Source organism: Lepisma saccharinum, chromosome 1 (genome assembly GCF_977018435.1).
Source record: "Lepisma saccharinum chromosome 1, izLepSacc3.1, whole genome shotgun sequence".
Classification (NCBI taxonomy): domain Eukaryota; kingdom Metazoa; phylum Arthropoda; class Insecta; order Zygentoma; family Lepismatidae; genus Lepisma; species Lepisma saccharinum.
Window position 1 is genome coordinate 27,254,151 of NC_139229.1, and position 72,089 is coordinate 27,326,239.

General features: G+C 39.3%; 2 protein-coding genes across 3 annotated transcripts; both read left to right on the forward strand.

Annotated features, from left to right (window-relative positions):
• The first annotated feature begins 10,039 nt into the window (after window positions 1-10,039).
• LOC145987998 (leukocyte surface antigen CD53-like) lies at window positions 10,040-35,261 on the forward strand. 2 transcript variants are annotated; one of them, XM_083122857.1, is made up of 5 exons: window positions 10,040-10,190; window positions 11,202-11,390; window positions 12,805-12,975; window positions 33,294-33,509; window positions 34,311-35,261. In XM_083122857.1, the coding sequence occupies exons 1-5, from the start codon at window positions 10,122-10,124 to the stop codon at window positions 34,437-34,439; spliced, it is 774 nt and encodes a 257-aa protein (XP_082978983.1). In that variant the 5' UTR covers window positions 10,040-10,121; the 3' UTR covers window positions 34,440-35,261. The 2 variants fall into 2 exon arrangements, with proteins under 2 accessions (XP_082978983.1, XP_082979021.1); XM_083122895.1 differs by lacking the exon at window positions 11,202-11,390.
• A 10,837-nt stretch (window positions 35,262-46,098) lies between these two features.
• LOC145988106 (23 kDa integral membrane protein-like) lies at window positions 46,099-59,612 on the forward strand. The gene is made up of 5 exons (XM_083122957.1): window positions 46,099-46,274; window positions 51,998-52,186; window positions 53,201-53,374; window positions 56,069-56,239; window positions 59,247-59,612. The coding sequence occupies exons 1-5, from the start codon at window positions 46,212-46,214 to the stop codon at window positions 59,313-59,315; spliced, it is 666 nt and encodes a 221-aa protein (XP_082979083.1). The 5' UTR covers window positions 46,099-46,211; the 3' UTR covers window positions 59,316-59,612.
• Window positions 59,613-72,089: the final 12,477 nt, after the last annotated feature.

Genomic DNA, 72,089 nt, shown 5'->3' on the forward strand with positions numbered 1-72,089 from the left:
TGGCATGTACTTGATCCCCAATATTACACACCACAACAACACAATTGCAGTTGGGGATCAAAATATTGTCATCACTCCAGGGCAATATAATCTATCTACTCTAAATGCTCAGTTACCTATAGGTGTAGTGTTAACTCAAAATTCTGTCACTCACAGAGTAGAGATTGTATCTGCTACAGAAACAGTGGATCTGGGTACTATAGGAGAGCTGTTAGGATTTGAGAACAACACAAAACTTGAACCAGCCATTAAACACACTGCTATTAATATACCTTAAATTCTTAGCCATAGAGGCTCTAAATATTCACTGTAATGTGGCCGAGGGTATGATCACCAAATCAAATGGCATAGGCACTCACAAACAAACTGGCATCATTGCAACATTCAAACCTAACTCTGAATTTATGGAGCCCATCATCTACACTCCATCACCAACATTATATTTTCCTGTGTGCCATAACAGAATAGATTACATTGAGTTGATGGTCACTAATGAAAAAGAAGAATTAGTTGATTTTGCTGGAGCCACAACAACTGCTATCATAGAGATTAATATTTAAATAAAAATACATACAGAAGAAATGGAAAATATTGAGAGTTATGAGCTACAATCATTCCCCCCAAACAGGAGGACATTTGCAAATTTAAATCAACCCAACACAGAGATTGAGGTTGATCTTGATGTAGGGGATGGCTTTATACACCCCCACAGAGCAGATCTATACATCAAATTTGATGTTGTAAAGCTCGATGGTACAGATTATCCGGCAAATTCAAATATAAGATTGGTAGATAATTTTGTGCCACATCTGTTCTCTGAAATTGAGATCAGAAAACATGGTGTTGTTATAAACAGAGTAGATTTCCCCGGAATTACCTCTACAGCTTTGGCCACACTAAAATTATCCAAAACCGAGGCTTCTTACTACAAAATAGGTGGATTTGAGGCTGGTGATAAAATATTATCTAAAAGCCACACTGTACTATTTCCCATGCGCCTGTTGCCAGGATTCTTCTCAGATTACAAAGATATTATGTGGAAGGGTGGTTTAAGAATTACATTTAGAAGAGCTGCCAATGATAATAATGCTTTGATGAGGTACAGTACATTAAACTCTACCGGGGAAGCTCTGCCTAATACCCTACCTGATGAGGGCAAGTGCCTTATTCAGACTATGGAGCTAAGAATGCCAGTTGTTGAATATGAAGCCAGTTATGCTCTTAAATACAAAGCTGATATCCTAAAAAATCCACAGGTGCCTTTACAATTTTATACATATCAATGTGTACAGAAGCCTGCCACTGGTGCCTATTATGAATTTGATGCTACAAACTCATTCTCCAGTATACAATATGACATGCTGGATTTTGTGGTGGTACTGTTTCAGACTGGAAGACACAATAATCAGGAAAAAAATTCAAGTAAATTTGTAAACTGGAACATCAAGAACATTTATCTTAAAAATGGCAGAAATGAGGTGTTCCCTAGAGAAAATTATAATTTAAACATGTCCAAGGATGATTTCCTCAAATTATATGAAGCATTTACAGCATACAAAAGGGTCACTACTGGCAATACTGACATGTATTACACACCAGATGAATTCAAAGCACAGAGACCCATGTTTGTCATCAACACTTCAAAAAGGAAACAAGTTGTGGTTAATGACAGGACAAACATTAAAATTATCTGTGAATTCCATGATACACTTCCTGATGACACCATATGTAGTGTTATTCTTATAGGTGAAAAATCATATATTTATGATGTAAGAAATGAGAGAGTCACAGAGCAATTCTAGAGGGCCTCTGCATATTACATTGTCTTAGTACTAGATATGCAAGTTGAGGCTGGTGTTCAATTGAACTTAAACGAGAAGTAAATATGTGTGGGTGTGGGTTGGTGTGGGTGGGTGTGGGTGGGTGTGGGTGGTTCTTATGAGCATTTTTGGCTTAGTTTTAGGTGTAGCCAAAAAAAAATATCAAGAGGGGCATATTTTTGACAAGCTTATGGACAAAAATCTGGCAGATGCAGCTTTTGTAAGTGTAGCCAAATCAATCTGAGGGGGGTCATACTTTCACGGGAAATTCCCGAAGGCATTTTTACAAAAATCTTGGATTAGACAGGGTGCCACACTTGAGCAAAAAGCTCATATGGGCATGTTGAGCTAGTTTTAAGTGTAGTCAAATCTGCCTGAGGGGGGCTCATACTTTCTCGTCCCAGTCCTATATACTTTTACACTACTGCAGCAGGTTTGGAGCTTGTGAGAAAAATCTGAAGCCATCCAAGGTTAATTTCATGAGGTAAGAAGACAATTTTTGAGGTACTAATTTTTTGGACGTTGCTTTATTAACTGTGTGGAATGATATCCCAAGAGAGAAAGAAACTGAATTATATTTGGTGTAAAGATCAAGAGTCAGGGAAACATATCTGCAGAGTGAAACTGCCGCATGGTGCTCAGAGTTGCCAACCCAGTGATTCAATTTTCTGCTTGTAGCTGTGGGATGATATGCGCACAGAAATTAAGTACAATATGCCCATGGGCATTATTATGATAAGAAAGGACCACAATGTGACTGGATCCAGTGTATTCGTTGTAGTATGTGGATGCATAAAATATGTACTAAATTCACGTCCATGTGTCCAAAGTGCAATGCAATTTCTCACAAATGTAAACAGTAAAAGAGACTATGGTAAATTCAAAATAAATGTTGTTAGAAAGGCTATGCTTGTCTGTACAAATGATGTTCTGTTTACGAAACAAACGTTAATAATCTTCCAGTTAATGCTGTGTATTATTTTCCTTTAAAAATGTCATGTCAAGTATTACAACAATTGTTTTTTGTATTGGGCATTTTAACCCTAATGGGTGGGCATTTTACCCTGAACACGGGGGGATTTGCTCAAATTGACGTTCATCTGCTTATTTTTCTATGGTTCTTTTGCTATAAGTAATAAAACTTATAGGTAACAATAACAAGACATGTAGCTTTCATTTGACATCCTTTTCATTGCGACACTCCTTCATTTCGCGAAGCTATAAACCGCCAAAAAAAAAAAGTTGGGCGTATTCCCTCGAGTGACTCTACATACCTGCGTTCTAGATGAGTGGACAAGATACACAATAAAATATATCGTAATTAGAATTTCTAACCTTCGCTTTAAAAGTTGTTTTGAGGCAAAAACGGTAATCGGGTGTCATTTTAATCGCGGATTGCATTTTCCACTTTGGTTTATCTATGATCCTTCAGTGTTTTCATATGAAAATTTTGATTTTTCTCATAATTTCAGAGGGGGCTGTAGCCCCATCCGCACCCCTGATCAGTAACTCTGAGTACCAAGAACCAAAATATATTCGTGTCAACAAGTAACAAAACACTAACAATTATTATTATTAATTTATTGTCCCATTTTTACATAGGCATTGAATTAAGCGCAGCTTCTCTTTCAATTTTCTGTGTTGAAATGAATATTAACAATATGTATATAACATACATATACATATACATAAGAAGCCGCGGTAGCTCAGTTGTTATGGCGTTTGACTAACATGCGAGAGACCCGCATGGTCCCGGTGGGGAATCAACCTGTTCAAGCGGCTCCGGCGCCCACCCAGCGTCGTATAAAGTGGGTACCTGGAGGAAACTCTGGGGGTAAAGGCGGTCAGGGGTGTGGTGCTGATCACATCACCCCCACCTTCGGCCGTGAACAAGAAAGTGTGGGGCCCTAACTCCACACTCTCCATACGCCTTCATGGCGTGGTGCAAACCACAGGGGAGCACTTTATACCTTTTTTCATACATATACGTAGGTGCATGTGGTATTGAAGAATTTCCAGTGAGTAAAATTCCAGTGACGCCTCTTCAAACATCAATATGTTACACAAAATTGTAAGCACATCCAAGTAGGAAAAACTAACTTCCAGAGGATGGGGTGCAGCAACGAGCGGGGGGGATTCTCCCTCATCCCCCTTCAAATACCACTCTGTATATAGCCGACTCGTCAGCTACGGAGCTGTACATGTGACAGAGAAAGAGAGAAAGCCACAGGTCAGAAGAAGAATAAATAAAGTGGTAGAGGGAAGAAGGAAGAAGAAGGAAAGGTAGAAATAGAGAGAGTTAAGCAAAGAAGAAAGAGAGACACTGAAAGAAAGACATAAACTAGAATAGAAGAGAGAGAGAGAGAGAGATAGAAAGAGATAAAGAAATAGTGAGAAGTGTCCGAGTGCGTCCATTTCGATCTTCAGCCGAGAGATCGGGAGAAGCGTGGCGGGCGGCGCTGGCGGAGATGCCGACGTTTGCGGCCTGTAATGTCCGCTTATTTTTATGTACATACGCAGACATTTATATAAATATTGCAAAACGAGCACTAACCTGTGTTATAATTTATCATCTGTAATTCATCCAAGTTCTACCCTTATATACACAAAAAAATACCCTTTAGAAACGATGTTAAGAGCCACAGATAATAAAACATTTTAAACATAGTTTTGACCAGTAACGTCCTGCTTAAGTTTATATCCTTGAAAGAGTTTTGTGCCGATGGGGATCGTTTGGAGGTTTCGAATGTGCAACACTGTATCAAGATTACGCTGTAGACGAAACCGTTAAAAGTCAATGATGTTCGTGAGCTTCCTTGCAATCCGAAATCTCCGAGCTCGAGTTTTTTGTTCCTTCGCGACAGAGCTGTGAATATAGTGGCGAGCAGATGTAAACCAAGAGCGTGTTAATTTCGTACTGTGCGCAAGAGTGTTATTATTGGTTACTTGCCGTTACTTGTTTGTGTTATTGCAGTGTGTTGTGTCAGTGAGAGGATTGGAATGCCAGCCGCAAGGTGCACGTTACGAGGGGGACTGATAAGTTCTCGGCCCGACCCAGAAGGACTTTAGCCACAAGCACGAAAGTTTCAGGCTATTCAACGTATTCTCCCCGAAATTCTACACACTTGGCACTTGGTGGATATCAGTTTGAACAACTCTTATAACACAGGTTAGTGCTCGTTTTGCAATATTTATATAAATGTCTGCATATGTCCATAAAAATAAGCGGGCATTACAGGCCGCAAATGTCGGCATCTCCGTCAGCGCCGCCCGCCACGCTTCTCCCGATCTCTCGGCTGAAGATCGAAATGGACGCACGGTAGCTGAGCAGAGCAGCGCAGTCAATGAAGGCCAAAAAAGACTTAATCCAGGGGATAACTGAATTTTGGCTGACATTTAGATCCCATTGGTGGGGAGGATCTTTTAAACAAAAGTCCCTAAGTGCCCAATCTTGCCACACCCCACACCCCAAATCAAATTCGCACGTTCTGGGACACTTGCTTATAACTTCTGAACGAACAGGATTTTCCGAGCAAATGTTTTTTGCTTTTATTTCCAATACTTCAAATGAACACACGAGTATATAGGTATACTCTATATCTCCACCTATACCTATTCATAGTTAGTATAAGATATTTACTTTCCAAAAACTCAATATGCTGACCAAGGCAGAAATTTATTTTATTTTAAAACAAATCAAACGTAACGTTTCAACCTTCTAGCAGGGTCTTCTTCTGCACCAAGTACAAATGAAACAAGGTACAAAACAGGAAGATATATATATATATACACACACAAAAATCACTCCCCTCCAGACACAAGATTATTAGAAAGTTGTTTCTGAAACATTCCAGCAGGTGGCCTTCCCTTGTCAACTGTACTTTCACCTGACAGGCGATTTAGCTAAACATTTCCTTTCATCTGGAAAGTGGTTGGACTCTTTATCTCACTCTCTTTTTCCTTTCTTTCTTCATTCCTCTTCCTTCTTCTCTCCTCTTTCTCTCTTGTCCTTTCCACTCTTTCAAACACCTTCTTCCATTCTTTGTTTATCTTCAGTCCCCCATTCCAGTTCATTGTGTCTTCTTCTCCTTTCTTCTCTATTTCCTTGGCCTCCTTCCATTTTCTCACTAGTATTTTATTCTCCCTTCCTATCTGCTTAGACTCATCCCACTCTATGTCATGTCCTGTTTCCCTCGTGTGCTTAAATATCGCATTTCTCTCTCTCTTAAGTTGTACATCATCCCTATGTTTTTTTCAACCTGGTTTTCAGCCTCTTTTCGTTTCTCCTATGTATACACTCTGACATTCTTTACACTTTGCTTCGTAGATAATCCCTTCCTCTTCTCTGTTTTCCTTTTTCTTGTTTGCATTCTTCGCTATTTTTAAGATGCCTTGCCCTCCCTCCCTGTAAGTTTTAATGCCCGCTTTCCTAAGCACTTTGCATATCCTTTTTGTAGTCTTCTCCATACTCCTTATTCCAAACCTCTTTTTCTTTCTCTTCCTCTTCTTCCCTGCCACTTTTCTTCCTTCTTCTGTTTATGTCCAGTGTATCCTCCTTCTCGTAGCCATTATTTTCAAGCTGTTTCCATAGGCTATATATTTTGCCTTCTTTTTCACATTCTTTCGTGCATATTTTCTTGATTCTGTCCTCCATATTCTTTATAATTTTTTTTGTCACCTAACTTACAACACTTCTTTTGTGGCAGAATACCTCTGCTGCACACTTTTTCTGATGCCCAGCAGTTTCAATTTCTTGTCCTCTCTTTCTTTTTATCAATGTATCTAGGTAGCTTTTCTTGTCTTCTTCTTCTATTTCAAGTTCCAACAATATCCCTCTTTCTTGTCTTCTTCTTCTATTTCAAGTTCCAACAATATCCCTCTTTCTTCATCTTGTATTTCTTTGGCAAATATGTTGAGCTGTCTCTTCGTTCCCTTCCATATGCCAATCATCCACATATCTGCAAAACAGAATCATTTTGTCACCTCCTTTTTCGAACACTTTCTTTTCCCATTCATTCATAACCAATTCAGCCAATGCTGGGCTTAGGCTAGAGCCTATATTCAGTCCTTCACTCATTAACATTATTTCAACCCCCATTTTACTGTAACCGTTATTCCAAATGGTTTCCAGCGCCTTCACTACCCTTTCACTATCCCATTCTCCTATAATTTCTTGTCCCATTCTCTTTTTAACAATGTCCAAAACGTGTCCCCTCTTGATGCTTGGGAACATACTTTTCACGTCTAAGCTAAACATTGTCGTCTTCATCTCATTCAACTTAAGTCCTTTTATGAGGTCCACCACTTATTCACTGTTCTTCACTGCTCTGCTTTCTTGCTGTTTTACTCACACTTCAATAACTTTCTTTAATTTCTTTCCCAAGGGTTCCAAAATATTGTTTCTGCAGTCCATTACTGGTCTCAACTTTATCTCCTCTTTGTGTATCTTTGGAAAGCCTTTCAATGTTGGCAGTCTTCCTGCACTTCTTGAATCCTCACCTCCTACAGTCTTGTATGACCCTTTCTCTTATAGTTTGTTCTCCTTCTGTTCCACAAATCTCCTCATATCCGTCCTCTTTTAGGTCTTCATACTTCCTCTCGTACCATTCTCTTTCCATCATCACAATGGCTCCTACTTTAACTGCCCGCTCTACCACTATATAACTTCTTGTCTTGATTTTCTTCATGCCTTCCCTTTCTTTCTGACTCAAATTATCTACTTTTCCCTGCTTTTCCATTTCTGTCTTCAGTGTGGCTGCTGTTCTCCTTCTAATCTTGTCTCCTTCTCGTTCTTCTTTTATTTGGAGCACTGTTTCTTCAATGTCATATATAACTTATTCATAGTCTACACTTCTTTCTTTAACTTTGAAACCTCTTCCTAGTTTTGTGTATATATATATCTTCCTGTTTTGTACATTGTTTCATTTGTACTTGGTACAGAGTCTGAAGAAGACCTTGCTAGAAGGTTGAAACGTTACGTTTAGTTTGTTTTAAAATAAAATAAATTTCTGCCTTGGTCAGCATATTGAGTTTTTCATATCATGGAAACAAGGCTTAATGGTGTTACTTTCCAAGTAGAAAGAAGGCAAATTTTTAGGACAGTAGGCTGAATATAAATTTTGAGGGAACATAGCTAGTTGGCAAATTGGTTCAAATAAAAGTACAGATTATATCTTAAGCTTTAATTGGGTATAGAAGTTTCCATACTTGCAAGTACAAGTATGTTATAAAAACGCCGCTAAACACCGAGAGTCGCGTCGCTCGAAGTGCTGAAGAAACAACAAATTACAGAGGCATCACTTAAGTACTTTCTCATTCAAACATTAACATTATCAACAATCCTAGCATCAGTACTCACTGTGATTGGTTTAACAAATTTTAATCCACAGCCAAGACCTTTAACTATAGCAAAACTCATAGAAATGGGTATTGCCCCATTCCACATTTGAATATCATAAGTTATGTAAGGATTAAGATGAATTAACTCCTTACTATTTCTGTACACGTCGCCGGATCCAAAAATGATTTACCTTAATATTTGTCGACATGTCTTTTCTCCAGGTGATTAAAGTGCTTTCGATGCCTCTATCGTAGTAGGGAGGATTCAGGATGACCCCACAACCAAAAATGATTCCCAGACGGTACCACAGCTATGAAACTTTTTAACAAATTACTTCCTCAAAAGTATCAAATTAGGACCACTCATAATTTCGCATCCGAAATGTTACACATTTTGCACAAAGTCGGGGGAGGAGTCCTACGAAGACTAAAGGGCTAAAGGGCTAAAGGGTCGGTTCTTTCCTCGAATCTCTTTCTGACTCCCGTTTTTCCTCCAAGTCGTAACCAGGGCCGGCCCTAAGTGCATGTAGGGCCTGGGGCATAGGTATACTATACGCGGGGACTATAACCAAAGCTTTTCAGAAGTCTGAAAAAAACAGATTTTTGTTCCTTAATCTGAAGTGCAAGTATCCAATATAATAGTAATCTGAATTAATGAAAGAAATACATATTTCGTATTATTATTTAAGGCACTACCAACTTTTGCGTGTGGATAATTGCAAGAATACTCCAGAGGAAGAGCTTCCCCTGATTGATTTTGCTGCCAGTGAGGTTGATACAAGCTGTAAAGTTGGCACTTTTATTGTTGTTTCCTGCTGGACCCTGTGGCCGAGTGATGTCGACCTCCGTGGCGGAGTGGTTAGCACAGCGCGCTACGACGCCAGGGGTTCCGGGTTCGAGTCCCGATAAGGCATGGGTATTTGTGTTTGTAAATCAATCCAATCATTGTTGTTTCCTTTCAAGATTGTTTGATTTGGTATATTTTTGCTTCGCTTTTATGCTACTTTTGACGAATCGCGAAGATGAGGATGGGTGATGATGAAATTGATGAAGGGACATTCATGAAGAACGACCATGCCCAGATCAGAGCTCGAACCCGACAACTTCGCTGACGAGATCAAAAGTCGACTACTTAACACTCTGGGCCACCGAGCCGGCCCTAAAGAGACAAAAGCTAGCAACCAGAAGAGGAATGTTCCCGCACTCTACCGCGCCAAATTCCACCCTGAATGTATTTCACAACGAAAGACATTTAAATTGAAAATAAATTAAATGTGTTACCTGAAACCATAAACTGTCTAAATAGCTTCTTACGAAAATTTGAATGCCAGACGAATAGGGTAGCAAGTGCTAATTTACACTTCATATTTTAAATGTAGCCCACTCTTATGTTTCCCAGTTTTCTTTAGAAATTATGATTAGTTAGTTGAGAAAGTAGATTATATGAAACTGATGATCAAACATGAAGCAACCCTGACTAACGCCTTTAGTAGCAAGATTATAAGTCAACCATTCAACGCATTAAGCTATCGATACCAGAAACCTCGACGTTTTGTTTAAGTTTTGATCAAATAAATACATAGCCACATATCTGGTCCAACGAGACAACAAAATACAGAACTGAGAAGTAATCCCATAATTGAACTAACTCACAAAGCAATTACAACATTCTTGCAACACTAAAACAGATTGCCGCAACGCAACTCTAGCAGTAATTTTCCTTTAACTTAATGCTTCCTCACTTCAATGATCATCCTCAAAACGCCATGTTTCGAAATTGCACAACAAACTACTTACTAACAAAAGTTGCCGGCCATGTTGAGTGGTTGACGAAGTCGAGCTTTTAGAATTATGAAGAAAAGAAGATCGATTGGATGTGACACAACACACTCCCCAGCAAGAGAATACCAGCAAGATCTCGAACACCAACTTTGGAACCTCGACGAAGAGGGCGATATCGAAATGAAGGGAATCAATTTCAACAACACCCCACTGAAGAACATATTTTACATGTTCAATCTTGGATTTGTAGTAAGTATTACATAGTTACTGTAATTTCAACAGAGAAACGCAGAAGCCATATTGTGCTGGTGCTGGTACCGACGTTTGTACAAGGAACTTCAAATCATATAATGAATCTATATGGTTCTGTGTTAAGATAAAATTGTTACTGTGGGATATTCTGTTTAGCGATATTAAGGTTGTGATACAAAATTTTAGATACATCTTTGGATATATTGTTTTACATTCTGAACTACATAACTGGGTATTGACCCATGAGGTTAAGTTTGCGGATTAATTTGATGTAGTTTGGAGGCGTTACATACAAACAACAATTACAGGAAACGACAGTTTTGAAGGGAATTTTTAAATTAAGGTTTTCCCAGGATAATTTTTAAAATTAAAAAAAATTCCCGTTCAATGAAAGATGATATTTTAATGTTTTTAAACCTCAGTTGAATTATAGTGCAGAAACCTTACTTGAAAAAAAATGGACGAGGGAACAGTGGTTCCATTAACCTGTAAGTAAAGCCTCATGTGTTCTTTAATGATATACCACTATGTTATTCACATATAGCCATGAAGAAACAGAGAAAAAGAACGAAAGGATAGATGGATATGATAACAGAGCAAGAAAGAGAAAGAGAGAAAGAAGTAGAAAAGAAACAGAGAAGGAACGAATAGATAGAAAGGAAAAAGCGATAAAGAAACTTGGGAAATAGGAGTTAGAAAGATACACACAGAGAGAGCGAGAGAGAGAAATTGAGAGAGAATACTGCAGGTATTGTTTCGAGAATCGACACTTTGGGCCATAATGAGAGTGAGGTTTAGGTATTGAGACGAGACCGAGAACGATATAAGCTTCCTCTTCACGATACGAGTCAGTGAAATCTCGTCTCGTCTCGTTACCGTTGGAATCTTTTCTTTTCATTCACATCTCTAAGATTAAGTACATATCGCCATTGACATCTCACTCTTTATATCGTTGTTTGTTAATGATAAACATTTCTAAACTAACAAATACTCTACAATAACTTTCAGGGATGCGGATTCTTGCTGATGATCATTGGATTTGTAACAAGAAACACTCAAATAAATTTCAGCTACTTTTTGAAGGAGATTAACCATGTACCGCCTTTGATATTCATCCTACTTGGATTCTCAACCTTTGTCGTGTACTGGTTCGGATGCTGTGGAGTCTTTAACAAGGATTTATATCTTCTGAAGACAGTAAGTTTCATAGACTGTATGATGCCAAACGAACGAAGACATATTTCAATGTTTGAAATGAAGTATGTATTTCTGTGGTTTCAAAAATAAATTTTTGTGTTCTTATTAGCTACTTTATAGTAATGTGGCAGTATATTTCGTCGTGTGATAGACAGAGAGACGTAATTGTAATTTATCAAATTTACAGGAGAGAGGAAATAAGGTATTCTTAGGAATATGGCTGGAGTCAATAAATTACAGATACGTGACTCCATCATACTGCTAAGGATTAGAAGTGGAATACGTAAGAGACTTGTAATAGAGCTTTGTAGAGGTCATACATTACACAAGACCGAAAGCCACATTCCTGGAGCTACATTTCTCAGGATTCCATACGAAGAATTATTCTAATCATGATTTCTAGCATCTAAATCGAGAACATTGGAGAATTTTCTAAAATACAGTAAAACCTCGTTAATCCGGACCCCGATAAGCCGGACTTCGATTAACCTGGAGAAGCAAGAGGAAAAAATTGCAAGGTTTTAAGTCCGTCGGGCACATCATCTTAATATGGGCATCGCGTATGTACGTACTGCATTGTCGTATTGATTTACATTTAACTGTACTGTATAGTGTATTTAGGCCTATGCCCCTTAAATACACCATAATAAACGTGTCCTGTTGCTATAAACGGAGTTTTAATGCACTTTCTACTGTTCTTTTAGGTTATTTCAGTTAATCCCCACTTTCGTCAAACCGGTCAGATTACCCCCCCCCCCAATTAGTCCGAATTAACGAGGTCTTACTGTAATAACATTTAATAATTCTAGTCATTTTATGATATTAGTTTCGTTAAATCTGAAACTTTCTTAAGTACCTACACAGAAAACTGATATTTTTCTTTCAAAATTATCGAATTCGTTCGGTTTTGCTTTCCGGTAAAAGACTAGCATGCTAGAGTTGGTAATTTTGATATTTAGTAACTCTAAACAAATGGGATGGAATTACTATATAAAACTTGCGGCAAGTAAACAATAATTTCTTTGTCGCCTATTTCGGTCACCATAACGTACTTTTTGGTTATTGCAAACCAGTATTTCTTTCTGTGTTCGTGTGTATATTGTACAAGGTAATCGAAAGTATTTTGGTACAACATAATTGCTTCGTTAGTACAAGTTAAATGCCATGCATCAATTAGAAATCCATTCTACAATGTAAATCTGAGAAAAATTCTCTTCATATGAAATTTTTTGTCGGACTGGGCTGCGTATTTGCAAAACCTACGGAAATACTATTGGCTCTCGCCATTAGTGACGCCCACAGTTGCGAGTTGAAAGTGGCTTTTGTAAATACGCGACCCGAATCTGCCCGAACCATCCACTAAAGAATTTTCTGTTCTTCCGTGTAAGTCGTAATTCTCTTGTTTCCCCAACAGTATATCACCTTGATGTCTATAATTTTGGTGATAGAAGCATCCTGTAGTGTGGTCGCCTTCATGACTGTCAGCAAGTACAATGATGAGATGGAGGGGAAACTGTGGAATGCGGTGGAGCATTTCGACAATGGATCTGCATCCAGGATCGCATGGGATATACTTCAGAGTGAGGTAACAGGAGTCTTATACAAGGGAGAATCAAATTAAAACCTTCATTTATTCTTGTTTCTTATCTAGTAGATTTCTGTATGTAGGGTTGCACAAGTTTGCTGCACTTTAGTACAGACCTATGGCTGATCTACATATATATTCATCTTTGTGTTAGTGCCTGTATATCTCAAGAAGAATACGTCTTTGGGGTCCACGTGCAGTCACTCATGATATGAGCCACTGCGAAGGCCTTTCCACCCATCTGCCTGCGAACTGGGGCCATTGTCGAACTTTTTCCTCCATTAGTAAACTTGCTGGTGTGGTAAGCATTCACAGAGATACTGAATCTTCATTTGGTGAGAAATTTCTGCAAGTTTTAGGCTGACAGAGGGCAAGAAACCACTCCTCTTCACTGTTGAAAGTGTGTATAGGAGGCGCCATCTTTAAAATAACAAAAATAGCGTTTTGAAGCTCACTTGATTAGTGGTGCAGTTGAGCTAACAGTTGATACCTCACGTAAATTTGAGCTGTATACAGTCTGGCCTACAATTTTTATTGAACTTTTAAGGTTTTCATTTCACTTGACAGTAGGTGGAATGCTTCGTTCTGGACACGTCCTTTGACCTACTTTTCGCCTTACGACATTTTACTATAAGGCTGTCTCCCCTTACGATATTTTTCTGTAAGGCGTAGTAGGTGGAATGGGCGATCCTAGGCCTGCCTTTTGACCTACTTTTCGCGCGCAGTGTTGCCAGCTCCTCACTCGAAAAAATCACCAAGGTTTTTGTTTTTGGGTCTAACCTAACCTAAAGCAAGGAGGTGGCAACCTTGCTTGAGGTATTTTCTTGCAGTGTTGCCAACTCCTCACTCGAAAAAATCACCAAGGTTTTTTTTTGGGTCTAACCTAGCCTAAAGCAAGGAGCTGACAACCTTGCTTGTGGCTTGCCTTACAGTGCATAAAGCAAGGTTGCCAACCCACTGGTACTTTTGCCATAGCCTTTTACAAGAAAAAAAAAAAGAGAAAGGGAAGAGTTAAACAACCGACAGCTTACCCACAGCCTTTTTTGGTCTAACCTAACCTAAAGCAAGGAGCTGGCAACTTTGCTTGTGCAATCAACCCGGTTGACCGCCCTCAAGTGGAGATCAGCGTTGCCAACTCCTCACTCGAAAAAAAATCACCAAGATTTTTTGGTCTAACCTAACCTAAAGCAAGGAGCTGGCAATTTTGCTTGTGCAATCAACCCGGTTGACCGCCCTCAAGTGGAGATCAGCGTTGCCAACTCCTCACTCGAAAAAAAATCACCAAGGTTTTTTTTGGTCTAACCTAACCTAAAGCAAGGAGCTGGCAACTTTGCTTGAGGCTTGCCTTACAGCGCATAAAGCAATTTTTGCCAACCTGCACACACTGGGCAAGGAGAGCCGGCACTGCTGTAAAAGAGAGAGAGATGGGTGGATGGCAACGCAGTATGTGTGTGCGTGTGTGTGTATAATATGTAGCATTATTAACTAGAGTGTGTTGGCAATTTACTTACAACTAAAAAAAAATAGAGATGCCAACGTTGGTGTAAGATGAAGAGAGAGAGAGAGAGACCCATGGCTGGCAACAGTAACGAGCGAATGCGCCATATCGTAATTTTCCAACTCCGTATATCGTGACCTTTGTAAACCTCTCTCTCGGGGGAACGATGTGCCACACACACGCGCGCACACACCTGTATTGTGACGCAAGCAAACAAACAAAATAATAATTGTTGTCTTTTAGGATACCTGGCCCCTATAACCTCGCGAGGGTGCGTGGTGCCCAACACAGTTCAAATGGCCACGGCTAACAAAGTCATGCCTCTGTAGAGTTTCACGTGTTTTTTTTTTTTACCCCCCCATAACTCCCTACAGAGGACCTCCGTGTGTAATGTGTGTGTTTTATGATTGAAGAGAAGAAAAAATTTTGGTTAAGAATAGAAAGTGTAAGAAGTAAAAAAGTTTGCGTAGGGTACTGCATCTGAAAGAAAAAAAATATCCTCAAAATAGTGTACATAATATGATAGAAAAATATAAAAAAAAATGTGAATGCAAAAATTAGTGTGAATGATTGTTTTTTTTTAAAAAAAAACGATAGAAAAATATAAAAAAGTGTGAATGATTGTTTTTCTTTAAAAAAAATGATAGAAAAATATAAAAAAAATGTGAATGCAAAAATAAGTGTGAGTGATTGTTTTTTTTTTAAAAAAAGTGGTACAAGAAATAATACGTACTTTTTTGATGCAGAAGTCTAATGGTGCGAGCAGGTTTCTTCCTCGTCATGGCATCCCCATTCTCGGGTGTGGATGTTGCAGTCCAGTAGCCTTAATTTGGTGTCGTGGGGATCAAGCGCCACTTTGTTGATCGTGGATGTATGCAACTGGTCGATGGTGCTCGTGATCCGATGTTCGGTCATGCGTTTGATTTTTTTGTCGAACAAGCACGACTTGTAATCTTCTACGGTTAGTTTGTTTGTGCTCGAACGCCCCACCCCTTTTGCTTTTTTTATTTCGGTCTCGTCCTGGATTTTCACGGCATACATTTTCGCTCGAAGACCCGCAAACTCTGTGATGATGCGGCCGTTGACTTCATCCTTCATCTTCCCGATCGTCATTTTCTGGCTGTCGTCGAAGAGAGCGTGATCTTTGGGATAGTTCGAGAAGTCGAAATGCTGGCTCATGTTTTTCAGATCTTTGTATAGATCATCGGTGTGGATGTTGTACACGAAGCTGTCCGTGTCGGTGTACGCCACCTCGATCGCCTCTCCATAGCGTGGTTTCATGATGTCGTAGTGAAACTTGTACATGGCCAGCTTCGACAACTCGAGGATCGCGACTCCCACGGCGATTGGTTTGTCGAATGTTATGTGGCGGAGAGCACGTTCGATCAATACCAACGTGTCGCTCAGTATCGTGAAGTTCTTGTACGTGGGCTGAGCGACGAGCTTGTTTATTTTCTTCGGGTCGGAGACCAAGTTGATATTTCTTCTTTTCCTCGCATCTTCCATGCTCTTGCCGTAGATGCTGTTGTTCATTAATTTGTATAGGTCTTTGTCTGCGGAAGAAGAAGCTGATGCTCGACGTTGAGTGTTGCCGTCGATATAGGGTGCTAGCCACCTGGTCTGTCTAAACTTCAATCCCGAGTGCACGCGCTTCAAAACCAATCCATGCTGGAGGTAGAATTGTAGGAGACGATAATGCACCACGTAATTTTTTTTGCTCTTGAAGGTGAGCATCAGCTTTTTCTCCGGAGCCGTTTCCATTACAGGTGCCATCGCAAATCCATGGTGTTCTCGATGAAGCGATGCAGGATATTCCAAATCTACTTTCAGGAAACATCCATTTTCATGATCTTCGCTCCATTCCAAACAATCTTGAAGTTCCTGCTCGCTCATCCATTCGTATTCTCCGATGGGCAGAGGCTCGGACATGGCATAACCATACAGGTTGTTCATGTCCCAGTATGCCAAGAAGTTTGTCGGTTTCCCTGCATCGAAATCGCCAACATATAGATTGTTGACCTTGACATATCGAAGGGGACACTGGACGATTCCACCGCGTTTTGCCTCTTCGACAAACAAAAATTGATTGATGTTTTTGATGAGCTCTATCTTCACCTTCGTGGATTTTAACATCGCCTGCCAAGAATAACCCGGTGTGGTGTAGCTGAAAGCGGGGTCCAAACCATATGCTGCCATTCCTCTCGAGCGATGGAGATGAAAACGGTCGCTCAATAGCGTAACATCCAGTTTCAGATACAGATCGTGATAGTCGGCCATGGTTTGACAAGATAATGTAGACCACACGAGCTGAGCATGATGGTAGTCCTCTTCGCTGCAACAGGTGTCGCTAAGACGACTGTAGAATGCTTCTCTCGGTGGTAACGATGTTTCTGAGAATTTGGAAGCATCCGTCATGTATTCGTACGGGTAAACACCCTTGCGTCTCAACAGTGCTAAATGTTGGTCGCCGAAACATTTCCTGGTGGCGACCAAATCATCGTCGGTGAGTTGAGATGCCAGTGTCGCCAAACTCGAAGACAGAAAGTTGTAGGAGTCCAAGAAGCGAATTTCTACGTGATTGCCATTTCCAACGTCCACCTTCTTGCTGAATGAAATGAATTTCTCATTGGTGCGAGCTATGACGCTAATGGGTTGAGCGTCGCATCCCATCTCCTTTATGAAGATTTTGGCGTCGTAGCCCTCCAAATTGTGAATGAATACAGGAATAAAATTTGGTTTCTTGATTTGTAGATTACAGTTGTTACACAGGGGGGCCACATATTTTCCCGTGTGATGATTGTGGTGGCGAACTTTGATATTTTCGAGGGTGAAGTTACATTCGCACGCATCACACTGAGAGGCAAGGTCGTATGCTTCCTTCTCTTCCTGGGTAAGAGGCTCCATTGGTTTGTCTTCTCTTAGTAGAGGAGCGAATTGTATGGCCATCTGTTTCAAGGTTTGAACAAATTTTTGTGGAGCATTATTGCCACGATGTAAAATAACATTGCCTGTGTTGTTGACCATCAATCCAAAAGCGCAGGCTTCGTGATGTAGAATTTCGGTGGTGCTCGATACGCTGGGATTCGGTTCGCAGATGGCGAGTGGAAGTTGGAAACTTTCAAAGTCGGCGCATATCACCACGGGATGCCAGAGTAACGCCTTGTAGTTGGAAAATGTCATGTCATGAGAAGGCATTTTGATAGTCGTAGCCGAATGTTTACAGCACATTTCATGATGATCTCGGAGTTCTTCATCAGCATTTTTTTTTCCTCGACCGTAGAATATACTCAGGCATCTGTCGCATACTCCAATTTTATGGTGATCTGTGGTAATTTGACTTCTTGTTAATTTTGGAAGATTCTGGATTAGACAGTAATGATAATTATCATCATCTTCGATCAGGAGTAATCTGATGACGCGATTACTTTTAATGTTGCTGTGTCTGAGAACGTAGATGGTGTTGTTTTTGTCTCATCCGAAGATGTGTACTGCTATATTTTCGTTTTTATCTGTCTTGTACTGTGCCTCAAATTTACTAATGTCTCGTAGATTTACAGGGTAATTAATGCCAGCCATAGGTTTTTCAAATTCTGAGAGATATTCTGGCTTGTTGTAGTGGTATAAACGATGTTTCTTATTATCGGCTGGGTGATGATCGGCAATGATGCACCACAAAAAGCATCTGTTATCTTCATTTTGAATGTTGATGATGGCTTTCTTACTGGCTATTTCCGGGGGCAAATTGATGTAGCTGGATGCTCCCATCGGGTTGTATCGTGCCACCTTCAAAGTTAAAGTGTGAGACGAACCGCAAAGTGTCCAACCCGATCCGCGTTCTTGGAAAGTCTCGTGCTTGTTCAACAAAGCGTCAAACATCTGGTTGCAAATGGCATCCACCTCATCGACGTCGGCGGCGTGGAGACTCTTTACACCAGTGTAATGATGGAAAGTTTCTCGCTCTTTTTTTACGTTTTCGTAAATGACGGAAACGATGAGGTGGATTTTCAACGAGCATTGCAACAAAGCTTCGGTGATAGACGAAATTAACTTGGTTTTGACCGAATGAAAAAAGTTGTTTAGATCAGATGTTTCTTCAGATTGGAAAGTCTCCTTGGTTAAAATATTTCTAATATTTTCGCCGGCACTCTTCTGCTTTTTTCGTGGCGCTTGATCGTCAACATCGAGCTCTCTCTTACTTGATCCTTCGCCATGCACTTTCTTCCGATGTCTACTCAAGTTAGAAATAGATATATATATCCCACATTGGTCGCATGCACGTTTCGCTTCCTTCTTCTCCATTTCTTGCTAAGAAAAAAAAAGATGGTTACTAAAAATTGCACATTTTTTTGTGGTGTTATTTATATTAGATACGTTCTCAATTTTTTCTTAAATAACCAACATGAATCTCTTTGGTTTCCGAAAGCAAACAATGGAGACTGTACACCGCACGACGACAGATCATGAATTTCTACCTTCCGTATTAACTAAACTCAACGGTCTGTTGATCATTCACCTCAACAGCATTTGGACGAAATTGGATGAGGATGTGGGCAAGATATTTTATGTTTTTAATAACAATTTACATTTCTACGAAATTCCGATCGGTGGGAAACTTCAAATCACTGTGAATCCGGAGAACGTAGGCGAAATCAAAATATCTAGCGGCAAGAACATTTTTCGAATCAAGCACGACAAAATGCTTTCTAACATGGCATACGATGTTTCTGCAGGAGATTACCTTTACATGGAACTCCTAGGAGATTACGATAAACTCATTCCTCTCTTCGTAGAATTACGTATCGTCTATCCTATTATAAATAACCGTTAACCAAAAATGCCTAACGACATTTTCGGCAACACCAAGCGTGTAGACCACGCAGAAGAGATTCTCATGTTGGACGTCCGAATTAAAAAGTTGAGGAGCGATTTGATCGCTTTGCAGGAGACCTTAAACAAAAGTTTAGAGTCGGAAATCGCTACGCTCCAAACGCAATGTCTCGACCCCATTCTGAAAATCGATTCCGAACTGAAAACGCTCATAAAAAATTATGTCGACGTACCTTCTTACGACAGCGTTCAAAATATACAGTTGAGCGTGGATTCGCTTCAAAATGATTTGGCCAAATTACAGCAATTTCAATCGAAAAATGAAGATTTGGAAAAATTGAAACTCGAAATCGAAGAACGAACTTCCGCAATCGAAAAAAATTTCTCTGAACTTCAAACCGTCGTGAAGGATATTGATGTAGAACGCTTGCATGTCGTCGTTTCCAAATTACAAGAAGAATTCGCCAGCACGTTGGAAGAAATTAAATCCAAGTTACAGACTTTGGAAGATACCATGACGAACCTACCATCGTCAGACGAACTGCAGGTCATCGGCAAGAGCGTTGCGAACATAAAAATTCAATTGGAGGCCTATCAAGATTTCGAACACATTCAAACCACCATCGCCACGCTTCAGGCGTCGCTGGAGTTGATCAACGAAGAAATTAAAAATATTCACGCTGAAACGAGCGCGCTGACGAGCATTCAAGACACGTTGAGCACGGTTCAGCAGAAGATCGAATATTTAGAAAATTTGAACGTCGAATCCAATCTTGCTCATTTTCATCACGTACTCGACAACATACAGGGTGATTTGGAATCGTTACGGACGAGCGTGCCTTCGAGCGAAGATTTGGAAAAATTGAAAACGGCGGTGACGGCACTATCCGAATCGAGCGACATCAAAAGTTCGTTAAGCGATCTCGAGAGTAAAGTGGCCAATCTCCCCACCTCCAAAGAATTACATGCTTTGAAAAGGAACATATCTCGAATGCTGAAACGATTGGAAACGGAAACGGCGAACGTGGAACAGATTCGAGACGAACTTGCTTCGCTGATGTCGACGCTGCCCACTTCGCAGAGCGTCGCCGACCTTCACACGCAGTTTACCGAGATGCGAAGCATCGTGAACGATCTTACCGAGAAGAGCTCGAAATTGAATCAAGTCGAGAACCTTCAGAGTATTGTCGTCAACATCAGAGATCAAGTCGGAGTGCTGGAATCCACGCAGGAATCGACGCTGACCTCTTTCGGTTCCAAGTTGCAAGAACTGAACGAAAACTACAAGCAGTTGAACGTGGAAGTGAAAATCAAACCGTCGTTTTCTGCCGTAACGGATACCATAGTCGAGCATTTGCTGCCCATCGAAAATAAACTCGGACAAGTTCACAGCAACCTCGTTAGCGTCGATACTAAATTCGCTAAACTGCATTCTCTGCAAGCCATCGAAATCAACAGCGTACCCAATCAACAGAGAATCTCCACGTTCGTCGAAGGTAACAAACTGTACATGTTGCATCCTTATCATCCGTACTACAAGTTTCTTCTCGATGGCACGATTCAGATAAATGAATTTTCGTACTGGTCTCACGGCAGAAAAGCTAGCGTTCCCACCATGACCTTGATATCGAATCGTGGTGTTCAGAAAGCAGGAAACATTCCTCTGGCACGTTGGAACGAAACGCGCAACGTATATGAAATACACGAAGACGAAGATCTTACCGTTTTCGACGTGAGTGCCGGCGATAAGCTGATCATTCAAAACACGAGCGAAGTGCCACCCTCTTTGAATCCCATCACGCTGGTGCTTCTCTTCAAACGTAATCTCTAAAAAAAATGTCTAGGCAAGCCATCGTCGAAGAATTGCATAAACCTGCACGCCGCAACTACGAACGTTTGGCGGTGGTAACCAAGGGCATCGACGACCTCTGGCAAAGCGACCTCGTGGAGATGAGCAGCGGTAATTTGAAAAACGTACATAAATTGAACAAGGGCAACAAGTACCTCCTCACCGTCATAGACACGTTTTCGAAATTCGCATGGGCTCTGCCTTTGAAGGCGAAAACGGGAACGTGCGTCACGGAAGCATTCAAATTAATTTTTCGCGAAAGCGGCGGCAGACGACCACGGTTTCTGCAAACGGACAACGGTAAAGAATTTTACAACTCCGTATTCCAAAAGTTTATTCAAAAACACAAGATTCGGCATTATTCGACCTTCAGTCACATCAAAGCCAGCATCGTGGAAAGATTCAATCGAACCTTGAAAACACACATGTGGAAACGATTCACGCTTCGGGGAAATTACAAATGGGTCGACATCCTGCCGGAACTCGTTGACACCTATAATGATACGGTACACAGAACGATAGGCATGAAGCCAGCCGACGTTACGAAATCTGACGAGCGGCGTTTAATTTCTACCGTTTACTGTCCAAAGTACACACCCACGACAAAAAAAGCTAAATACAAAATTGGAGACCAGGTGAGGGTCAGTAAATTCAAACGCACCTTCGAGAAGGGACTCACACGAAACTGGAGCACGGAACTCTTTACGGTGGTTCGAGTTTTACCCGGAAACCGACACACGTATATAATAAAAGATAGTAGCGGCGAGATTTTGAAAGGAAGATTTTACGAAGAGGAACTCTCTAAAACGAAACACCCCGACACGTACCTCATCGAGAAAGTATTGCGTAGGAAAGGTGATAAATTGTTTGTCAAATGGCTGGGACTTCCGGAAAAGAGTTGGATCGACGCGAACGAAGTGATCTTGTGAGTACGTGGAACGTGGTGAAGCGTCTACCGGATCCAGAAAGTCAAACGAGAAAAAAAAAGAACGGCGAGTTGCTTCCCGACAGCATCCGCTGTCTGATCGTAGGTCCTTCGGGGTGTGGGAAAACGACACTGCTCGTGGACAATTTTCTCCTCGCACCGAATTGGTTAAATTGGAAGAACAGGCACCTGTACGTGTTTTCGAAAAGTTTGGAGCAATCCAAATACCAGCAACTGATGAAAGTGTACGATGGTCTGGACATTGCAACGTTCGCTTCGGAAATAAAACCACTCGACGATTGTCGTGAAAATTCAGTCGTCGTGTTCGACGACGCCATCCTGGAAAATCAAAATGAAATTCGCAACTTTTTCACGCAAGGTCGTCACAAAGGAATGGATTGCTTTTACCTAGCTCAAACGTTTTCCAAAATTCCAAAACAGTTAGTACGCGACAACGCTAATTTCATATGTTTGTTTCGTCAAGATCACACCAACCTCAAGCATGCGTACGATGACTACGTAGGCGGAGACATGAACTACAATCAATTTTCGGAAGGCTGCTCTTCTTGCTGGAACAGTGACGATTTCGGATTCGCGACGATCGACATGACGAGGAAACCCAACGACGGAAAATACAGAAACAAAATCAACGACTTTCTAAACGTTGCAACGTTGTGAGAAACGACGTATATAAATAACGTCATGACGAAACGAAAAATCGAAGACGAAAATCTCAAGCTTCGCGATTACCTCGCGAAACGCTTCAAAGGTTGGAAATCCGAGAATCGCGGATTCTACGAAGAGAAGAGACGTCAGGATCAACCTGTGATCGATGCCATCAGCGGTCTAGGTAAAGAAATTAAAAGTGTCACGGAACAAAATAAAAATTTGATTAATGAACTCGTACCGCTCGCAGCTAAAAGTTACGCCGTACCCACGCCCATTTCGAGCATTCCTTCGACGCCGTTCGAACTGAAGGATGCACCGGCACGACGTCGAGCCATTGGTAGCACGTCCTCTTCGGATAAAATCGAGTTGGGGCCTTTGGCACGAGACTACCTGAGTACGGGGAAATTCGACAAGGATGAAGTGTTCGGATTGTATCCTAGCATGGAAACCAGCGAAGGCGGCGGTGTGGTGTGGAAGATTGGGAAATCGAAGGTGACCTTCGAAGGCAACGACATTAAAGTCAATTTAGGCGACAAGGATAGTTGGAACAGGTATCCGGGTACGGTGGGACTGTGGGAACTCGTCGCCAAAAAGCAGCCGAAAGATTACACCGACGAAGATTACCAGAGTTACAAGGAAATTCTGATCATGACGGATGCCTTGTACCAGAACAACGACGCCTCGCAGAATAGGGTGAAATCGAGCAGCGGTGAGAAGTACAGGAATCTCATCAAACCGATTTGGAACCAGGTCAAAACAGGCAGCGGCGTCAAACGCTACAACACGTTACCCAAAGAATTCGTTTGGGTGGACGATGTAAGGAAGCTCGTGGACCGATTGTTGGTGATAGCCGGCGAAGAGAATGCAGGCAACCGTAATTTCTACAACGAGAAGGTTGGCATCGTGGACATGATCAGCACGAAACTTTCCAACTTCATCGTGAACGACGACAAGGGCATAGGTTACCTGATCAAAATCATCAACACGCTGCCTCCGAAATTCTGGAACGTGGCCGAAGGAAAGGGACTCGTGAACGACATCATCAACAAGTTACCTTTCGAGATGCATCTACCTGGCTACCAGTACTGCGGACCGGGTACCAAACTCGAGAAAAGATTGGAGAGAGGAGACAAGGGTGTGAATCCGTTGGATGCCGCATGCAAAGATCACGACATCGCCTACAACACCACGCAGACGGATCTGGATGCACGTCACGAAGCAGACAAAAAATTGGAACATGCAGCTTTCGAAAGGTTCGTGAGCAGAGACGCATCGCTGGGTGAACGGGTCGCCGCACTAGGCACCACCATCGCCATGAACACGAAACAAAAATTGGGGTGGGGTATATAAATAACATAGAGTAAAAAATAATAATAATAACAACATGTCTCGCATAACTGATTTACCGCACGAACTACTATCTAAAATATTCAAAAAGGTAGTTAACGGAGATTGTGAGGATGTAGGGAAACTTGTGATCATAGCGAGAACGACGCCGGCATTTCGAATTCCGTGTGAAATAGTTCTCAAGGACCGTCTTCGGGAGATCAGTGGCCTGAGGTGCGCTGATCTCAACATTCTGCTTTCGGCTGCAGGGGAGAAATTAAACGATAGGTTAGATGAATTGCACGAGGCAAGGCAGGGAAGAAGACGGTATACTGATGATTGGCGCAAGTCTAAGCAGGAGACGGAAGATATCATTACGCACATCATCGCGTTTTCCGAAGCACGGACTTTCTTCCTCTGTTAAAAAAATAATAATATATATACGTGTCAAAAAAAAACTTGATATATAAATAACACACATCGTGAAAAAAAAATAATCTTCGGTATATATAAATAACACACACCGTGAAAAAACAATTAAATTTCTCTCTAACACTCTGAAATTTTTTTTGATATGACGACTGAAAAAATGAGTGATCTCCAAGCATTAAAACAAATGCTAAATTTGTCAGTCGAGTATGTAAAAATTCAGGAATTGGAAGTCGACAAACCCTACACGATAACTTTCGGTTCAATCGTTTCTACCCAGTATGGTCCCAAGGTACGCCTGTTGCTCAACGCACAATACAGTCTATTTTTACCAGATCGATATGCTAACATGTTATCCGACGAGAAGCTATCTATTTTAATCGAGAACAAAACTCGAATCGTGTGCAAGGGGACAAAGGAACTTCTCCGCAAGAAAACGAAGCACGTAATAGAATTTGTGTAACGACTGCAAGGCCTTGAAAATATATAAATAACATACCGTAAAAAAACTACACAAGAAAAAATCTCAGAATATATATATAAATAACATACCGTGAAAATAACACATAGAGCATCAACATGAAGCCCAAGGGTGTCGTGTACCAGATACCATATTCGAATCTAAAAAATCTAGGTACCCTCGATGGGTTACTCACCAAGAAACAACGCGAGAAGAAACGTTCTTGCTTGTCGAAAGGACACGGAATGAAATTGCTGCTCAGCACACCTCAATTGAAAAGATTGCAGCGTTCGCGGAAACAGCAAAAGATCGGAGGTTTCATATTCAGCATCCCGGCCATCCTGGCAGCATTGGGGGCCGTTGGAAGTTTGGCCGGCGGAAGTGCCGCCATCGCAAAAACCGTCATCGACTCGAAAAAGAACAAGGCCGAGTTGGAAGAACAGAAACGTCATAATCTGGCCATGGAGAAGAAGGGGAAGGGGGTGATGAAAAAGTTTAAAAAAAAGAAACGGCAGCACTCACCAACCGAGACATTGAATCTCTGATCGAACCGTTACGAATCAAAAACTTCAGAGGAGTTTTCATGTCCGACTCGTTACCTTCAACCGTTAAAAGAAGAGAATGTGGCGTAGTCAACTTGGACAGTCAAGAAAATCCCGACACGCATTGGATATGTTACACAAAAACGATGACAATAACAAAGCATTCGTTTTCGATTCTTTCGGAGGTGTTCCACCTACAAATTTAATTTATTATCTGAAAACAAACAAAACCTCTATATACTACAACGACGAACGCATTCAAGATTTCGGAGACGTGAACTGCGGTCATCTCTGCCTCTCCGTGCTCGCGTTTCTCTCTAAAATAAATAACCCTACGATCGAGGATTTCCAGAAAGCATTGTGGAACCTCAAACAGCATCACTAGGATGGGCGTGTTCCATCTCACGAGCGAATCTTCGATCTTGAAACTCACGCTGCACGACGACATCGTCTATCCTAAATCCGTGGCTCTGCGTGCATTCTACAGCATGTACCTCATACCCAATGTTACGCATCACAACAACAAAATTAGCGTCGGAAGCGAACACATCGTCGTCACGCCAGGACAATACAATCTTTCCACTTTGCAAGCTCAGTTACCCAAAGGCACATACCTTTCTCAAAATTCGGTCACGCACAGAGTGGAAATCCTATCCGCGACGGAGACCGTGGACCTGGGCACCATGGGAGAACTTTTAGGTTTCGAGAACGACACCAAACTCGAAGCTGGCATCAAGCACATAGCAACCAACATTCCTAAATTCTTGGCCATAGAGACTCTGAACGTACACTGTAACGTGGCGGAAGGTATGATCACGAAATCTTCGGACGGATTATTAGGAAGTCACAAGCAGACGGGAATCATAGCCACTTTCAAACCAAGTTCCGAGTTCATGGAACCGATCATCTACACGCCCTCTTCGCCGATCTATTTTCCAGTATGTCGCAACCGCATAGACGACATAGAGTTGGTGGTGACGAACGAGAAAGGAGACGTGGTGGATTTCGCAGGTGCCACTACGACGGCCATCGTGGAGATCGACATATAATAAATAACCATACATGTAAAATGGAGCAAATCGAAAGTTACGAATTGCAATCTTTCCCTCCCAACCGTCGCACGTTCGCCAATCTCAACGAGGCGAACAGGGAGATCGAATACGACGTGGACGTAGGCGATGGGTTCGTTCATCCTCACACAGCGGACCTCTACCTTCAATTCGACGTGGTGAAGAAAGAAAGCGGAGACGCGTTTCCCGCAGCAGCAAACTTGATACTCGTGGACAACTTCGTGCCTCACCTGTTCTCGCAGGTGGAGGTGAGGAAACACAACACCGTCATCGACAGAATAGACTATCCAGGCATCACGTCGACGGCGGTGGGAACGTTGAAATTATCCAAAACGGACGCAGCGTACTACCAGGCCGGGGGATTCGAAGCCGGGACCAAAATATCGACGAGAAGTCACACGGTGCTCTTTCCCATGCGTCTGCTGCCTGGTTTCTTCTCGGACTACAAGGAGATCATGTGGAAGGGAGGACTGCGCGTTACGTTTCGAAGAGCGGCCAACGACAACGACGCACTGATGCGATACGCTACTTTGGGTCCGGACGGCACCACGCCGATAGCCAACACTTTACCCGAAGCAGCCAAGTGCGTCATCCGGAGCATGGAATTGAGAATGCCGGTGGTGGAATACGAAACGAACTACGCCCTCAAGTACAAAACGGAGATCTTGAAAAGTCCGCAGGTGCCGATTCACTTTCACGGTTACCAGTGCGTGCAGAAGATGGCGTCGGGGAGTCACATGGAATTCGACGTGACGACGCAGTTCAACAACATACAGTTCGACATGCCAGATTTCGTCGTAGTGCTTTTTCAGACCGGGAGGGACAAGAATCAGGAAAAAGATTCCAGCAAGTTCGACGACTGCAAGATCAAGAACGTTTATCTGAAGAACGGACGCAACGAAGTGTTCCCGCGTGAGAATTACAACCTCGACGTGACCAAAAACGATTACCTCAAACTTTACGAAGCGTTCTCGGCTTACAAACGCGTGACCGAGGGAAGCGTGGACATGTACTACACGCCCAGCGAGTTCAAAGCACGGAGACCCATGACCGTCATCAACACATCTAAGAGAAAGAAGGTTGTGGTCAACGATCGAACCAACATCAAGGTCGTCTGCGAATTCCACGATGCCTTGCCCGAGGATACCCTATGCAGTGTCATCCTGATTGCAGAGAAGTCCTTCGCCTACGACGTGAAGAACGAGAGGGTCACAGAGCAGTTTTAACAAGTTTTTTAACATCTTTTCTTGCACAATAAGAAATTTTTTGTACTAGCACAATCAGTTACAATGGCACAATACGAATTTCACTAGTTCAGATCAGTTACAAATGTCAATTTCATTAGTTATCAGTTACAATATCTTTTTTTGCACTATAGCACGAGACAATCAGAATTTGCACAAAATTTGTTGTTGTTTTTACACGTGAAAATTAACAATAAAATTTCTTTTTTTATCGTTTCAGATGCTGTCGAAACATCAAAAACACATACACACACTAGAAAAAAAAGCATGCAACTTTATTTGTAACACACACATATTCTCCATCTTCATCAAGAAAATATTATAATAAACATAATTATTTTTATCTATATCTCACAATAAAACTCTATATCCAAAAATATCACAACATCAAATAACGCTAGAGTCGTTAGTACACGTTGCATGCATTACGGAAGTCCTCTGTAGAGTTTCATGGAAGTTTGAGAAAAAAAAAACACGTGAAACTCTACAGAGGCATGACTTTGTTAGCCGTGGCCATTAGAACTGTGTTGGGCACCACGCACCCTCGCGAGGTTATAGGGGCCAGGTATCCTAAAAGACAACAATTATTATTTTGTTTGTTTGCTTGCGTCACAATACAGGTGTGTGCGCGCGTGTGTGTGGCACATCGTTCCCCCGAGAGAGAGGTTTACAAAGGTCACGATATACGGAGTTGGAAAATTACGATATGGCGCATTCGCTCGTTACTGTTGCCAGCCATGGGTCTCTCTCTCTCTCTCTTCATCTTACACCAACGTTGGCATCTCTATTTTTTTTTAGTTGTAAGTAAATTGCCAACACACTCTAGTTAATAATGCTACATATTATACACACACACGCACACACATACTGCGTTGCCATCCACCCATCTCTCTCTCTTTTACAGCAGTGCCGGCTCTCCTTGCCCAGTGTGTGCAGGTTGGCAAAAATTGCTTTATGCGCTGTAAGGCAAGCCTCAAGCAAAGTTGCCAGCTCCTTGCTTTAGGTTAGGTTAGACCAAAAAAAACCTTGGTGATTTTTTTTCGAGTGAGGAGTTGGCAACGCTGATCTCCACTTGAGGGCGGTCAACCGGGTTGATTGCACAAGCAAAATTGCCAGCTCCTTGCTTTAGGTTAGGTTAGACCAAAAAATCTTGGTGATTTTTTTTCGAGTGAGGAGTTGGCAACGCTGATCTCCACTTGAGGGCGGTCAACCGGGTTGATTGCACAAGCAAAGTTGCCAGCTCCTTGCTTTAGGTTAGGTTAGACCAAAAAAGGCTGTGGGTAAGCTGTCGGTTGTTTAACTCTTCCCTTTCTCTTTTTTTTTTTCTTGTAAAAGGCTATGGCAAAAGTACCAGTGGGTTGGCAACCTTGCTTTATGCACTGTAAGGCAAGCCTCAAGCAAGGTTGTCAGCTCCTTGCTTTAGGCTAGGTTAGACCCAAAAAAAAACCTTGGTGATTTTTTCGAGTGAGGAGTTGGCAACACTGCAAGAAAATACCTCAAGCAAGGTTGCCACCTCCTTGCTTTAGGTTAGGTTAGACCCAAAAACAAAAACCTTGGTGATTTTTTCGAGTGAGGAGCTGGCAACACTGCGCGCGAAAAGTAGGTCAAAAGGCAGGCCTAGGATCGCCCATTCCACCTACTACGCCTTACAGAAAAATATCGTAAGGGGAGACAGCCTTATAGTAAAATGTCGTAAGGCGAAAAGTAGGTCAAAGGACGTGACCACAACGAAGCATTCCACCTACTCTTGACTGTAATAGTTTGAGAGAACAATAAATATGGATATAAAATGTACGATCTATAGTCGTACCGGGAAGAGAAAGACCGAAGACAAGTCTCGAATGAAGTGAACATATCAGTTGGTTATCAAAGTTCGGAAAGTTACTTTTTAAAAGTAATTGAGTTATCATGGGCGTACCCTTTGGGCGTATCCTCTTCAGGATGATACAGACAATGGACACTGAGTAAAGATAACGACGATGTGTTGAAGAATGACGCAGGGTTTGGCAACGCAGGCGCATTGATTGCATGGTAAACCGCTGATTACATCACCCACGCTCTCCGACCGGGATTTCCTCTACTTGGTAGAGCAGTTTTGATATTGTAACGTTGCTCACTTTCATTTATAGAAATTTATATAAGAATTTGTTTATCATTCATATTCATTACATAGGGCATTATAGGAAGAAGAGTTAACACCTGAGAAATCCTTTCGATACTTGATTTGATTCGATTCGGTTTGGTATCGTTTTGTTGAAACATGAGTGAGCGATGACATTGATGAAGGGTCACTCACAAAGAACGTCCACTCCCAGGCGAGGATTCGAACCCGCAATCCCTGGTAGTAGATCGCACACGTTCGATACTGATCTTGCTATGTAATATTTATGCAATCCCAATACAACTACTTGTTTGTATTGGCTATCAAAAATATTGTCAAATGTTTTAGTTTATCCCTCTCAACTGTTTTTCAGATTGTTTGCTTTTACGTTCATTTTTGTTTGTGGTGAGTTTTGTTAGTTGTTGATACGGATTTTGTCTCAGCATTCTGTTCAAACAACTGTATTTGTCATGCAATCACGTTATTTTCGAATTCTGATAACCTGCACTGATAAGGTGGGTTTTAGCGTGCGCTACTTCTAAAAACATTCACTCAATATCACGAATTGACGAACTTGAAAGTACACGTTATTTATCCAGCTGTATACGATCTCATTGCTTCTTATCTACTCACAACTTATGTCAGCTTTCTTGTGTCTACATTACTTCCTCAAAACCGGTTCTTACATTCTTCTCTTTTAGCTTTCTTCGCAACCCTCCTTTCGTTTTCTTTTCTTGCTTTTCTATGTATTTCTGCGTCTTCTACCAAGAGTGTCCCCCCCCCCCTTTTGGCTCTGTTAGTTTCTTCTTCTTCTTTCTTTCGCTCGGTTCGCTTGTTTTTCTCTCACACATACAACATCATGTCTTCTTTTTTCCTTCATCTCTTATCCCCCTTCTTTCTTATTTCTCGTCTTTTTTTCCTAATCCTTTTGTTTCTTCCTCGTTTCTCATTTCTGTGTTGATGTCCTTGAACTTTTCGATGAACTGGGTATTATTGTTCCTTGAGTTTATCGTTCATGTTCTACAGATATGTTTGTACTGGCTGGTTGTGTAAGGTGCTTGTGGGAGATATTGACACTTCCCAATTTCACCTTTTGTAATACATAGACTGGTGGTTTTGGTACACTCTAAAAATTTGACTTCGTTTACCGCAAGAAATGTTATTTATTGTATACATTTATTACACTCCCCATCATGATTGATTAGATACGTATAATAGGTACAGATATTTATATCCATAGATGTAATATAAATAAGACACGAAAGCAGGAATGCAAACACAACAAAAACAGAAGTCTAGCTAAATTTTTCGGCAAATTCCACATGTTTAAAAAAAAATGTCTTTTTACTTGAAATTGGACCTGGATCGCCCTTCAGCCAGGAATTTTCCTTCATGTAGCAACGCTGCCTCTGCCAAGCGGGGCACAGAAAGCAGGAAGGAGCAAGTATTTTTCTCCTGCCAATGCTATTTGGAGCCGTGGAACTGGAGCTCGCATGCCTCGTGCTCTTAAATAGCCACTCGCTTCAGCTCCCTCGCCCTCTCCGCGTAGGGATGATACCCTGTCGTCAGAATGGTGCGATGGAGAACGATCAGTGGCGTACATAAATCAGTTTTTTAAATTCTTAATTGGAAGCTTGTTTTAATAGTTTGCATAAAATATATTGAGCAATTACTCATATATTCGAGCGAGATGTAAGAAAAATACTCTATGTGATCAAAAATATCCGGACACTCACTGGAATTAGGGCGTGAAGTTCGAAGCATCCTCCATCGGGTGCACTGGCAATCAATATCATGTGGGGCCATCCTTGACCTTGATGACAGCCTCCACTCTCGCAGGCATACTGGCAATCAGGTGGCGAAAGGTATCTGGGTGAATGGCGGCCCATTCTTCGCGGAGTGACGAGATGAGAAGAGCAGTGGATGTTGGTCGGCATGGTCTGGCACCAAGTCGGCGTTCCAAAACATCCCAGACATGTTCAATGGGATTCAAATCGGGCTTTGCGCAGGCCAGGCCATAAGTGGGACGTTGTTCTCTTGAAACCACTGTCCCAAACGGCCCACAGTTTGAACGGGCGCATCGTCATGTTGAAACACGCATGAACATTTGTAAAATGTCAACATAATGATGTGCCGAGACAGTACCATGCAAAGCAACGAGGGAACCAAGCCCCTTTCAGGAAAAACATGCCCACACTGTCAACCCACCTCCACCGAATTTCACTGTTGGCACAACATAGGATGCTAAATGTTGTTCATGAGGCATTCGCCCCACTCACACACAATCATCGGATCGCCACATGGTATAACGCGATTTGTTACTCCACATCACGGATTTCCACTGTTCTAATGACCAGTTGTGCCTCTCCTTACACCATGCGAGGCGGTGATTCGCATTTCGTTGGGTGATGTGGGGCTTATGGACAGACGCTCGTCCATGGTAACCAAGTCGTCGTACCTCACGTCGCACAGTCATGCTGCTAGGATTACATCCTGCCCTGGTTTGGAAGTCCTGTGCGATGGTAGCGATCGCTGATTGCCGGTTCTCTCGTACTACCGTGGGCCTCCCCCATGGCGTAGTGGTAGCGTCATTGCCTTGTAATCAAGGGGTCCCGGGTTCGATACCCGGTGGAGGCACAAGTGGTTCGGATTCCACTTTAAAGTGTAGGTCCAGTCCCGATTAGCCTTACTGCGCATAAAGTGGACTTAAAACACCAAATCAAACCAAATCGTACTACCGTATTCAACACTCGGCGGTCTCTGTCTGTCAACATGGGCACTCGGTCAGAACGTTTTCCGGTTGTACACGTCCCATTACGTTTCCACTTTACTATCACATCAGCGACAGTGGATTTCGGGATGTTTAGGAGGGTGGATATCTCGCGCACTGACTTGTTACTCCTGTGGCACCCAATCACTTCACCACGTTCGAAGTCTGTAAGTTCCTTCAACGGACCCATTCTGCTGTCTCGTGCACTATGCTGCCTGTAGTGGTTCCTTGCTTGCCTCACCTCACTATAGATTGCTCCACAGAGTGGCCTACTATGCACAACACACATTTTGACTGGTGTCCGGATACTTTTGATCACATAGAGTATATGAAGAAAAGAGTTGGTTTACCGGCGGTTAACCCGATTATATGAAGAATAAGAAACTAACTTATATCACCATATGTATAAATACGGTGATAAACCGTTAATCTTATAAATATTCATGCATAATTTTGACACATGGGGTCGGAATGTGTAGGTTTACACAGTATCCACAAGCTTGAAGAGTAGTTATCGAAATTACGCTCCACTGGAAATTGTTCATATACTACCTGCTCACATCTCTACTTATCCCTTTGATATTTCATGGCATTTTCTCTTCTCTCAGTTGGGGTGCTGCGGGGTGTACAAGCCATTGGACTGGAAGCAAAGGGACGAAAGGGTGATGCCAATGACCTGCTGCAAGATGAAATGGGACGCTTGCCAGTACACCCAGCCAGCGCACGAGTTCTACCAAGACAGCTGCTTTGAGAGGCTCAAGAAGGTCGTGACCATTAATGGAATGGTCATCGGAGTCTTTTCCATCCTCTGTTCGTTCGTTCAGGTAAGAACAGGGGAGCGTCAAGTGTCTGAGCTGTCGGGATTCGAACTGGAGACCCCTGGCGACGTAGCAGGCCGTGCTAGTCACTCCAAAGTGCAGCTTGACCAAGATGGGCGCTGTAATCGCAGGGTTCGCAGGAACGAGAGAAAGGAGAAAGGAAAGGAAAAACAAATTGATTAATTTCATTGATTTGCTTTATTTTACTTCGCTTCTTGTGTCACTTTTGGCTAACTTGCAAAAATGGGGATGAATGATGATATGATGAAATTGATGAGTGGCGTCGTACCGCGTTATGCTAACAACTCCGCCACAGGGGCCGGCAGGAAAAACAAATAACTACTATTTTTTACTAAATATTAATTCGAATTTAAGGACAATAATAATGTAATTATGAACCAATTTACCATTACGGAATAAATCTACAATCAATAGTTATTATCAGTATTACAGGTATTTAAATGTTACTATCCTTGCACTACTGGAAGTTGAACCTTTTCCATTGTTTATAAATAAGGCCGTGAGCGTTAATAATATTATATCAGGTGACTTATGTCAGTCGAGACAACCTTTTTTCACAACCATATAGCTAAGAAGCCAACTTTCAAGAAAAAGTGACAATGTAACTAACAGTTGGAAGGATTTCTTAACTTTGGTACACTCATAGTACAGTTTCTGAAGCACATAATGCAACCTTGATTTTCCAAACGTTTTTAACGGATGCTTACTTCAGGATGCAATAGATATTAAAAAAAAATCAATGTTCTCATTTTTTTAAAAAAAAAATATTTATTTTCCTCTTTCCAGATTTTCGGTATTGTTCTGTCCATCAGCATGGTCTCCAACATCAAAGAACGTTTCCGAAGACACAGAGAGGTTGTGAGGAACAAAAGGGAAGCAAGAATGTCGGGGATGGTAGCACATACTATAAATTAGTTCACGAAAACACACACAGAAAATATATGTCTGAAAGGTCTTATGTAGTACATCAAAATTGCTCACAAGCAGTGAACGAATTTATATGGAAATACGAGTACATATCTACTGTACATATGATGAATATAATGAATGTTATTTTGTATTATCTATGGGAATCGTGGAATGTACGCTCAAAAAATGCTACTTTTATTTTCCATAATTTTGCATATACGTATGTGTCAGCTTGTAGCAAATATTTTACATATTTTAGTTATTTTTACATTTCATTTCCTTCAAACATTTTCCGGCAAACCTTATATTTCCACGATTTCTCACAAAATTAAGTACAAGTGTTTCTTTACATTTGCAAGTACATCGACAGGATTGCCACCTTCTTGCACACATTAATTTGTATCGCAGTATATATTGCTAGTTTTCAAACAGTTTTCATTAGGTGAGTTGGAAAGGATGGTAAGATTCCTGAAGACTCTTCGAGACAGTTGAAATATTGTGATCTTAATGATCCATGTTGCAAAAAGTAATAAAGTAAGTGCAAATATAACTTATATTACTTAAAAATTAGTTGGCACAAGAGCTAAGCCATGCTTTAGTTATATATACGTATTTTATCCAGGTTTTCAAGTTGTTGTTTTATAGTGAACTATATATTTATGTAGATCTCTACTACTTAGTAGTAGTAGTGGTGGTGGTATTAGTAGTAACAGCAGCATAATTAGTAGTAATAGTGGTAGTAAGTAAACTATAATAAATCACTGGTAATATGAATTTAGCTTAACAGTTTTAGAAATAACCCCCCTTGATGAAATCCTGCGTATGCTACTACTAGAAATGTGATGTTGTGTACTAATAAGAATAAGAATGTACGGCACAGGTAATCATGCTATGAAATTATGCTTATAGCAAATACATGGTTATAAACTCATCGTAATTACTTTGTGTTCCATAATACCCTACCGTATGGAATAATATTCCAGAATATGAATAGTTTCTGTTCACGTGATTTAGTTTTTCGCTTACATGTTTGAAATCACAAAGTATTCTGTTCCTATTTTTTGGAGGTATTTTGGAAGGAGAAAACGTGATATTTCACGGTACTATTTAGTCTGATGTCTTAGAATATGAACAACAATTTATTTTTTAAGTTTACCATATGCTGAAAACCTCAGTAATGTTAGTGGATATATGTGAGAACAAAAGTTGCTAAATAATGGAATATACGTAAACAATACTAAACATTACAAGCAAAGAATATATACATGACACATGAATGACAACATATAAAACAGCTATAAATGGTCAAATAAAGGACCTACTGTGTAATGAATTAATAATTAATCTATATGTACGATTGTACAGTAATATTTTGATATATACAAGTACATGCATTTCGTATGGAAGCATATCACCTTGACAAATTTATATATTTACATGCCTGCTTTTTATAGCAGATTAACAAATGATTATAATTATAATTTTTATTCAAATTATAATAATTTGAACACTAATCACGACGAACTTGAACTCGCCGTTTAAATGTTTGAATATTGTAAGTATTATCTGCTAGTGACCTTTACGATTCGAACTTTATGGCCTAAAAACTTTATAAATACTTATGCATTTATGTCTTAAAATTTCAAAAATATGACATAAAAACTGAAAATATAATCTTAAAATACTGCTAAAATATACAAAATGTAATTGTTTAAATTATTATTTTCTCTTGCAGTAAAATATATATTACAACATATTGTTGACCCTATAAAAGAGATAAAACAGCAAGAAGTCTTATTCCATGAGTTCTTTGTGTGCCTATAGGATCTCTTTAATGTCACAGACTCTTATTAATGATATCATTGTGTTTACGTCTTGATCCACATGATAAATCGCACCAATAAATCATTCCGATTATACACATCTAATTCTACGAACCGATAATAACTCAACGTTCGTCGTCAACTTGACGCACATCCCGTCCTCCACACGAGTTGCATGAATCGAAGTCATGTTGGGATTAGCAAGAACTTCAAAAGAATGTCTTAAATAATGGATATTAGAAATGCGTTGGACGTTAAATGTGGATTTTCCTGCAATACTGACTAGAAAGGAATGGAAGCAAAGCAATAGAGTACCTGCAGACAGACAGAGAAGTAGACAGGCAGAAAGAAGTTGGCGATAGGAAAAAGAGTATGTCACAGGAACAGAGAGAGAATGAATCAAAGTGGAAAAGAAAGCAGAGGGAAAGATACAACGAAATAGAAATAGAGGAGGGGACAGAAAGAGAGAAACTGCAAGAAAAGAAAGCAGAGGGAAAGAAACAACGAAATAGAAATAGACGAGGGGACAGAAGAGAGGGATAAACTGCAAGAAAAAAAAGCAGAGAAAAATAAACAACGAAATATAAATAGACGAGGGCACAGAAGAGAGGGAGAAACTGCAAGAAAAGAAAGCAGAGGGAAAGAAGCAACGAAATAGCAATAGAGGAGGGGGCAGAAGAAAGGGAGAAACTGCAAGAAAAGAAAGCAGAGGGAAAGAAACAACGAAATAGAAATAGAGGGGGAACAGAAGAGAGTGAGTAACTGCAAAAAAAAGCAGAGGGAAAGAAACAACGAAATAGAAATAGAGGAGGGGACAGAAGAGCGGGAGAAACTGCAAGAAAGCAAAAAAGCAGAGGGAAAGAAAAAACGAAATAGAAATAGAGGAGGGGACAGAAGAGAGAGAGAAACTGCAAGAAAAGAAAGCATAGGGAAAGAAACAACGAAATATAAATTGAGGAGGGGACAGAAGAGAGTGAGAAACTGCAAGAAAAGAAAGCAGAGGGAAAGGAATAACGAAATAGAAATAGACGAGAGGACAGAAGAGAGGGAGAAACTGCAAGATATGAAAGCAGAGGTAAAGAAACAACGAAATATAAATAGAGGAGGGGACAGAGGAGAGTGAGAAACTACAAGAAAAGAAAGCAGAGAGAAAGAAATAACGAAATATAAATAGACGAGGGGATAGATGAGTGTGAGAAACTGCAAGAAAAAAAAGCAGAGGGAAAGAAACAACGAAATATAGAGGAGGGGACAGAAGAGAGGGAAAAACTGCAAGAAATGAAAGCAGAGGAAAGGAATAACGAAATTGAAATAGAGGAGATGACAGAAGAGAGGGAGAAACTGCAAGATAAGAAAGCAGAGGTAAAGAAACAACGAAATATAAATAGAGGAGGGGACAAAAGAGAGGGAGAAACTGCAAGAAAAGAAAGCAGAGAGAAAGAAATAACGAAATATAAATAGACGAGGGGATAGATGAGTGTGAGAAACTGCAAGAAAAAAAAGCAGAGGGAAAGAAACAACGAAATATAGAGGAGGGGACAGAAGAGAGGGAAAAACTGCAAGAAATGAAAGCAGAGGAAAGGAATAACGAAATTGAAATAGAGGAGATGACAGAAGAGAGGGAGAAACTGCAAGATAAGAAAGCAGAGGTAAAGAAACAACGAAATATAAATAGAGGAGGGGACAAAAGAGAGGGAGAAACTGCAAGAAAAGAAAGCAGAGAGAAAGAAATAACGAAATATAAATAGACGAGGGGATAGATGAGTGTGAGAAACTGCAAGAAAAAAAAGCAGAGGGAAAGAAACAACGAAATATAGAGGAGGGGACAGAAGAGAGGGAAAAACTGCAAGAAATGAAAGCAGAGGAAAGGCATAACGAAATTGAAATAGAGGAGATGACAGAAGAGAGGGAGAAACTGCAAGATAAGAAAGCAGAGGTAAAGAAACAACGAAATATAAATAGAGGAGGGGACAAAAGAGAGGGAGAAACTGCAAGAAAAGAAAGCAGAGAGAAAGAAATAACGAAATATAAATAGACGAGGGGATAGATGAGTGTGAGAAACTGCAAGAAAAAAAAGCAGAGGGAAAGAAACAACGAAATATAGAGGAGGGGACAGAAGAGAGGGAAAAACTGCAAGAAATGAAAGCAGAGGAAAGGAATAACGAAATTGAAATAGAGGAGATGACAGAAGAGAGGGAGAAACTGCAAGATAAGAAAGCAGAGGTAAAGAAACAACGAAATATAAATAGAGGAGGGGACAAAAGAGAGGGAGAAACTGCAAGAAAAGAAAGCAGAGAGAAAGAAATAACGAAATATAAATAGACGAGGGGATAGATGAGTGTGAGAAACTGCAAGAAAAAAAAGCAGAGGGAAAGAAACAACGAAATAGAAATAGACGAGGGGCAGAAGAGAGGAAGAAACTGCAAGAAAAGAAAGGAGAGGGAAAGAAAAAACGAAATAGAAATAGAGGAGGGGACAGAAGAGGGGGAAGAAAAACAAGAAGAGAAAGCAGATGTAAAGAAACAACGAAATATAAATTGAGGAGGGGACAGAAGAGAAGGAGAAACTGCAAGAAAAGAGAGCAGAGGGAAAGAAACAACGAAATAGAAATTGAGGATGGGACAGGACAGAGGAAGAAACTGCAAGAAAGTAGCAAGAGAAAAAAGAGATAAAGAACACAGGAAAGAAACAGACAGATAGAGAGAAAGAGAGAGGGGAAGAAATCGAGACAGAAAAAGGAAAACAAGCAAGAGATAGAGAGAGAAGGAAATAGATAGATGCGGAGGAGAAGAGAAAGAATGAAAACAATAGATGCAGATAAAAAGATGGAGAGAGAGAGAAACTGCAGATCATATATCTAGCACAGTGGTTCTCAAACTTCGTGACACCTTGGCTCGGTATATTATTCTTTAAAAGTATATGAGGACCCGGACGCCTAACAGCACGAAGGAGAAGAAGAAGAAAGAAGAAAAGTAGATGAGCCAACTCAAAAATTTTCCTAGTAAATGTCTTTCTCTTTTTTAAAAATTCTATACATGAACTAACATATACCCTTCTATTAAATATTGATAAATATATTATGGAATAATCATATAGTGTAGAGTAATACCTCGATTACGTCTAGGCTAGTTAACACTTATAATACATAATATGGTTAACGAACCGGGAATGTGGGCTCCTAGTAATCGAGTGATCCCGGGTTCGATACCCGGTGCAGTGGCGGCGATTCGGTTCCAGAACTGGGGGAGGGGGCAAAGATCCACAACTGCACGGGGCAAGGACAATTACTTTTCCTTGGTAGATAACGTTTAGCATAGTGCTGGGACAAAGCGGCAAAAAAATGGAGGGACAACTGTCCCCCTCGCCCCCCCCCCTCCCTAATCGCCGCCACTGCCTGGTAGAGACACAAAGTGGTGTGGATTCCACTTTAAAATGTATGTCCAGTGTTGATTAATCTATTTGTGCATAAAGTGGACTTAAAGAACAAAAACTCACGACTCAAATATGAAATTAGGATTATGTTAGTTGTTAACTACGTACTTTCAGCAGACCCTCTCGTGGTACAGTATACTTGATACCAGGGCCCAGTATCGGGTCGCGGCCCGGCGATTGAGAAACACTGTTCTAGGATGTTCGGCAAAAGGCACTTAAGGCAATAACTACGATTTTCTGTCATCTTTCATCTAAGTCACAAAGGTTCTAAACAGGATAATCCTATATGTCTGTAATGTTTGCTATCAAGAGAATAAATGAAAAAACTATCTGCTGTAAAATTGCATTCTTTGACTTCAGTGCTTTTTCCCGAACAGGCTAGATATTGCTACATAAAGTAGTATCAGAAATTTACTTTCGGCGATTACCTTCCCGCACTACTCAAGCACTCAACTTTTCGCTTATTACAAACCAATATTCAATGTTTACAGTTTACAAACCCAGCTGGTCCAATAAATCAAACAAACCAAACAGACGTTTCTGAACGTTAAGTACGTTTTAGAAAGCTATTATGAAAAGCTATTATGTAGAAATTGATAACTCAATTTACCGGATATAATTACACTTTATGTTGTTACTTTTTCTGGTTAGTACATTCCAACGTAAAATGCGTAATGCTGTATTTGAATTCCCTTGCTAAATAAATAAATAAATAAACATGCAAACACCATGATTGGAGTTGTACAGTCAACGGCAAAGATAATGCTAGGCAAATTGTCCACCGCTATTTTCACTACATCTTTATTCTACATCCTGTGTTGTTTTAAGGAATCAAGCAGGCATTGTTTTCTGCTTATTGACGTCTTTATTTCAATTCATTGTCGTCACATTGTGCAATTCAGACCGAATGAAAATGGTGGTAGACAATTCGCCTACTGTTTCCTTTGCCGTTGGGTGTACAACAATAGAACATTCAGAATGCGTTGCAAGTGGGTCATTCCACGTCAAATCATCCAGGCCATGTCACCCACCATCTCCGATTTTGATGAAATTCAGTATACTTATAGAACTTTTGATGCTAATTACAAAAATGACAACTTTTTTGAGATTGGTCAAGGGGTTGAGAAATTACGCGATTTTAAAAATCTCTGTGTACGCCACATGCGGCTCCACTTGGAATGACACGCATTAGGTTATAAATTATAGTATCTTCTCTCAGGTTTGCTGTAGAAACTTCAAGTTTGATTTCTTTTGCTCAGGATAGTGTACGCTTTCATTTAAATAAGGTTTCTGATCAATGTATCAATAATCATGTATTTTATGTATAGTTTTATGTATTTTTTTTAGAAAATAAATTACTAACTTCAAGAGTGAATTTCGTGCAATGCCCCCCCTTCAATTTCACCCAAATTTTATATACAGGTAGCTGAGAGTAGGTACTAACTTTTAATGCAAATGATTTTTTTATCACCCTGTCTCTGAACCGTCCATCCCAATTTTTCCATCAAGCATTAGTACCCACTCTCAGCTACCTGTATATAAAATTTGGGTGAAATTGAAGGGGGGGCATTGCACGAAATTCGCTCTTGAAGTTAGTCATTTATTTTTCTAAAAAAATACATAAAACTACACATAAAATACATGATTATTGATACACTGATCAGAAACCTTATTTCAATGAAAGCGTACACTATCCTGAGCAAAAGAAATCAAACTTGAAGTTTCTACAGCAAACCTGAGAGAAGATACTATAATTTATAACCTAATGCGTGTCATTCGAAGTGGAGCCGCATGTGGAGTACACAGAGATTTTTAAGAACGCGTAATTTCTGAACCCCTTGACCAATCTCAAAAAAGTTGTCATTTTTTTAATCAGCATGAAAAGTTCTATAAGTATACTCAATTTCATCAAAATCGGAGATGGTGGGTGACATTTTCACAAAATTCTGGATGATTTGACATGGAATGACCCAAGTACTTATAAAACAACAAGGTACATGAAAACAATGGATATTATCCATAATTATTGGAAAGTTGAGGACATCTCGAGGGGGATTTAAGCCCCATAGACCCCTTTAGATAAGCCACTTACAGAATGCGAAAAGGGACACAAAAAGTCTGCACTTTCATGGTTGTTCTATAGTCCTGTCATTGCTGTAATAGGTCCTGGATGAAATAAATTACATATTTGAGTATTTTGAAACCCAACCCTCTTCAACACACCGAACAAAGAAAACATGGCCGATTTTAAGAAAAGTTCGTAGAACATTTACAGCCAAATATTTCGTAAAGTGAATTTTTCCTGTTGAGGAGCAATAATATTGCGATGGTATTACGAAATCCATGATCTTGAAAGTGGCTTATGAATTTAATCTTATCTCATAAGTAAGATACAGATAAAATAAACATTACAGAAATATTAGCAAGAGGCTATTTTGGGGAGTTTTCTTCTTATTTTAAAAAGGAGAAAAAGAAGGTGCTGAGTTAAGCAACAAAAGTTCAAGAACAGTGGGATACAGGCAGTGTACAAATTACAGTAAAACCTCAGTAATCCGGGCCCCGAAAAGCCGGACTTCGCTTAATCTGGATAGGCAAAAGGCAAAAGGCAAAAAAAAAAAAAAAAAAGAAGAAGAAGAAGAAGCAGAATGCAAGGTTTTTTAAATGTGGCTAGAAGTTAACAAGATAACTTCCCAAAGAAAAGGCAGTCAACCACTGATGAAATTCTGTTTCTCGCAGACTTTGTACTGTACTGTATAGTGTATTTAGGTCTATGCCCTTTAAATACACCATAATAAACGTATTTTGTTGCTATAAACGGAGTTTTAATGCACTTTCTACTGTTCTTTTAGGTTACTTCAGTTAATCCGAACATTCGTTAAACCGGTCAACTTATCCCTTCCCCTCCCTTCCATTAGTCCGGATCAACGACGTTTTACTGTATGTCAAACAATTATAGATTCAGATGCACTGTGTAAATTAAGCTTTTTGCTTTGTGGGGATGCCCACTCAGTGGCGTATTTGTGATTTCATTTTGGGCCTGGGGGAAGGCGTTTTGGGTGTGCAAATATGTTAACAGCCAGTAAATTAAACTATTGCCTTCCAGTTCTAAGTACCTTTACCTTAGAACAATGGTTCTAGCCTAGGTCATTAAATCTTATGATAACATTTACACGTAATTTAGAAAAACGTAGTATGTTTACATTCAAAGAAAACCGAAAGTCATACAGTAAAAGAGCTATCGAATTAGCAACACTGAAATCTTGATCAAATCTTCCATAGCCAAGTTCAAAATTATTGTCCCCCTAACCTACCTATAAGTTCTTCTTGAACACTTTATATATAAAATATCAGCACTGTGCCATGAAATTTTAAGTGGAAAACAGCCTGATGTTGTCGTCTAGGTTCGGTGAGCTTGGTCAGTTACAGAATGAAGTGTTCCCCTGTGCATATCACCACGCCATGAAGGCGTATAGGGGGTGTGGGGGTAACGCCCCACACTTTCTTGATCCGGTCGTGAGTGGGGGTGATGTGATCAGCATCACGCCCCTGACCGCCTTTACCCCCCAGGGTTTCCCCCAGGTACCCATGTTATTCGACGCTTACAGTTACAGAATGGCATACTTTAATCCACAAGACTGCATCCTTTTCCGTAGGGAACTCTTTAATCACTGGGCCATTAATGGACACGAATGATTTTTCAATTGTGTTTGTTATATACATAGTAGTTAAGAAATGGTATAGTCTACTATATGCTTTCAATTCTATTTTCTTTGAGGAGGATAAAACATCCATGGATACAATCTATTTTATATATATATATATACGTATATATAAATGTATGTGTGTATGTTTGTTCCGGCACAACTCTCGAACGCCTGGAGCAATTTCAACCAAACTTGGTACATATATGACTTACAATCTGGAAAGAAATGCTGTATTGGTAAGACACCACTGGCACCCCTAGAGGTGTGGGTGGGAAGGGGGTGACATGTAAAAATAATCGAAAACGACCGATATATGTTTGGAATCCATAATTTTCTGGGTCGCTAAGATTAATACTGACACTCCCAATGCCGTTCAACTCCACGTTCATCACCTATCGACACAGGGGATGAAATGGGGTGAAAAATAAAATGTAAAAAATGACCTACATTAGTGTCGAATCCATAGTTTCCGGAGTCGCTAAGCTAATTGATGACATTCACGATGTCCAAACTTGGTACGCATATGACTTACAATCTGGAAAACAATACTGTGGAGGTAAGACACCCCTGGCACACCTAGGGTAGGGGGTGTGAAGGGGTGACATGTAAAAATAATCGAAAACGACCGATTTTAGTGTGGAATCCATAGCTTTCGGGGTCACTAAGATGAATAGTGACACTCCCAATACCGTTCAACTCCAAGTTCATCACCTATCGGCATGGGAGGAGACAAATAAAATGTCAAAAATGACCTGCATTAGTTTCGAATCCATACTTTTCGGAGTCGCTAACCTAATTAGTGACATTCACGATGAAATTTAACTGTACATAAAATTAGTTACATTGGCAGCCCTAGGGGTGGAGTGGGAAGGGGGTGACCTGCAAAAATAATCGAAAACGACCGATATTAGTGTGGAATCTATAGTTTTCAGGGTCGCTAAGATGAATAGTGACACTCCCAATGCCGTTCAACTTCAATACACCCCTGGCACCCCTAAGGGTGGGGGTGGTAAGAGGGTGACATGTAAAACGACCGATATTAGTGTGGAATCCATAGTTTTCAGGGTCGCTAAGATGAATAGTGACACTCCCAATGCCGTTCAACTTCAAGACACCCCTGGCACACCTAGGGATGCGGGTGGGAAGGGGGTGACATGTAAAACCACCGATATTAGTGTGGAATCCATAGTTTTTGGAGCCGCTAAGATGATTAGTGACACTCCCAATGCCGTTCAACCCCAAGTTCATTTTACACTATAGTTAGAATTCATTATTTTCCTGTCTAATAGAAGATTAGGATAAATAAATACCCGGGCAACGCCGTGCAATCAGCTAGTATATACATATATAAAAAGCCTGTTTTGGACGGTTTTTGGACCTGCTGCTTCGTTTCGTTCGATGAATCGTACCAGATGGCTTTCCCTTATTCATTGGGACACACGCCATAAAGGTGCTTCACTCGTCGACACACCAATGCCAGAACCACGAATGTGCTAAATCTTACTTTTAGATAAAAACCATCTTAATGTTGAATTTTCTGGAAGGAAAAAAACAACAGGTTTTACATTTCGATAAGTGTTATCATAGGCAAAATGTATACCTACATATGACTGTTAATTAGGTTATATGTCAGCATGGGAATGTACAGTGGGATGGATAAGTATTACCAAGCAAATTGTCCATCGTCATATTTACTCCCTTTGTTTTATGCAATGAGCTGCTTACAACCTCTAATCCAGTATACGTAAAAATACAGTTTTTAAAAACACGTAATGGACAATTAGCAATACTCATGGATCCCACTGTACGTACGAGTATCAACAAAAAGTAGTCATAAACTGTTCTACGTGGAAAAGTCAAAATTTGTATCCGCGTGGTTTTGGTTTTGATTGGATTGGATTGTTGTTTTAAGTCCACTTTATGCACAGTAAGGCTAATCGGGACTGGACCTACAGTTTAAAGTGGGATCCGAATCACTATGTGCCTCCACCAGGAATCGATCCCGGGACCCCTTGGTTACAAGGCGAACGTGGTTTTGGCATTGGTGTGACGATATGTCAACTCTTTATGACGTGATATGGAAATAAACTTGGAAACTTTCTTTTCGCAATAATATGTGTACCAAATTTATATCATTTGTAGCTCTTGTACAATAAATCAAGGGAAATGTTACCGGACTTAATGTAAATACTATATTTGTGATATATTGTACTAAACTTAATGTTCTGTTTATGTTGTACTTTTTTTCTCTATTGGTGGAAATTGTTCTCTGTTCAAAGCAAATAAATAAATTAAAACACATGTTTCTTTTACTTCAGAAACATAGTGCCTGTAGGTACATAAATAAATATATGTATGTATTCATGAAGGTCTACTAGATGATGACGTCACAGGTTGAATCACCACGGTGTAAACACGATGATTCAATATGTCCCTACTCTGAGTATATCAACGTTAATTTATATTAGTCACCAATTAACATTTTAAATTTCTGATACAGATCTTACTACATCTTTTAAAAAATGTATGATTCATAACAGTTTGAGTAAAGCAAGCAGATTGGAATGCCTTCTTATCTATACCAAGATGCCAAAGTGTATTATGGCGTTAGTTACCTGGATCCACTATCAACGTTTGACGTGGCTAGGGAAATAGATAAGATCTGTACATAACCCGCGTGTAAACTTCTCTCATGGGACAGTATCAATCAGATGCAGCTTTGTGGTTTTCATAAGCACCTGTAGTTTTCTCTTTCCGTTAGTGAGACATTAGTCTGGTTTTCCTATTAGTGTGCGAGTGTCCTCTTTCATTGATACAAGATGCAGACGTGTGGAATGTCTCTAGTTAAATACATGTTGTTCTTATTCAACTTTGTGTTTGCTGTAAGTATAAAAAAAAGGTAAAGTGCTCCCCTGTGCTTAGCACCACGCCATGAAGGCGTATAGGGGGTGTGGGAGTAACGCCCCACACTTTCTTGATCCAGTCGTGAGCGGGGGTGATGTGATCAGCATCACGGCCCTGACCCCCTTTACCCCCCAGGGTTTTTCCCCCGGGTACCCATGTCATTCGACGCTTCCGCTTCCAACGTTAGAAAAGTTCCAGGATTTGAACCGGCCGGGGATCGAACCCAGGGCCTTTAGCATGGTAGTCAGACGCGTTACCGACTGAGCCACCGCGGCCATCTGCTAAATGAATTACTCCCTCTGTCCCATAATTATAGTCCGGTATGCCAAAATGGTAGTACAGGAATGAGAGACGAAGAGGCAGAAAGCACAATTTGTACTGATCCTTGAGTAATAAAGTTGTATGACTCATTCCCTTGTTTCATGTTCTTCTTCTGTATGCACCAATGTCACAGTTTGAATATCGGGCAAATATTATGACACAACCAACAAAGGTGTACCGGACAATAATTATGGGACAGAGGGAGTAGAAGCTTTGAGTTTTTGAGGAGGTGAATACTCTGCAGTGTATATTGTTGTACATTGAAGTGTAGACCGACGCATCAGTGTTTGCGCTATCCTCAAGCGAGACGCTCGCGGCCCTATGTCGGCACTGTAGACTGTTCGTGAATAATGCGCGCAAGTCTCTCGTTTAAAGAGTGATTTATTTACGACATGGAAGTTTTACACCAAGGCATCTTGTTTCAAATCGCATTTGAACTTCACGTTCCGATTGAGTTAACACATGTGAATCATAAATAAATACACGCTGTACAGTAGAAAATATTTGCTGACCCATAACACACTTTGCGGTTGAATACACTAGAAAAAACGCAATACGTAACAAGCACCCTATCACTTCACATTCACGAGACTAATAAACAGGCCACACAATACAAAACAAGGACCCTTATCACTTCACAGTCTCCTGTCTACTTTCAGGACCTCCGTAAAAACCGGTTTCTAGGCCCCTTCGGCAGCTTACGTTAGTGGGTGTCTTAATAAAGATGTATCAAAAATGTGTGCGCATCGAAGGAGACTAGTTTGAACACATCCTTTTATAGATCTAGTAAGTAAATCACTTTTTTTAATTACGGAAACTGTTGTGTGCTTGCTTCATCCACACTCTACGATGCCGATATACGGCCGCGAGTGCCTCTCTTGCCGATAGCGCAAACACTGACGCGGCGGTCTACGCTACAATGGATCATCCATGGGTTCTTATATCGAAGAGGAGCAATCCAGGAATGCGCTGCCTGAGTCGGGTTGCAGGAGGCAAGATCCCTTACATGATATTTCCTCACGGGGGCAACAGTGTTCAAAGTCGGGGGGAAGTGAGGTAATGCTATCTCCCCAGTAAAGAATAGGGTCATAAAGTCATAAAGTATCACCCTGCCCCCCCCCCCCCGCTAGGAAATTCCTTGCATCGTCGAATTTATTACATCTTCGAAAATCTAAGGTACTTGAACCCAACACAGACCAGTACCTAATATGGTATATTTACTGTTCCCAAGTAGTTACATGGTTAATTAAATAAATTACGTTAGTATGAAATTTAGACTATCCGAATGACGTGATAGAGCCTGTTGCCTGTACCTACTGTACAGTAACGTGAAGACAAAGAAGCGAAATAACTGGACCTTGCGATTGTGTTCTACGTGATCCAATATAGTCAAGATATTACTTACTACATCTTCCTAGGTAGAGGTGTTAATATCTCTAGTACATGTTATGATAGCTCATAATTTGTACATTACAACAATTTACTTAGTTTAGACTTTAATCTAAAGTACTGTTTATAACGAAGGAAAAAAGAACACTATGTAAGGTGTACTCAATATGGCCAACATAGGAAAATATCGTGAAAAACATGCACAAATGTGATATTTGTTACTCTTATGTTGAAGTAGAGTGTGTGGAACTCACTAAGGATGTTAAAGGACCTTCTATTTGCCCAGACTGTGATGTGTAATCCATGGTCTTATGGTAACAAATGGTTACATTTCACTTCCTTGTTTATTGGTTTGTAAACAATGTTATTTCCTTGTGCAAATCTCATATGTCATTATATAAATATAATGGGTGTGTATCAAAATACTAATCTACCTATAAAAAACAACATCGATGTACTTTCTTTATAATTTCTGTTGCATATTTTGATGTGAAAAAACAAAATATATGACTAGGCCAAATTGAGTACATATGTACCCAATATGGCCTAAACGTAACTTTTTAATAAAATCTTCCCTGCAGCCATGTTATTATTTTGAAATAATATGTTCCCTCCTTTCACTCTTGACACTAGTTTTACCTTTCTGATTTTGTACACCGTTTGAAACAATCGCAAACCTTAGGTAGGCCATATTGGGTACAGGTACCTTAGCTTCTTTACGGTGCAACTTAACTTCCTTATGCAAATCCAGTTTGGCAACACTGGTTACACCACTAGAAAAAGGGTATAACTTGTTTGTTCGATGAACTAACTCCCTAGCCTTCTTAAACCCGAAGGTTCATGGCTGCAGCAACACAGGCCTTCCATCTTTCCCTATCTTGAGCAAGTTCTATATACTCTTTTCCATCCCTACCGATTTCCCTTAGGTCCATCTCAACATTGTCCCTCCATCTTCGTCTTGGCCTTTCTACAGGTCTCTTACCATCTGGTTTCCCAACAAGAATCCTGTAAACTCTTCTTTCCTCTCCCATTCGTGCCACATGGCCTGCCCACCTAAGTCTTCTTGATTTAATTATTCTAATAATATCTGGACATGAATACAAATTATGTAGTTCTAAATTATGTAACCTTCTCCACTCACCTGTCTCCTCATCCCTTTTAGGTCCAAATATTTTCCTAAGGATCTTATTTTCAAATACTCTCAATTTATGTTCCTTTCAATGTAAGGGACCAAGTTTCACATCCATATAATACTACAGGCAAAATTACTGTTTTCTATATTTTAACTTTTACTTTCTTAGATATTAAACGAGAAGACAAAAGTTTATGAAGAGAGAAGTAACATGCATTTCCTGAATTAAGCCTACTTTTTATTTCCTCTTTAATATAATTTTCATTTGTTAATATTACTCCTAAGTATTTGAATTTGGAAACTGGTTCAAACGAGTTGTTATCAATAATTAGATTTTCATTATTACCTAACACTTGGTTTCGGCCTGTAAGCATATATTTAGTTTTCTCTTTGTTAACTTCTAAACCTATCTCTTTAGCAGTTTTGAAAAATATTTTAGCATTATTCTTAATTGTATTCACATCATCCCCCAGTAAGTCTACATCATCTGCATATGCTAACAACTGAGTCACACCATTTAATTTTAGTCCTTCTTTAGTTTCTTTTACCTTCCTAACAGCATATTCTAAGGCAAAATTAAAGAGCAATGGAGATAATGCATCTCCTTGTTTTAACCCATCATGAATTGTAAATTTGTCAGACATATTAATACCCACACGAATTTTACTTTCTGTTTCACTGGTGCATATTTTTATCATACTAACAAGCTTCTTAGGTATTCCAAACTCTACTAATATATTATATAATTTATCTCTTTTGACTGAATCATATGCTTTTTTGAAATCAATGAATAGCTGATGGACATTTTGATTATATTCCCACTTTTTTCAAGTGTCTGTCTGATGTGAAAAATTTGATCTGTAGTTGATCTGTTACGTTTAAATCCACATTGATAATCACCTATAATTTCATTAGCATATGGGGTTAGTCTTGTTAAAAGAATGTTAGATAATATTTTATATGTTGTTGAGAGTAGAGAAATTCCACGGTAATTATTGCAGTTCATTTTATCACCTTTTTTAAACACAGGAACAATTATGGATTCTTTCCACTGTTGAGGGATTTCTTCTTTATTCCATATTAAACCAATTAATTTATGAATTTGACATATTAATGAATTCCCACCTTATTTAATTAACTCAGCTGGTATTAAATCAATGCCAGGTGCTTTGTTATTCTTTAGCCTTTTAATAGCATCTTTAACTTCAGTCAAGTTAGGTTCTGGAACTAAAGGTTCTGCTGTGTGTACTTCATTTACTTCTGATTTATCTCCTACATGAACATTTAAAAGGTCATTAAAGTAGTTCTTCCATCTATTTAGAATATCGCTTGGGTCAGCTAGAAAATCACCGTCTTTATCTTTTATCAAGTTTACTTTAGGTTGACACCCCTTTCTAAACTCATTTACACCTTTATATAAATCTCTGATATTTTTATTCTTGCTGTTTGTTTCAATTTCGTTAATTTTGCTTTTCAAGTAATCTCTTTTTTTACTTCTAAACGTGCGGTTAACTTCTCGCTTTATTCTATTATAATTGTTTAGATTTGTATCATCAGAGTTATTTAACCAACTAAGTCTAGCCTGATTTCTTATTTCTATTAGATTATGACATTCATTATCAAACCATGGCTTACTTTTTCTCGGTTTATGGTATCCTATATTTTCTTTAGCTGCTGATTCTATTGCATTACGTATGTGCTCCCAATTCTTATTTATGTCTGTTTCATTTATATTTTCATCATCATTTAAATCCTGCAAAACATCAAATCTATTTGACAGTTTAATTTGGTAATCTTTCTTAATTCTTTCATCAGTAAACTTTCCTGTATCAAATTTTAGAATTTTTAGATTTTGTTGCTTATGATTTATCACTGAGAGTCTTTCTCTTAATTTAGAAATTACTAAATAATGGTCACTGGCACAGTCAGCACCTCTATGTGTACGAACGTCAATTATACTAGTATGCCTTCTCTTATCAATGAGAATATGATCTATCTGATTATGAGTTTTACCATCTGGAGAAGACCAGGTATATTTATGGATATCTTTATGTTTAAAAGTGGTACTTTTCGCAATTAAATTCTTTGAGGTTGCAAAAGTAATCAATCTTATACCATTATCATTACTTAATTCATGAAGACTTTCTTTACCAATCGTGGGTTTAAATGTCTCTTCTTTGCCAATCTGTGCATTACAGTCACCTAACAGAATTTTCATATCATACTGAGAAAATTTATCAAAGACCTGTTCTAACTCTGTATAAAAATCATCTTTAGTATTATCTTCTTTATCTTCCGTTGGTACATGTATGTTTATTAAAATAATTTTACACCACCTACCCTGTAAAACTGCATATGATATCCTATCATTAATAAATTCTACTGTTTTAAGAGCCGAGATAATTCTATTATTTATGAAAAAGCCTGTTCCAAAATTATGATTTTCAGTTTGATGTGTTGTTTTAATTCCACTTTATGCACAGATTGGCTAATCGGGACTGGACCTACAGCTTATAGAAGGATCCGAACCACCGTGCAATGTACCCTTACCGGGTATCAAGCACGAGTCACCTTACGATACTCACTTGTATTCTGACGTAAGTGCGGAATGCCTTGGTTGTTAGGTTAGGCATATTGGGTTTAGCTTTCTTAGCAAAAATACACTGTAGTTTTTCCAGCTAAGAGACCTAACTAAGCCTTAACAAGCAACGCATTTGGCCTGATGTAAGAAGGAAAGGGCTAAATGCGTTGAGTCTTGCCTCAGTGAGACCCCTGAAGAAATCCCAAAACTATGGACTTGATCCAGATCATGCCATGTGAAATATATGTTGATTTAATAATGTGCATTTTTCATTTCAGTTGGCTGGTATAGCTCTTCTAGCAGTGGGAATTGTCATTGAAACAAACTTCAGCAAGTACAGCGACATCTTGGACACGAATGTATCAGCTCCCCCAATTGTTCTCATTGTTGCTGGAGCGATTGTTTTTGTCATCGCATTTTTCGGATGCTGTGGGGCCAAGAAGGAGAACAAATGTCTTCTTCACATGGTAAGTTTATTATCAACAGTCATGAAAATTTAGGAAGATGCATTTGTATATTGGTTGTATGTATTGAAGTTTTCTTGCCGGATGAATGCTTTTTATGCTGTTTTCCCTTTTAAAGTTTCTTTTTTTAGTATCTTTGAATTTTTTAACATTAACATAATCGAGCACTTAAAGTGGATATAATATGCAAATGCAAAATATATATATTTTAAATGAAGATACTATATGCACTCTATCAACATGCTGCTGAAAAAGATGAGGAAATACCAAAAATTAGAGGTTTTTTTATGACACGTCACACAACATAAACTTTATGACCCAAATTTTCCCTTAACTTTTAACGTTTTTTCTTGAACGAGATGTGTAAAAGTTAATTTTAAGAAATAGAAAAACAACTATGTGTACTTCAACGGTGTAACATGTAAAAAGAAAAGAAAAGGGTTGTGTTGGATATTTACTCATCTGGTAGAGAGATTTGATTTGATTTTTTGTTACTTAGCGTCGCTTTTCTTTAACTTTTTGGCTAATCGCGACGATAAGGATGAGTGATGTATGATGAAATTAATGAAGGGACACTTACAAAGAACACCCATGCCCAGGTCGGTATTCGACCCAGGATCTCTGGTGTCGTAGTGTGATGTGCTAACCATTTCGCCACAGAGGTCGGCATCTATAGTAGAACAAGTAGAAATACTCCCCAAGGAATATAATTATATTATAAATAATAGTAATAATAAAATTTGGAATACAATTTGTATATTATTTTTATAATAATTCTTATAACCATGATGGTTAATGTTATTATTTCTATTATTCTAGTTCTTATCAATTGCCTGACCGCCTACAAAAATTTCTGGCCACGCGCCTGCCTGCAGACCTGGTAGGGTCTTTGCTTGGACGGGAGGCGCTACATACAATCTATGTATATATTCTAACTCGTTGGTTGATCCCACAATGCTATGCTAAATGCAATCATGTATATTTGTCTCATTTTTCGACGTTTCATATTTCTTTCAGTTCTCATTTTGTCTAATTGTCATCTTTATCCTGGAAATTGTTATCGGGATCGTCGCCTTCGTATCCAGGGACCAACTGGAACAGGATCTGCAGACAGAAGCTAACAGAACAATGATTGATTACATCAATGGAGTTGCCGCGGCAAAGGAATTGTGGGACAGTATCCAAGAAACGGTGAGTTGCTCAGAGTTCTTTATTTCCACAATTGGGAAATTTGCGGTTCTGAATGCAAAATGGCACAAGACCCTGCAAAATAATAATAATAAAAATAAAGAAAATAAATAATTTTTTAAAAATTGCAAGGCCTCAAAATCAAATAGTGTGTCCTTAACACTTACTTACCCGTGCCGTACGAGAAAAATACTTACCTGAGGGGGTAAGACAGATCCACATTAAAATTTAAGAAACCGTTTTCTTATTGAATCACTGCTTCTGCTTTCTCATCATGAATAAGAAATAGTAACCAATTATTTCACGAGTGTCACAAGCATATTTTACCATTCACTAAATCTCACAAAAAAACAATATTTTTTATTTAATGCTTTTGTTTACAGAGGTGTAGTTGTTCATTAATTATAATAATTAAAAAAATTACCATCATTACAAACCAATTGACAGTCACTGGCATGAGTGTCTCAAAAATATCACGTATTCAAAGATGGCGCCTAATAGGCCCACCTAGTGCATTTTGCTTCCTATTTGCATTATATTTATGTTTTTGTAAACAAAAGTAATACAGAAATATTGTGAACACCCTGGGGAACATTGTAATTTATTTTAATTTTTTTAAAACAATTTTCACAGTTGACTTGGCATTCTCCCCACCCCCCGGCTCGGGTAAGTTATAGTTAAGTTACATATATTGACATTAAGGTGAAGGTGCCCGTACACATTGCACTATGCCATGCGGCATATACATGTGGAAGTAGAGCCCCAGACATTCTTCTATCTCGGCCATTTTGGAGACTAAGTGATCACCACCACGCTCCAGCCGTCTTTACCCACCCTCCCCCCAGAAGTTGCCCCAGGTATCCATTGATTTGAGGCTGGGTGAGCCCCATGGCCGCTTTATAAGTGGCAAGGCCGGAAAATTCCTACCTCAGATCACCCATTCCGGGAATCGAACCCGCAGTCAGACGTCCTACCGACAACACCAACGCGGCTGCTTAGTGACAATATGTTTACATAAAATGAGAGCCGAAATCGGTGGCGGAAACACAGTACGCTATGACGCCATGCATCCTGGGTTCGAATCGCTGCCTGAGCATGAATGTTCTTTGTGAGTATCTCTTCATCTATTTCATCATATTATCGCTCATCCTCATCGTAGCGATTAGCCAAAAGTGGCAGAAAGCGGCGTAAAGTAACCTAATTCAAATATATAATAAGACAAGTATTTTAAGGGAGATGGAGGGAAAAGTAGATATAATAGAAGCGGTAGAGAATGAGAAAAAGGAACTGAATAAAAAAGTCAGAGAGAAAAGGAAATAAGTGAGAGACAGATGATGAAAGAGAATCGAGAAGCGGAACACACACCCACACGTACGTACGTCGCACAAAGAAAGGAGGGAGGCGAAAGGTAGTGAAATGCAGTAGCGAGGGGATCACACAGAAAAAAAGGAAGCGACAGACAGAAGAAGAAGTAGGAAAGCGAAAGAAAAAATAATTAAAGAAGTGAGAGAGAGGAAAAGAAAGCGAGAAGTGCGCGAGAGAAAGAATGAGAAATATAGAAGAAAGACAGGCAGAAAGAGAGAGAGAGAGAGAGAGAGAGAGAGAGAGAGAGAGAGAGAAGGAAGGAAGATGAATAGCAGAAGATAGATAGGGAGAAAGAATAAAGAAGAAACAGACGGAAACGTAGAAGAGGAAATGATAAAATAGAGGGGAAGTGAGGACGAACAAAAAGTTACTAAAAGTGAGAGAAGATCGAAAGCTAGATAAAAAATACAAGAAAAGAAATAGAGAAAAGAGTTACAAATAAAAGGGAGTGAGGGAGGAGAAGTGGCCAATTTCCCCTTATTACAAGGTAGTCAAGTGACCGCTCAGTGCTTGCGCCCATGTGGAATGTGAAATAATTAGAAAATACATTCCATCATTTAGGAAATACATGCAATGTGACTGAAGTTGAAAACTATGATATGTACGTACATATTCATCGGCGGCGATTCGGTGCCAAAACTGGGGGTGGAGGGGGGACAGTTTACATTCTCCTGGTAGACAACGGGAGGGACTACCGTCCTTGCCCCCACAATCGCAGCCACTATATATGTTTCTCTCGTCCTCATTGTTAATATAGGTGCTTCCTCTGCTGATTGAGTGTTTAAGTCAACTTTATGCACATGTAGGCTTATCGAGACTGGACCTACAGTTCAAATAGGACCCGAACCACTATGTGCTTGCACCACGTATTGAACTCGGGACCCCTGCCATAATTACGAAGCGCCGACGTTTCCACTACGCCTTGGGTATTTAAAAGATGAAGAAGGCTATGATCGTTTACAAAGTGCACAATGTAAAAGTTGCAATTATTATGTTTGTAATGCTTCCCTCATTAAAATGAATATAAGGGACATTCCACAAAAAATGATCCTACTCCATGTAAAAGCAAAATGAAATAATATGGAAATTATTATTGTTTTTAATTGCGTTAAGGTTTAAATCTTTGTGAATACATATAATTTGTACATGAATGCATATAATTTGCATATGCTTCGCAGACAAATGAAGTCAAAATATTTAAAGCGTTACACACGTAAGGCTGGAATGCGTTTTTATTTATTTATTTATTATTATTTTTTGCAAGTTTCTCTGTGTTGTGCTACATTGAAGGTAGTTTACCTCATAATTCATTTACGTCATTTTCTTTCTCAGTTTGAATGTTGCGGAATGAATGGACGTGATGATTATGATTATTATCCGACATTCCCAATTCCGGATTCCTGCCAGAATTACACCGAAGGTTGCCTCGACAAAGTGACAGCATTTGTTGATGAATGGGCCGTTGTTGCCGGAGCGGTCGCTATAGCCATTGGCGTTGTTGAAGTAAGTGTGCCCACATGTACGTAAATAGATAGAGGAGAAAAATTGGTGTTAAAACAACACAAACAGTGGTCCTACGAGTTCCACATCACATTTTGGTAGGGTGACCATGGGCCCGTTCCGAAAGTCGCACGAGTTTAACGCGTTAAACGAGTTGTGGTAACTGGCCGTCCCATAAGTGCTTCCGTGAAGTTCGTTATGCTGTCCCAAAGGTCTCTTTCCGTGCGTTTCGAGCAAGAACAAGATTCACCAAACGCATGAGTTGATGAGTGCCAGAAATATTTAACAGAAGAACCAATCTTCTTGAGAACAACTTTATTCTTCACCAACCGTTCATAAAATTCTCCACATATCTGACCCACAACGCGAGATAAGTCTCTTGAGTTTGTGTCAAGATGCAGGAATTAAAATTCTTGTTGCAGTTTCGTATTTAAACTACATGTAGTACGCTTCTTGACCATGCTCTACAAATAACGGACACACAAATCAATACAACTGTCTCCTCGAACTTTCTCGACGGCCATAACGCTACTTTAAAAATTCCATCAACTTTTTATTTTTAGCATTATATGTCTCTCAAATTTAGATTTGGTTTTCAAGATAACTCCTAGACTTTTAAAAAACGGGACAAATAGTGTTTTTTTAATAATATCGACGAGGCGATTGGAATATGCTTCTAGAACGGGACTGTTCCGGTCAAAACGGGACGGAAGATCACCCTACATTACGGTCAACAGATAATCTCTTTGGCCAGGCCCCGTACTGCAGTGGTTATCTCATCGCGCTACGACGCCAGGGGGTCCCGGGTTCGAATCCTGGTCTGGGCATGGATGTTTGTAAGTGTTCATTCATCAATTTCGTCATGTCATTACTCATCACCATCTTCGCAAATTAGCCAAAAGTGTCACAAAAAACGAAGTAAAGTAAAGCAAATAAAAATGGTTGATGTTAAAATAATTAAAATGGTTGCAATCAACATAATTTTTATACCACTGAGGTTAAACGTTGACCAAAATTTGCTTTGGATCTCCAGGAACCACTATCTGTGTATCTTTAGCACAAGCGTTTTTTTTCAGTATGGTAGTCTTTGTAAGGTGTTTTAAAATTAAAAACATTGCTAGATTCAGAATGATAGAGTCTTCAGAGTCACCAAGTTATCTCAGAATCTAGGTGTCGTCCGATTTTTATTGCCGGTGACTGTACATTCTACAATGTAGAGATATATTTAGATATTACGATTGTATCAATGCAGAGATGTTTTAATGCATATCAAATGTTGGTCTCCGATTAATTAGATATTGAGTACAAATACACATTTGTACAGTCACGGACACTGCCGGCTTGTAACGATTCCATTGAAAGTCAATGTATTCCTTACAAGCCGGTAGTGTCCGTGACTGTACTTCATATTGCCTAACTAGGACTCTTATATTCGTGATTATAGGGTAAATTAAGGTATGTCTATTCTGCTCTATTATTATCATTTTCATTTCATGGGCGTCGCGAGAAAATAGGGGCTGTTCGAACGGGTCAGTGAACTTATCGACCCGGAAACCGACATCATTCATTTGATTGTAGACATAGAAAATATCTCTATATTTATGGTATTATATTTTTAAAATCCGTACCAATGAATTTCTATTCCAAGGGAATAGCCAAAGCAATAAGTCAGTTACTTCGAAAAGCAAAGTGTAAAATGAATACACCAGGTCAGAACTTGTTACGAAGTTATACCACTTATTCCAAAATAAATTAGAGATAATTGCAAATTCCAAAAAATATGAGATTTCATGTGAAAAGTCACACAACACAAGTTTCGTGACCAAAATTTCCCTCATTCAAAAATTTTCTTTGAATGAGGTTGGGAGAATTATAACAAAATATAAGAATAACTATGGCGTACTCACGGGGTGAGCTGATGAGGCTATAACCCGTTCCGAAATTTTGAAAAAAGAAAATTTTCAAATGAAACTAGAAAAGAACTCGGGGGGGGGGGACAAATAAATGCAACACACCCCTCCGTAAAATGGCTTCCCGATTACATTTTTTGTCTTTGAACAATTTTTAAAACTTAGATTATAAATTGCAATTACGAAGTATTTTATTATGCTTCTCGCCCCTCCACCCAGAATGCAGCTATGTAATATCCATAGTTACAATTCCAGCACCCCCCAAAAAAATCTGTGAACGATTGATTTCAGTGTATTACTAACGTTAACTCTCTCTCTCTCTCTCTCTCTATATATATATATATATATATATATATATATATATATATATATATATATATATATTAGGGAAAATATTTTGCCAAATATTCATTAATCATGTTTCGAGTAAAAGTGCCTCCTCAAGTCTATATCAATAATACTCTCATTAGTAGAAGTTTATATTAATAATTGTTACCATTAGTTGTATTATTATTACATAATCAATTTCATAGAAACGACATTCTAAAATTTTCATTAAAAATCTATGGAAAGTATATACGTATATGAGCATTTCAGATGAATGTCAATCTTGATAGTCAAAATTATATATCAGTAAAGAGCAATGTGATGTACAGTCATGGACATTTCTGGGTTGTAATGAATACGTTTCATTACTTTCAATGAAATCGTTACAACCCAGAAGTATCCGTGACTGTACAAATTTTAAAGAAGAACATCTTTACATTGTGTTTCTAAACACTAAAGTAAAAATACCTCACCAATAGTCACTAACTTCAATTCAGAAAATCTAGATTCATAGGTTGCCAATTGTGTCAGTGTGCTAGCTCCAAATTTATTTTGTTATAGTGCTGACAGAATACATTTGAAGAAATTTTCTTTACAAGAAGAAAAATTACTGCTTGTAGATTTCATGAGTTGTTATTTTTTCATTATGTTCCCAGAATCATGTACAAAGAAATAATATTATAATAAAACTTCTTCTAAAATGTCAAGTCACCTCTGGAATTGCTGATATTCATTCATATTTAATTAATCCTAATAATTTGCTTTCATTACAGTTAGCCGGAATCGCATTTTCATGTTGCCTAACGTCAAGTATATCCAAGGAAAGGAGAAGGCATGTTTGAAAAAGCTACGGCAATCAAACAAGCAGTGTACATTACCCAAGACTTTTGAAGAGCTCAAACTCAAGTGCACTTTCATAACTTGAACCATTCAAGTAATGTTAACAATATGGATAATAAGCTCTTAGTATGAATGTTTGAACAGTTGTAGTAAAAATGGAAATTATATATCGGACTCGTGTTGGCTTTTAAATAGAAGAATCTATTTAATAGACAGTCATGACGATCTTAATTTTAAGAACGTTTCAAACCTCTGTGTGTTAAAGTGTTCAATATGTTCAGAATGTTGAGTGATATGTATTGTACGTTTGTAAACATAAATTAATATTAATATATATATATATATATATATATATATATATATATTGCACGCTTTTCCTCAACAAATAAATATGATTGTGATGTATTCCGAAAATTTTTCTACTTGTTTAAAGTGATATATTCTCAGAATTACAAAGAAAGAGATGTGACCTACACCTCTCTGTGTGTGTGTGGGAAGGGGTGTGGGAGTGTGTGGGGGTGTCTGTTCCTTTTATATCATATTGTTAGCATGCATATGACGCTTTTTATTTTTAACAAAAGGATAAAAGGATGTTTAAAAGATATTTAAATATGTCTAGTTTGAGATATAAACATTACGTGTTTCCAAACGCTTGTAACAATAGTGTTATTATTTTTTGTAGTGTCTTTCTAGACTTTCCTTGAGAGAGGATATATCTGAAATATCTCCAGAACGAGTTTTGAAATACAGAAAAAAAAATGTTTCGTTACAAAATTCAACGTTCTACTACAGCGCCTTGAATAACGTACTGTGGAAAACGGCACGGTTCTGCGCTCTCTGGCTGGTTCCACTCGAAAATGATCCGCTAGAGGCGCTGGTGTTGAACCCGGTGCTTGGTATTCGTCTGATTATAATGGAAGTAAATTGAGTTTTCGCTGCAACGTCTGATTCTTTTACATGAAGCATTTCAATGAATGTGATAATTGCTATGATATTTGGTACAGTGGTCGCGAAGATATTAACGAACATTCTAGACAGTCGACCACGTCCTGTTATCGTCATACTTTCGTTAATAATACGGGAGAAAAAATACGCGTGGAATGCTCTTGGCATTATCATCATCATCATTTCTTTTAAAGATATACATACTGAAGCATTTGTATTTTCGATATTTACTGTCTCTTTTCTTCCGCTTTAAACTAATCGCGGCGATGACGATAATGATGATTGCATGAAACGACAAGGGGAACCCCACAAAACTTTCTTAGTGACATCGACACTTTCAAACCAATGGGACAAGCGACACGGGATGTTCACACTGTCACACTAGTGACACACACTTCCAGACTGTAAAATAGCATTCATTGCACATGAGGGTCCAAACAGCAAACGACACGTTCATATTGGCGTATTCGCGTGCTAATTGTTACTTCGGTCGGAAAGCTCCTTAAAGGAAGGGTGCTGAGACCGAAGCGACGCGCTACAGGGGGAGTTCCCAACTAAGTGAGTAAGTAAGGCAAATGTAGGACATGCTGTCCCGAAATGTAGGACACTAAGTTAAAATGTAGGACACAAAACATTCTCAATAAATAATACATATTTCTATAGAACACGTTAGAAAGTAGTTGCAAAATTACACTTTTCAGTTTTAAAGAAAATAATTCTTAATGAATTTTTAAATGCAAAATTTCAAAGCTTGTAATCATACTAATTACGTAATGCACCTCTTACTACATGATTTAACTGGTACTTTTTAGGATGACACAATTTTTATCAACATTTCAGTTTAGTCAAACTATATTTATGTTAGAGTGGACAGTCAAACTCTTTAAAATTATAGGGACCAATACGAAACACGAAAAAATAATTTCTCTCGTGAGTCTGTTGTGCTGATGGTAATGAAAGTACTCTCTCAACATTTGAATTATGACCTGTAATGGCAAAAAAATCTTCAGCAATTACCGTAATTTGAAATGGTTCCAGAAGTTTCATCTTGGGTAGCTTTTTTTTTACTTCAATAACAGGGTGTCTACCAAAATAACATATCCAGAATTCTTGACTTTTCTGGACTTTTTTTTAGTTTTTCTTAACGTTTATTTATTCGACCCATACTTAGGTAAAGTTGGAAATTAGTAATTAAGAAAATAAATATTTATTTATTGAAAACCCCTACCAGAGGGACAGTTAAGATGAAAACTGAAGCTGAATTTAAGAAGAGAATTAGATCTGCTTTCTCGTATTAATGCAAGGGTTCGATACCCGATGGAGGCATATAGTGGTTCGGATCCCACTTTAAACTGTAGGTCAAGTCCCGATTAGCCTCACTGTGCACAAAGTGGACTTAAAACACCAAATCAATCAATCAAAAAATCGTATTAATGCATACTGAACTGTGTTTGGCAGACAAGCGAGGCTTTGGCGTCTGAACTCAGAGCCAGTATAATATATGTTTGTGGCTGTCCCTCCATCCATCTTATCTTGCCATCATTCATCCTCATCTTCGCGATTAGCCAAAGAGACAGAAAACGTGAAGTAAAATAAACTAAATCAACCAATCAGTCACTATAATAGCAGGAATTCTTGACCACAAGAATAATTTATTGCCTTGACCTACTTGTTGATTTCTTTACTTTTCGATATTTACTGTCTCTTTTCTTCCGCTTTAAACTAATCGCGGCGATGACGATAATGATGATTGCATGAAACGACAAGGGGAACCCCACAAAACTTTCTTAGTGCCATCGACACTTTCAAACCAATGGGACAAGCGACACGGGATGTTCACACTGTCACACTAGTGACACACACTTCCAGACTGTAAAATAGCATTCATTGCACATGAGGGTCCAAACAGCAAACGACACGTTCATATTGGCGTATTCGCGTGCTAATTGTTACTTCGGTCGGAAAGCTCCTTAAAGGAAGGGTGCTGAGACCGAAGCGACGCGCTACAGGGGGAGTTCCCAACTAAGTGAGTAAGTAAGGCAAATGTAGGACATGCTGTCCCGAAATGTAGGACACTAAGTTAAAATGTAGGACACAAAACATTCTCAATAAATAATACATATTTCTATAGAACACGTTAGAAAGTAGTTGCAAAATTACACTTTTCAGTTTTAAAGAAAATAATTCTTAATGAATTTTTAAATGCAAAATTTCAAAGCTTGTAATCATACTAATTACGTAATGCACCTCTTACTACATGATTTAACTGGTACTTTTTAGGATGACACAATTTTTATCAACATTTCAGTTTAGTCAAACTATATTTATGTTAGAGTGGACAGTCAAACTCTTTAAAATTATAGGGACCAATACGAAACACGAAAAAATAATTTCTCTCGTGAGTCTGTTGTGCTGATGGTAATGAAAGTACTCTCTCAACATTTGAATTATGACCTGTAATGGCAAAAAAATCTTCAGCAATTACCGTAATTTGAAATGGTTCCAGAAGTTTCATCTTGGGTAGCTTTTTTTTTACTTCAATAACAGGGTGTCTACCAAAATAACATATCCAGAATTCTTGACTTTTCTGGACTTTTTTTTAGTTTTTCTTAACGTTTATTTATTCGACCCATACTTAGGTAAAGTTGGAAATTAGTAATTAAGAAAATAAATATTTATTTATTGAAAACCCCTACCAGAGGGACAGTTAAGATGAAAACTGAAGCTGAATTTAAGAAGAGAATTAGATCTGCTTTCTCGTATTAATGCAAGGGTTCGATACCCGATGGAGGCATATAGTGGTTCGGATCCCACTTTAAACTGTAGGTCAAGTCCCGATTAGCCTCACTGTGCACAAAGTGGACTTAAAACACCAAATCAATCAATCAAAAAATCGTATTAATGCATACTGAACTGTGTTTGACAGACAAGCGAGGCTTTGGCGTCTGAACTCAGAGCCAGTATAATATATGTTTGTGGCTGTCCCTCCATCCATCTTATCTTGCCATCATTCATCCTCATCTTCGCGATTAGCCAAATAGACAGAAAACGTGAAGTAAAATAAACTAAATCAACCAATCAGTCACTATAATAGCAGGAATTCTTGACCACAAGAATAATTTATTGCCTTGACCTACTTGTTGATTTCTTTACTTTTCCTTCACTTCCATGACTTTCTTGACTGGCAGACATGCTGAATAATTTTGCTATCTATACCCCTGCTTTACAATCAAATTATATTGAATAAGAATGGGCAACACCTTGTTCCATCAGTATAAACCCTAAGACAAGAAATTCTGCTGAGGCATTGAACAGTGACGTTATCAGAAAGTGGTTCCAAAACTTTGTTCATTAATTGCTTCTAGCAGAAACTTTTATTTTCTTTTTGGGCAATGACTGAATCAAAATAAATTTCACATTGAGTTTGGAAGCGCAGTCCAAAGACTTGTAACTTGCATGATTTTTTTCCTGTTACGTATTTTCCTAATTAATATTATGTGACGCTCAAAATGTAGGACATTTATGATATTTTTCAAATTCCTCCCGGACACAAGGCTAAAATCTAGGACATGTCCGGAAAAACCGGATGTCTGGTAACCCTAGACATGGTGCCTTCAGTCTATTAGCAAGCGTTGCTTGCGAACAACAGATAGGCGACACGATAAACCAAACATTACAACAGATCTAGGCGACACGATAAGCCACACGTGTCGCTTTGTCGCTTGTGCGTCGCTCAAACTGGGCCATAGCTTGCAACATGTTGCCGTGGTTTGTTGTTCGCGCATACGCGATGCAATGAGTGTCTTGCTTTAGTGAGATTGCGCACCTAAGCGACAAGCGGCACGCGACACTTATCGCTTGAGGATTTCACCAACCGAACGCTGGCCTGTGCTTCCCGTCATGCCGCTACGATGTGAAATGTTGCTCTTGATTGGCTCCTTTCCCAGCAACATGTGTCGCTTCGGTATGAAAGTTGCCTTGGACCGAATGACCTGTGTCGCTTTGGTGTGAAATCCTCGTATCGTTTGTCGCGTGTCGCGTGGTAAAATCTCCTTGAGGAAACGGTGCAGTCAGGTCTTGTGTCGCTACGGTTCGAAAGGCTGCATTGATTTCCGACTGCTCGCTTTCAAGCGACACTTGTGGTTTGTCGCCTTGGTATGAAATATCTCTCAGGATACTATTTATATTCTAATAACATAGAAGAATAAACTCTAATACACAGTCCAAAACCTGACGTCCGGAATCACATTGCGATGATTCTTCTTGTGTTACGCACGCATTCTATTTATTTATTAATTTTATTTTACTTTTCTTTCCAAATTAATGCCATTTCGTGACTGCAAATCACTCCATAAATATAACTGTTTCCATCAATTCACGTACCGCCTTTCAAGGCAAACAAATCTACATAATATATTCAAAAAACTAACTAAGCCGCATTACTTCATAAGAAAATTAGCACCGACATTGATCGCACTGCCATCTATGTTTCTCATCCGTCTGGGGAACCAGTTCCTTGGGTCGTTTTCCACACTACGTTATTCTAGGCGCTGTAGTTCTACTATGTTAGAAAGGTATAAACATATGTCATAGCGTATAATAATAGTTATAATTAATAAAGGGGGTTGAAAGCAGTTAATATTTTAATTATTTTTTTAATGTGAACTCGTTCAAGAGACTGGATCAATAATAATAATAACAACAATAATAGTAATATGGATCCAGCAACGACATCAATTAGCATCCTTCCTCCATGAAGCATGGGTGTCGTTGAGAGATGTTTTTAAGTCCACTTTGTGCACAGAAAAGATAACCGGGGCTGGGTCTCCAGTTTTGGATATTAAAGTAACTATCTGTATTCTCCTGATAGTTAATCAATATTTTTCTTACAGTTTCTGTGCAATGAAATATGAAACTAAACACTGTTGATTAAACATAACTACCCACAAAATACTTTCTCAGATTTGTGAACAATTTTGTGTCACGGGTGAGACAGACGAAACAATGCCTCTTCACTTAATAAGAAATTTATTTTAATTTCTGTGAATTGTCAAATGATGGAAAATAAATTAGTTTAGAAAAAAGAGAGATGGTAATTGACCTTTGAATATTCTAATATAGTTCAAGGGGAAACGTAACAGTTGAAGGACAATTTGTTTTTTGGTGTCATGGGTGGGACACAATAGAAAGAGCGAGACTTTAAGGGGCTCTTGCCATGCCCTTAGAAATTAATTTATTTCTAACTGCGAGTTATTCTTCCCTAGCTTTGTGGAGTGGGACAACTAGTTGAAATTGTACTGTACGTACATGTGAGTTAAGAGGTGAGTCGGGTCTTACTAAGTCCAACACGGAGGAGCAAGAGACGAAAATTCCGTGGATAGAACGAAATTACTATTTACTTTGGGAACCATCAAACTTGAACACTGCATACCCAACCAAAACTGTGTAAGATCCGCCCTGGATCGTACTTGGTTTAATGGGTTTATTGAGCCTCGATTTCACGCTCAGTAACTCTTCGGGGCTTGAGTCTCCTCGGCTCAAGGTTCGGGTTAATCCGGCTGCTTCAGTTCTCAATGAAAGGTCCCCCGTAATTCTGGGTCAAAGGTTCTCAATCTACTTATAGATCTTGACCAAGATTCTACAAGCAGTCGACAATCCTTCTTCCCACTAAGTTCTGTCGATATCCAGTTAAGTATCCAACTTCCTTTTCTCTCTCCAGCCTCTGACCAGAGAACCGAAAATTCTTCCGTGACCACAGAATAAGAAAAGGTGTGCCCTGACGAGAATTACAAACGTTGACTACTAACAGTCTATCGGCTGATCCCGAATTCTGGCATATCTCAAGACAATGACAACTCTCTCAATTATATCTCCTGACCAGGAGCATAGAACAGAGAGAATATAAGCCTTCTGACCAGAAGAGCTAAGTAACTGTCCTAAGGTAATCCCAGAATGAACTAATGTCTAATATCGAAGTGGGTGTAAAAGCAGAAGTTCGAGCGTTGGAAGAAAAAACGGTTATACGAATTCCGCATTTATCAGAAGTTCGAATACAAAATGCCATGGGCCACCGAGCTTCGCTGCTTATACAGTATGTAACATTGTTATTCGTACACATAGAATTTCCGAGGAAAAAATGTCATATCTACTAGTAAATATAATCATTTTCATATGTACCTGGAAATTAATGTTAATGAAGGTTTCACCAACAAATGTCAATAAAAATGTATGTTCAAAGTGTATAAACAGAGCATATAAATTGTGTGAAAAGACAAAAACATGCTGTTTCATGCAACATTGTTATTCGTATAGGCAAGCGTTTCAATCTTCCTCGCATACAGCGCCACTTTATTCGGGCGATTTCGTGCAGTTTGCAACTTCGTAACAAGTTTGAACATGCAGGCGCGCTCCCCGTCAAGCGGAATGCTGGCGTAGGTATTGTTGTAGGCCTATAGTCTATCTATCAGCGTGTTCGAAATGGGCAAGGTGAAGGAACTTAGTTCCGATCTGAAGGATGTTATTATAAATTTGGCTCTTAGAGGTTATTCGTTAAGAAAAATTAGACAAACAGTCAATAAATCACACTCCACAGTTCAATACATAGTAAACAAATTTAGAGAGGAAAGTTCAACGCAGAACGTGCCGAGAAAACCAAAAGAGGGACGGTTGAATTAACGTGATGAACGCTTTATTTTAAAAAGAGTGCGAGAAAACCCCCGACTAAGTGTTCCTCAGTTACGACCGTTAGTAGAAAATGTTGTTCGCAAGATGATGTCCGATCAAACTGTTCGACGTGCCTTGTGGAAGCATGGATATCATGGCAGAATACCACGAAAGAGGCCGTATGTAAATAAGGTGAATCGCAGGAATAGACTTTCATTCGCGAAAGAGCACATCCACAAGGACCAGGAATTTTGGGATAGTGTCATATGGTCAGACGAGTCCAAGATTAATATATACGGGTCAGATGGGTTAAATAGGGTCTAGAGAAAATCAAATAAAGACAATGATCACATTAACACAGTTCCAACAGTTAAACACGGTGGTGGGTCATTAATGATTTGGGGCTGTATGTTGTCCAAAGGTGTTGGTACCATCCAGTCTATTGATGGTATCATGGATACATATGTCTATTTGGACATATTGAAGAACAATGTAAAGTAGAGTGCCCAAAAAATGGATATGCCGCCTATCTACAGATTCCAACAAGACAATGACAGTAAGCATAAGGCGCGAGTTAACATGAATTGGCTAATATGGAATGTGCCCAAACTACTAAAACACCAGCTCAAAGTCAAGACTTAAATCCCATTGAGCATTTATGGGCAATTTTGAAGAGGCGAGTCCATAAAGCAGGTGGGTCATTCCACGTCAAATCATCCAGGCCATGTCACCCACCATCCCCGATTTTGATGAAATTCGGTATACTTATAGAACTTTTGATGCTGATTACAAAAATGACAACTTTTTTGAGTTTGGTCAAGGGGTTCAGAAATTACGAGTTTTTAAAAATCTCCGTGTACGCCACATGCGGCTCCACTTTGAATGATACGCATTAGGTTATAAATTATAGTATCTTCTCTCAGGTTTGCCGTAGAAACTTCAAGTTTCTTTTCTTTTGCTCAGGATAGAGTAAGCTTTCATTTAAATAAGGTTTCAGATCAGTGTATCAATAATCATGTATTTTATGTATAGTTTCATGTATTATTTTAGTAAAATAAATGACTAACTTCAAGAGCGAATTCCGTGCAATGCCCCCCCTTCAATTTCCCCCAAATTTTATATACAGGTAGCTCAGAGTGGGTACTAATGTTTGATGGAAAAATTGGGATGGGCGGTTCAGAGACAGGGTGATAAAAAAATCATTTGCATTAAAAGTTAATCTTATTAAAAATGCTTATGTATTTAGCACAAAGTCTGAAGTATAATATGTTTTGAGGTGTAATATTCAAAATTTCTGTTCACTATGTGTGAAGGTAAGCATAGGCGTAACCTGGCGGGGGCAAAGGGAATCATTTCCCCCTCCAAAATTTATAGATTAATTAAAATAATAATTGCAGTGGAACCCAGATTTCAAGTTCCTCAATTTTACATTTTTCTGCATTTTACATTCAATCTTGGTGGTCCCAACATAGCAAATTGCTAAGAAATTTTCCTAGGTTTTACATTTTTTCGCATTCAAGATTTTTTCAGCTTGGTCCCCTGAACAACGTAAAATCGAGGTTCCACTGTATCTAAGTTAGTTTCAACTGTCTTCAATTTTTTAAAAAATTATAATCCTCATCATTAGCATTCTCAAGTTTAGCAAATTTTCTTCGAGAACATTCTTCGTTTTGTGCATTTTATCTCAATATGGAATTATTTTTTTACTACTCTTCACGGAGATACGTAATATGAAGTAAGAAATAATAATACACATTTGTGCTGATTGAAGTTTTTTCCAAATGGACCTTTTCTTGCCACATACCACAGAAAATCTCCTTGTGATGGGGTGGTTGGAACACTTAGAAGACTTGTATAGACATGAACAGTATCAAGTAACAAGTGCAGCAATGAAGTACCAATTCCATAGAAATAGTATTAGAGGCATAAATTTCTTATTAATCACGTAAGGTGAAATGACAACAACCCGCAGTACAATGTGTCAGCGATTGCATAGTACTATACAACAGCACCAGGAAGATTAAGAATGCACTGTTTTGAACTTAGGCTACAGGCTATTTGCAGTGTTCGGTAAGTTACTTTTTACAAGTAACCGAGTTTCAGTTACTCATTTAAAAAGTAACTCAGTTACAGTTACTGGTACTTTGAAAGTAACTGTGAGTTACTTTACAGTTACTGTGAAAGAAACTTACAGTTAATGATCATTGATTTGTGTAAAAATTACAAATTGCGTTTCTAGTACATACTATGTCTTCATATACTTACATTACTACTGCAAATAAATGATGAAACACAGTTAACTTTGCTTGAACGATTTTAATTAAGAAATCATTTGTATACTGACCACGGTATTTTGAATATGGTGTCATTGATTCCACTTCCACCTATTTCTTTCTCCTACATTCCAAGTTCAACAAGTTCCAAAGATCCACTACTTCGATGATGACTTTTTTCTAGCTCGACAGTCCACCTAAAACACTGAAGTTTTCACATACAAGTAGATATGAATTGAAGTAAAGCGTGGATGAAATTAGCATGCAACAAAGCATAGCTTCCTTGAAAGGCCGGCAATTCCAAGAAAATCCTTTTACGTAGCTTCCAGAGAAGGTACAGATATATTTTTTTGCAGTTGGGAACAGAAAATGTGAACAGCACAATTTATAGTGCATGAAATTTTTGCAATGCATATAATACAATCGAGTAAGTATTTTCGGTACTATCTTCATGGGCATAACTTGGGAACTATCTTTGGGTTTGTGACAGTCAGATTTACCGTCATTATTATTATTATTATTATTGTCCATAGCGGTAAAAAATGTGTTGAACATTTAAATATCTCGGTTTCCAGCGGTCAGATTCATGTGAAACTTATACCAGCGCAGCGGCATGTGTGCAAGGATGGATGTGTGGAGTTTCGTCGCGATCAAGCAACAATTACGGACGCCAGATCAAATCGGTTGTAATTGATCAGTTTGTGGACACCGGTTGCAATTGAGCTATGGGCGACAGCGAGGCTGAGGCTTAATCCGCAGAAACTCAACTTCGAGAACGGCTCGTCCCAGTTGGGAGACAATAGAGCAAAGTGGAATGACCTCTTTGGAAGCGTCCCTTCAACGAACGCCTAGCGTCTTTTTTCAAAATCTAAATAAAACGAAGGACATGGTTTTTCGATACACAGTCTTACCGCGATCCTTGAAGCGAGAGCAGCTCCGTGCTACCTCTCCGCGTACAGTTTTGCCGCGATTCTTGTAACGAGAGCACCTTCGTGCTACCTCTGCGTGTACAGTGGACTTTGTTGTGTTTTACGAACACCAGTGTGTGTGATAGACAGTAAGTCTACACGAGTGCGCCTACCTCAACCGCTGGGAGAAGTTGGAGCGAGACCGTGTTTCCGTGATTACCTTACGCGTTTATAATTTTTGAGGAACGAGGAACACCGGAAACTATGGCGGGCTAGAGGAAGAAGAGAGGTAAGGGCGTTACCGTCGATTCGCCCGATAATGCCTACCAGCCGCCACGTTGACGTCCCGACGCCCAGACCACGGAGATGTTCACCGATCCCGAGGGGAAGAGAAACCGAGGAACCAGAAGTATGAACACTTTTCGCATCTTCATCGTCGCGACCAAGGAAACCTTTCGCGTGAATACTATGTGTTTTTCAATCGCCCATAACGACGCCAGGATGCACCTCGGAAGCTGAGAGTTGGTAATGTATTCATCTGTGTGATTGTCAGCACGTGACGGCCCGATTGATTTAGAGAACGCCCTTGAAATTCGTCAACATTTTGAAAACGCCCACTCAACTCGAAATTTTATATCAAACTCCCGTCGCGCTTGTCATTTGTAATTTATTCGTCTCAGGTCAATTTTTCTTATTCCTTGTGATATATTTTTTTTAATGGTCTTAAATTTATTGTTGTTTGTGCTCCTTTGTATTTGTTTAAAGTGCGTACTATTAGAGTACTATACATATTACATACGCATTTTGCATGAACAATACATACACCGACAGAAGTGTGCTGATTGTTGAAACACAGCGACTGGCGGCTTGGCCGGTCAGCAGCGCCTTATGAAGGCCCCATTAGAAGCAATGTTCCGCCAGCGGTGGCTCAGTGCGGCGACTACTGTGGGAAACTTGGTTTGGGAGTGAGGGGGATGATGGACGGTAGGGTGGGAGAATAACAGGTGCGAGCGAGTACACAGTTCGGTTAAGCGGTCGTTCGGTTGACCGACGTTCGGATAATCGACGCTCTACTGTACTTAGGAGTAATATTAACAAATGAAAATTATATTAAAGAGGAAATAAAAAGTAGGCTTAATTCAGGAAATGCATGTTACTTCTCTCTTCATAAACTTTTGTCTTCTCGTTTAATATCTAAGAAACTAAAAGTTAAAATATACAAAACAGTAATTTTGCCTGTAGTATTATATGGATGCGAAACTTGGTCCCTTACATTGAAAGAGGAACACAAATTGAGAGTATTTGAAAATAAGATCCTTAGGAAAATCTTTGGACCTAAAAGGGATGAGGAGACAGGTGAGTGGAGAAGGTTACATAATTTAGAACTACATAATTTGTATTCATGTCCAGATATTATTATAATAATTAAATCAAGAAGACTTAGGTGGGCAGGACATGTGGCACGAATGGGAGAGGAAAGAAGAGTTTACAGGATTCTTGTTGGGAAACCAGATGGTAAGAGACCTGTAGGAAGGCCAAGACGAAGATGGAGGGACAACGTTGAGATGGACCTAAAGGAAATTGGTAGGGATGGAAAAGAGTATATAGATCTTGCTGAAGATAGGGACAGATGGAAGGCCTGTGTTGCTGCAGCCATGAACCTTCGGGTTTAAGAAGGCTAGAGAGTTATATATATATATATATGAAGAAACTGAAGAACAGCAAAAGTTTAAAAGTTTTGACATTTCTTTTTACTGTACGTGTATTTTATATAGAAGGGCCATAATATTTTGCAAGAGGTTCCAAAATTTGTAGATCCGGTACTGGGGCGACCTTGCCTTTATTTAACATTTTGCATTAAACTTCCAGTTTTCAGGAACTGGCAACTAAAGCCGCTTGCTAGCGCCTCTAGCGAATGCCCGGTGACCGGGCGGATTTTTTAGAATTCTGTAAATGTCCTCCTTTTCTGGAAAGAGCATAGCACCGA

Excerpts from the sequence above, each read along its gene's own strand:
- LOC145987998 (XM_083122857.1), top strand. The coding sequence starts at position 10,122 with ATGAAGGGAATCAATTTCAACAACACCCCACTGAAGAACATATTTTAC. Across the intron at positions 12,976-33,293 it reads GGGATATACTTCAGAGTGAG|TTGGGGTGCTGCGGGGTGTA; the intron begins GTAACAGGAGTC and ends CTCTTCTCTCAG. Across the intron at positions 33,510-34,310 it reads TCCTCTGTTCGTTCGTTCAG|ATTTTCGGTATTGTTCTGTC; the intron begins GTAAGAACAGGG and ends TCCTCTTTCCAG.
- LOC145988106 (XM_083122957.1), top strand. The coding sequence starts at position 46,212 with ATGCAGACGTGTGGAATGTCTCTAGTTAAATACATGTTGTTCTTATTC. Across the intron at positions 46,275-51,997 it reads TATTCAACTTTGTGTTTGCT|TTGGCTGGTATAGCTCTTCT; the intron begins GTAAGTATAAAA and ends TTTTCATTTCAG. Across the intron at positions 52,187-53,200 it reads ACAAATGTCTTCTTCACATG|TTCTCATTTTGTCTAATTGT; the intron begins GTAAGTTTATTA and ends TATTTCTTTCAG.